At 43.0% G+C, this 72,089-nt stretch overlaps 1 protein-coding gene across 1 annotated transcript; it reads left to right on the top strand.

Moving 5' to 3' along the window:
• The first annotated feature begins 45,446 nt into the window (after positions 1-45,446).
• On the top strand, positions 45,447-64,129 carry LOC137518914 (pancreatic progenitor cell differentiation and proliferation factor-like protein). The gene is made up of 5 exons (XM_068237366.1): positions 45,447-45,630; positions 45,942-46,054; positions 48,335-48,415; positions 54,313-54,412; positions 59,386-64,129. Exons 2-5 carry the CDS (start codon positions 46,000-46,002, stop codon positions 59,396-59,398), a joined length of 249 nt encoding a protein of 82 aa, XP_068093467.1. The 5' UTR covers positions 45,447-45,630; positions 45,942-45,999; the 3' UTR covers positions 59,399-64,129.
• The last annotated feature ends 7,960 nt before the right edge of the window (positions 64,130-72,089 follow it).

Below are 72,089 nucleotides of genomic sequence, written 5' to 3'. Positions count from 1 at the left end.
TGCGCAAACCCGATCCTCCCCATAGAGAGACCGAAGCTGTGCAGGGAGGCTGTGCGATCGCTGGATCCAGGCTGGGTAATGTATAAACGGGGGGATCGGGGGGATCGCAGGCGATTGGGGGGTGCCGGACACCTTCACTAGCTAGCCTAGTGCTAGCTAAAGCTTTTACAGCCATGGGAGCAAATTAATTAATTCTGGGGGACTCCGAGGGGGCAGAGAGCGGTATGCCCGGCACAGTGTCGAGCATACCACTAAGGAGGTTAAGCACCTCGCAAGTGAAATCGTTTGAAGTAGTTTAGAAAAGTAAGATCAAACTTCAGTAAATTTGTGGCAACCTATTTAGAATCAGTGCTGTTTCATTTCGCTGGCAGTCAGCCTGTGTCTTTGCTCTGTCTTTGGCGTTGGCTTCAGTGGTAAGAACAGGCTTTTCGGCCCTCAAAAATAAATACATAAATAAACCCATAAAGATAAACGTACTGAATACCCAAACTCTAAATGATGCATTGAAAGGGATGTGGGCAGACCTAGAATTCCAGTGCTGGATCCACTTCAAGGAAGGAATAGAGTTGGGCCGAACGGTTCGCCTGCGAACGGTTCCATGCGAACTTCCGTGGTTCGCGTTCGCGTCCCGCAGGCGAACCTTTGCGGAAGTTCGGTTCGCCCCATAATGCACATGGAGGGTCAACTTTGACCCTCTACATCACAGTCAGCAGGCCCAGTGTAGCCAATTAGGCTACACTAGCCCCTGGAGCCCCACCCCCCCTTATATAAGGCAGGCAGCGGCGGCCATTACGGTCACTCGTGTGCTGCCTGCGTTAGTGAGAGTAGGGCGAGCTGCTGCAGACTGTCTCTCAGGGAAAGATTAGTTAGGCTTAACTTGTTCCTGTCTGGCTGCATACCTGTTCTGTGAACCCACCACTGCATACCTGTGCTGTGAACCCACCACTGCATACCTGTGCTGTGAACCCACCACTGCATACCTGTGCTGTGAACCCACCACTGCATACCTGTGCTGTGAACCCACCACTGCATACCTGTGCTGTGAACCCACCACTGCATACCTGTTCAGTGAACCTGCCACTGCATACCTGTTCTGTTCAGTGGACCCGCCACTGTATACCTGTTCATTGAACCCACCACTGCATACCTGTGCTGTGAACCCATCACTGCATACCTGTTCTGTGAACCCACCACTGCATACCTGTTCAGTGAACCCGCCACTGCATACCTGTTCTGTTCAGTGGACCCGCCACTGTATACCTGTTCAGTGAACCCGCCACTGCATACCTGTTCTGTTCAGTGGACCCGCCACTGTATACCTGTTCAGTGAACCCGCCACTGCATACCTGTTGTGTTCAGTGAACCTGCCACTGCATACCTGTTCTGTGAACCCGCCACTGCATACCTGTTCTGTTTAGTGAACCCGCCACTGTATACCTGTTCTGTTTAGTGAACCCGCCACTGCATACCTGTTCTGTTCAGTGGACCCGCCACTGTATACCTGTTCAGTGAACCCGCCACTGCATACCTGTTGTGTTCAGTGAACCTGCCACTGCATACCTGTTCTGTGAACCCGCCACTGTATACCTGTTCAGTGAACCCGCCACTGCATACCTGTTGTGTTCAGTGAACCTGCCACTGCATACCTGTTCTGTGAACCCGCCACTGTATACCTGTTCTGTTTAGTGAACCCGCCACTGTATACCTGTTCTGTTTAGTGAACCCGCCACTGCATACCTGTTCTGTTCAGTGGACCCGCCACTGTATACCTGTTCAGTGAACCCGCCACTGCATACCTGTTGTGTTCAGTGAACCTGCCACTGCATACCTGTTCTGTGAACCCGCCACTGTATACCTGTTCTGTTTAGTGAACCCGCCACTGTATACCTGTTCTGTTTAGTGAACCCGCCACTGCATACCTGTTCTGTTCAGTGGACCCGCCACTGTATACCTGTTCAGTGAACCCGCCACTGCATACCTGTTGTGTTCAGTGAACCTGTCACTGCATACCTGTTCTGTGAACCCGCCACTGTATACCTGTTCTGTTTAGTGAACCCGCCACTGTATACCTGTTCTGTTTAGTGAACCCGCCACTGCATACCTGTTCTGTTCAGTGGACCCGGCACTGTATACCTGTTCAGTGAACCCGCCACTGCATACCTGTTGTGTTCAGTGAACCTGCCACTGCATACCTGTTCTGTGAACCCGCCACTGCATACCTGTTCTGTTTAGTGAACCCGCCACTGTATACCTGTTCTGTTTAGTGAACCCGCCACTGTATACCTGTTCTGTTTAGTGAACCCGCCACTGCATACCTGTTCTGTTCAGTGGACCCGCCACTGTATACCTGTTCAGTGAACCCGCCACTGCATACCTGTTGTGTTCAGTGAACCTGCCACTGCATACCTGTTCTGTGAACCCGCCACTGTATACCTGTTCTGTTTAGTGAACCCGCCACTGTATTACCTGTTCTGTTTAGTGAACCCGCCACTGCATACATGTTCTGTTCAGTGGACCCGCCACTGTATACCTGTTCAGTGAACCCGCCACTGTATACCTGTTCTGTTTAGTGAACCCGCCACTGCATACCTGTTCTGTGAACCCGCCACTGTATACCTGTTCTGTTTAGTGAACCCGCCACTGTATACCTGTTCTGTTTAGTGAACCCGCCACTGTATTACCTGTTCTGTTTAGTGAACCCGCCACTGCATACCTGTTCTGTTCAGTGGACCCGCCACTGTATACCTGTTCAGTGAACCCGCCACTGCATACCTGTTGTGTTCAGTGAACCTGCCACTGCATACCTGTTCTGTGAACCCGCCACTGTATACCTGTTCTGTTTAGTGAACCCGCCACTATATACCTGTTCTGTTTAGTGAACCCGCCACTGCATACCTGTTCTGTTCAGTGGACCCGCCACTGTATACCTGTTCAGTGAACCCGCCACTGCATACCTGTTGTGTTCAGTGAACCTGCCACTGCATACCTGTTCTGTGAACCCGCCACTGTATACCTGTTCAGTGAACCCGCCACTGCATACCTGTTGTGTTCAGTGAACCTGCCACTGCATACCTGTTCTGTGAACCCGCCACTGTATACCTGTTCTGTTTAGTGAACCCGCCACTGTATACCTGTTCTGTTTAGTGAACCCGCCACTGCATACCTGTTCTGTTCAGTGGACCCGCCACTGTATACCTGTTCAGTGAACCCGCCACTGCATACCTGTTGTGTTCAGTGAACCTGCCACTGCATACCTGTTCTGTGAACCCGCCACTGTATACCTGTTCTGTTTAGTGAACCCACCACTGTATACCTGTTCTGTTTAGTGAACCCGCCACTGTATACCTGTTCTGTTTAGTGAACCCGCCACTGCATACCTGTTCTGTTCAGTGGACCCGCCACTGTATACCTGTTCAGTGAACCCGCCACTGCATACCTGTTGTGTTCAGTGAACCTGCCACTGCATACCTGTTCTGTGAACCCGCCACTGTATACCTGTTCTGTTTAGTGAACCCGCAACTGTATACCTGTTCTGTTTAGTGAACCCGCCACTGCATACCTGTTCTGTTCAGTGGACCCGCCACTGTATACCTGTTCAGTGAACCCGCCACTGCATACCTGTTGTGTTCAGTGAACCTGCCACTGCATACCTGTTCTGTGAACCCGCCACTGTATACCTGTTCTGTTTAGTGAACCCGCCACTGTATACCTGTTCTGTTTAGTGAACCCGCCACTGCATACCTGTTCTGTTCAGTGGACCCGCCACTGTATACCTGTTCAGTGAACCCGCCACTGCATACCTGTTGTGTTCAGTGAACCTGCCACTGCATACCTGTTCTGTGAACCCGCCACTGTATACCTGTTCTGTTTAGTGAACCCGCCACTGCATACCTGTTCTGTTTAGTGAACCCGCCACTGCATACCTGTTCTGTTCAGTGGACCCGCCACTGTATACCTGTTCAGTGAACCCGCCACTGCATACCTGTTGTGTTCAGTGAACCTGCCACTGCATACCTGTTCTGTGAACCCGCCACTGTATACCTGTTCTGTTTAGTGAACCCGCCACTGTATACCTGTTCTGTTTAGTGAACCCGCCACTGTATACCTGTTCTGTTTAGTGAACCCGCCACTGCATACCTGTTCTGTTCAGTGGACCCGCCACTGCATACCTGTTCTGTGAACCCGCCACTGTATACCTGTTCTGTTCAGTGAACCCACCGCATCAGTGCGCATACCTGTGCAGTTAAGTGAACCCACCTACCTACGTGAGTGCACGCAGTGTGATATACCACTCCGTGCATACCCGATATGGACAAAACAGGTAGAGGAAGAGGTAGTGCCAGAGGCAGAGGAAGGCCACCCGGCAGGTCTGCGCGAGGTCGTGTAAATGTAATTTCGTGTGGACCTGGCCCACAGTACAGTGCTCGGAAGAAGGCACGTCCCATCACCTCCCAAGATTGTCAGGACGTGGTTGAGTATTTAGCGACACAGAACACCTCATCTTGCTCAGCCACCAGTGCTACTACTAGCACCACTTCCGCTGCATTTGACACTCCTCAAGAATTATTTAGTGTTGAAATCACTGATGCACAGCCATTGTTGTTACAGCCAGATGAATTTTCACCAGCTCATATGTCTGAGTTACGCGGCAACACTATGGATGTAACGTGTCAGGAGGATGAAGGACCTACTGATGGTGCAAGTTTGGATTTGTCTGAGGCAAGCGAAGCTGGGCAGGATGACTACGATGATGACGGTAATAGGGATCCTCTGTATGTTCCCAATAGAGGGGATGAAGAGGGGGACAGTTCAGAGGGGGAGTCAGAGAGTAGTAGGAGGAGAGAAGTTGCTGAAAGAAGCTGGGGCAGCTCTTCGTCAGAAACAGCTGGTGGCAGAGTCCGGCACCATGTATCGCCACCTATGTACAGCCAGCCAACTTGCCCTTCAGCATCAGCTGCTGAGGTCCCCATAGTGCCCACATCCCAGGGTGGCTCAGCGGTGTGGAAATTTTTTAATGTGTGTGCCTCAGATCGGACCAAAGCCATCTGTTCGCTCTGCTAACAAAAATTGAGCCGTGGAAAGGCCAACACTCACGTAGGGACAAGTGCCTTACGAAGGCACCTGGAGAAAAGGCACAAACAGCAATGGGATGGCCACCTGAGCAAAAGCAGCAGCAGCACACAAAAGCAAAGCCACCCTCCTTCTCCTCTTCCTCCTCCATCAGGTGCATTATCTGCTTCTGCCGCTTTCTCCCTTCCACCTTCACAGGCACCCTCCTCCACTCCGCCTCTGCCCTTGAGCGGTTCCTGCTCCTCTGCCCACAGCAGCAGTCAGGTGTCCGTGAAGGAAATGTTTGAGCGGAAGAAGCCAATTTCGGCCAGTCACCCCCTTGCCCGGCGTCTGACAGCTGGCGTGGCGGAACTGTTAGCTCGGCAGCTGTTACCATACCGGCTGGTGGACTCTGAGGCCTTCCGTAAATTTGTGGCCATCGGAACACCGCAGTGGAAGATGCCAGGCCGCACTTATTTTTCGAGAAAGGCCATACCCCAACTGCACCGTGAAGTTGAGAGGCAAGTGGTGTCATCTCTTGCGAAGAGCGTTGGGTCAAGGGTACACCTGACCACGGATGCCTGGTCTGCCAAGCACGGGCAGGGCCGCTACATTACCTACACAGCCCATTGGGTGAACCTGGTGGTGAACGATGGCAAGCAGGGCGCAGCGGACCAAATTGTGACACCTCCACGGCTTGCAGGCAGGCCTCCTGCCACCTCCTCTCCTCCTGCTACATGCTCTTCGCTGTCCTCCTCCTCCTTGGCTGAGTGGCAGTTCTCCTCTCCAGCTACACAGCCCCAGCTCCGCAGGGCCTATGCTGCATGCCAGGTACGACGCTGTCACGCCATCTTAGACATGTCTTGTCTCAAAGCGGAGAGTCACACTGGAGCAGCTCTCCTGGCTGCTCTTAAGAAACAGGTGGATGAGTGGCTGACCCCGCACCACCTGGAGATAGGCAACGTGGTGTGCGACAACGGCAGCAATCTGCTTGCCGCTTTGCATATAGGGAAGCTGACACACATACCCTGCATGGCACATGTCATGAATCTAGTGGTTCAAAGATTTGTGGCAAAGTACCCTGGCTTAGCGAATGTCCTGAAGCAGGCCAGGAAGTTCTGTGGGCATTTGAGGCGGTCTTACACAGTCATGGCACGCTTTGCGGAAATTCAGCACAAAAACAACATGCCGGTGAGACGCCTCATTTGCAATAGCCCGACTCGCTGGAACTCGACCCTGCTCATGTTCTCCCGCCTGCTAGAACAGAAGAAAGCCGTGACCCACTACCTCTACAACTACAGTAGAATGAAACAGTCTGGGAAGATGGGGATGTTCTGGCCCGACAACTGGACACTGATGGAAAATGCATGCAGGCTCATGCGGCCATTTGAGGAGGTGACCAACCTGGTGAGCCGCAGTGAGGGCACCATCAGCGACTTAATTCCCTACGCTTACTTCTTGGAGCGTGATGTGCGTAGAGTGGCGGATGAAGCTGTGAATGAGCGTGACCAGGAACCGTTACGGCAGGAACAGGCATGGGACCAATTTTCATCAGACCCAGCTGTTTCCTCAACACCTGCGGCAGCACAGAGGGGGGAGGAGGAGGAAGAAGAGAAGTCGTGTGCAGAAGACGAGTCAGACTCAGAGGATGATGAGCAAGGTGTTTCTTTGGGGGAGGAGGAGGAGGAGGGGACAGCGGCAGGAGAACAACCTCAGCAGGCATCGCAAGGGGCTTGTGCTGCTCAACCTTCCCGTGGTATTGTTCGCGGCTGGGGGGAGGAGGTTGACTTACCTGACGTCACTGAGGAAGAGCAAGAGGAGATGGAGGGTACTGGATCCGACTTTGTGCAGATGTCATCTTTTATGCTGTCCTGCCTGTTGAGGGACCCCCGTATAAAAAACCTCAAGGGGAATAAGCTGTACTGGGTGGCCACACTACTAGACCCTCGGTACAGGCACAAAGTGGCGGACCTGTTACCAACTCACCGGAAGGTGGAAAGGATGCAGCACATGCAGAACCAGCTGTCAACTATGCTTTACAATGCCTTTAAGGGTGACGGCACAACGCCAGCAAGGTACCACTGCCACTAATCCTCCTCCCGTGTCCACGCAGTCAAAGACAGGACGCTCCAGCGATCTCATGGTGATGTCGGACATGCGGACGTTCTTTAGTCCAACGCCTCACCGTAGCCCTTCCGGATCCACCCTCCACCAACGCCTGGAACGGCAGGTAGCCGACTACCTGGCCTTAAGTGTGGATGTAGACACTGCTGTGAACAGCGATGAGGAACCCTTGAACTACTGGGTGCGCAGGCTTGACCTGTGGCCAGAGCTGTCCCAATTTGCCATCCAACTTCTCTCCTGCCCTGCCGCAAGCGTCCTGTCAGAAAGGACCTTCAGCGCAGCTGGAGGCATTGTCACAGAGAAGAGAAGTCGCCTAAGTCACAAAAGTGTTAAGTACCTCACCTTTATCAAAATGAATGAGGCATGGATCCCGGAGGGCTGCTGCCCGCCCCAAGACTAAGTCAGTCCCCGCACACGCAGCATCTCTGCCTGCACGCCGTGTGACTGGCTGCCTGGCCTGCCCCAAGAAGACTAAGTCGCTCCCAGTCCCTCCACACAGCATGTCTGCCTGCAGGCCGCTTGACTACCTTCTCCGCCACCACCAACAGGGTCCGGGACTCCAGGCGGATTGCTGAATTTTTTAGGCCGCTGCTAGCAGCGGCCGCTGTAATAATTTTTCTGGTGCGTGTACATGACTGCCTAATTTTTCTGGCTGCACTGCGGGCAGCTGCAACAACAAAAGAAAAGGCATGTACATGCGCCCATTCCCCTTCGTGATCATTACCTTGCCGTGGTGAAGGGGCTTGCGTATCACAATGAAGCAATGACCGGCGCCTAGATGAGTGTCTCGGGGGGCACACCCACGATAATAAGGTCGTTGCCTCATTGTGGTCAGACCAAATTTGATCAGCTGGACAGTCACTGTTCTGTCATTCAGCTACATCAGCCAGGCGACCATATGGGCTGTAAAGCCACCAAAACCTGCACTCTCGTCAAGGTGCGCACCAGTCCAGCACGGCCGTCACTACACAAACAGCTGTTTGCGCTGCATTACACGGTGAGTTTGGTGTGTCAGTGTGAAGCAGTACCTTAATTACACTACCCGATTGATGTATACACATGCAAGATGTTTGAAAGCACTTTAGGCCTGTCATTTAGCATTCAATGTGATTTCTGCCCTTAAAACGCTGCTTTGCGTCAAATCCAGATTTTTCCCGGGGACTTTTGGCATGTATCCCACTCCGCCATGCCCCCCTCCAGGTGTTAGACCCCTTGAAACATCTTTTCCATCACTTTTGTGGCCAGCATAATTATTTTTTTTTTCAAAGTTCGCATCCCCGTTGAAGTCTATTGCGGTTCGCGAACTTTAACGCGAACCGAACCTTCCGCGGAAGTTCGCGAACCAGGTTCACGAACCTAAAATCGGAGGTTCGGCCCAACTCTAGGAAGGAAACATTAAAAAATAAGTGAAATGGAAAGCAGGGGCAAAGGTTCAAATTAGCAGCTAATTCTACATGCAATATAATTTAATTCCTGTGCAATGAGAAACAAATTATTTGAAATGCTTTGGGAAGAGAATGTCCCGCATTTTGCTCCTCATTGGTAATACTAGTAATTCTCTGGATGTGAAAAAAATCATCACACCACGTATGATTCTGATTGAATGACACCCAGGTCTGTCTCACTGCTTCTGATCGTACTATTTTAACATCTTGTGAGCCTAACTATCCAAGCACAAGTCTTCTGCTTCCTGTACTCTCTCTTTCTTGAAGTCAGTAATCAGCAAAATATTCCCACTGTGTGTTTCCCTGCCAGACATATCAATTAATATTGACAACACACCCATCTACCTACCTACCTGATTCAATTACTATTATCTTCAGCCTTAGTTAGTAACATCCATTGCTACACTAATTTCCAGAATAGTAAATGTAAGCTATTCTGAGCTATTGATTTTCTCATTTCTATATTCTATCCACCTCCCCATTCCAATATACAGGATTTATCATGTGCTTCTTTTCTTCTCTGCAACAACCTTACCAAGTGAAAAGACACATGAAACCAAGAGCCAATATAGTGTAGTATATTTTAGTTCCCAAATTGGACCAAGAGAAATAAACAAGGGTTTTACTCACAAGTGTAGGTCACTACAAAAGGTGACTCCTGGGAGGCAGGTGAGGAGAATAAACCCAAACCCACTGAGGTTAAGAAGTCGTTCTCTGGGACGCAAAGGTTAAAACCAGTGATGAGCGAAAATACCAATATTCTTTTCACATTCATTTTCACAAATGTTTAATATGATTTTCGACTGAAAATAAGTTTCATGTTTTTTGCGCTTTTCGCAAATTTTCATGGTACATTTTTCACAGTAAAAATTTGTAAGATAAAAATATAGTTTTTTTTTTTTGCAAGATAAAAAATATAGTTTTGCAAATGTTCATTAAAAAAAATATGTTTGTTGCGTTTTCGTGAACAACGCAAAAATGCACAAATACAAGCTATTTTTGGGAAAACTTTCTCAAAATTGAAAAATAGCATTTTCAATACAAAAATTACTTTGGTGAAAATTCACAAGCAACACTGGTAACAACTCTTCCCAAGATGGTAAACAGGATCAAGATGGGATAACAGATGTGCCAATGGGTATAACAAATTTTAAAAACAGTTTAAAATGGGTGAGGTGGACTCACCTCACCAGGTGAGAGCCAATAGCAATGGTATTTATATTGTATTTTTAGCCACCCAATGAAGGTAAAGATAAAGTACAATTGAAATAGCATTGCTATTTGCTCATGCCATTGTTATTGGCTCCTGTATTACACCTTACTAAATGTGTCCAGTGCTTGCAAAAACCTCATACAAACCTTCATACAAGCATAGGACTTGACCTAAAACACTTCAGCCAGTGACTAATCCACAAACTACCTCCTAATACACAACCTGCTGACTCCCATTTTTAATTCAGACCGTAAACTCATATTATAGAGAAAGGTTTTCTCTCTTATTGTATCTCGGTAAAAGGGATGGTTGATGAGATGAGAATTATGTGTTGATGCAAATGTTATGCTAAATGTATACAAATTAATTCAGCTTGAAAGCATACCAATGAAATGCTGCTGCTACTGGACAACATTTCCACAAAATTAGTATACAAGTGTGCATCAACACAGAATAATTTACATCTCATTAGCCATCCCTCCTTTGCAATAGTATCACTGTATACTTAGTTGCCTCATTTGTATTTTACAGTGTGTGTTGTATTATTTGTTTTTATAAAGCCATGTAATGCGTGTGGATCGTCTATGTGATGTAGTACTATTAAAATGTTCTATACCAGTGGTCCTCAAACTAAGGCCCGCGGGCCGAATGCGGCCCCCTGAGGCTTTTTTACCGGCCCCCCACACACAGAATGTATTACTTATAGATGTGGTCAGCTACATCTTTAAATATTGGTGGTCCACATATAGAATAGTAGTTCTGGCACCACCCATCCACATGGAAGCCAGAAAGCAATCATTCGCTGGTTCCCAATCAAATTCCACATCAGGTGACACTGCTGTCCAACTGGACTTTAGGTTGTCACCTGGGTATGCTTCACTGTATGGCCTGCAAAGACGACATTGTATGTATATTCCGGCCCCCCAGCAGTCTGAAGAGTGTTGACCCGGCCCTCGACCCAAACGTTTGGGGACCCCTGTTCTATATACTATGAAATAAGTTGGCATCAAACAATAATATACACTCAATGGGCTCGATTCACAAAGCGGTGCTAACCCAGTTAGCATGCCTAAAAGACTTTAGGCATGATAACCATTGCACCATGCTGGTGAAAAGCCAGTTTAGGCGTGATAAGTTTAGGTGTGATAAGTTTAGGTGTGATAAGTTTAGGCATGCTAAGTTTAGATAAGTTTAGATCGCTTGCAAAGTCCCGCACGCAAAGCAGCGCCATTAAACTTTATACAAAGTGCACCAGTCTTTGCTAGCGTAAAACTTTTGATCAGCTGTGCACTGCGGTGCTAACGCAGTTGGCGCTTAAACTTATCATGCCTAAACTTATCACACCTAAACTTATCATGCCTAAACTTATCACACCTAAACTTATCACACCTAAACTTATCATGCCTAAACTGAGTTTAGGCATGATAAAGGGCTTTTCACCAGGGTGCTAACTGTTAGCACCGCTTTGTGAATCAAGCCCAATGTTTCAGCACTACTTGCATCTGTTGTTAGTCTATACAATGGATCCAGACAGGGAAAATACCTCTTAATTAAATTATGCATTTATTAAATTTACAGATATAAAACAAGGTACATAGCTGAAACAAATGTAATGAGTTCCAGTGTTTGTTTTACTGAAGAAGTAAAGGAATTAAAGCAAGACAATTAATCATATATTACATTTTTTTTTACAAATAATGAATCCTTCATTAGAGCAGACCGCGAAGAAATCTAAGCACACATTTTCTCTATAAATTCCCCCTTCGGGAATATTTTTTAATCCATCCTCAGCAGTTCTAAATAAAGCTAGACAATTGGCATGCACCATATCATTTGTGGCAGATTAGGTAGACGATTGTTATCTTCTTGTTATCAATTATTTCTCTGGTCTAAGAACTTAAAGCTAGCCATACATCTACCAATACTGATTCAATCAACAAAGCGATCAACTTTATTAAGGTATCGACTTATGTATGGTTGATCAAAAGTCGATCGACTAGTGACCCACATACTACAAATTATATCCTATGCAATTCACCTCCACATTCAATCTGACCAATGTTGTGTCTCCATGCTTTGAATGCAAAAATCGATTCAGAGTCAATCAAATGACGTGAACAGTAGCTGATTCCTGAGCGATTGACCGATATCTTGCTTCCTGCTCGATCGACTAAGCTGGTCGATTCGACATGAAATCAGCCACTTTTCATCAATTGGAAATTCTGGAACACACTCGATTCCCTCTCGAGTCTATAAAATGATTGAATTGAATAGTCGATTGTACAGCCAAATTGCTAGATGTATGGCCACCATAAGTCTCATACACACGCCTGACTTAAGTCTGCTGAGGTGACCAATAACGGCTGCCTCAGCCAACAATCAGGCATGTGTATGGCATCCGACAACCCCCAAAGGCCAACGCACGAGCAGTTCAATGGACAGATCTACTCATCCTCAGCGACGCAGATTTCCTTGCCGATCCCATTATTCGTGTCGATCCCCTGCCCCGTGACATCACGCATGTGCCGCTTGTCTTCCCTCCCCCGCATAGTAATACAGAGCATTGTTAGCTACTCAGCTGACAAGCATGTGTGCAGACCAGCCCACTGATGTCACCCAAGAGGTTCAGTTCCTGATCCCCAACGAGCAACATGCGTTGGAAGTGTGTACGAGCCTGACACCAGCACCGGACTAGATATGTAAATGTCAATCATACACTGCTCCCAGCTTTGATCATCTAAAGACCCGTACACATGCTAGATTAACCCCTTGAGGACCACAGTGTTAACCCCCCCCCCCCCCCTAATGACCAGGCCATTTTATGTGAAATGGGCCACTGCAGCTTTAGGGCCAAGCTGCAGGGCCGCACAACACAGGACACTAGTGATTCCCCCCCCCCTTTTCTCCCCACCAACAGAGCTCTCTGTTGGTGGGGTCTGATCGCTCCCCCAGATGTTTGTTTGTTTGTTTATTTTTGTGTTTAAAAAAAATGCAGTTTTTTTTAATCATTATTGTAAACCCCCCTCCCTCCCCCCGCCAGCAAATCCCCGTGATCAGCTGTCATAGTCTTCAGCCTATGACAGCCGATCACTTCTGTGCCTCAGGAGGGGACAGCTGTGTCACACAGAGGCCCCAGTACAGCTCTGCTGCAGATCGCAGCGCTGTACAATGGAATTGCTGTACAGCACTGCATAATACATCAGCACTTTATAAATAATAATAAATCCTTACAGGCTCACGTGGCAAAGGCACCAAATGCTGAATGACAACATTATGTGAGGAATTATTTTTGTCTTAAGAAAAACAGCTAATCATGATAGTTTGAAACATTTTCAAGGCAAAAGCAATGACTTCAAAGTTGGACATCAGATGTGCGTCATGGGTTCAATTCCCAGCCACGGTATGTAAGCTGGCTTTTGAAATACTACAAATCCTTAAACATGCTACTTTTTCTCTTGGATTGATCATAATGGTACATGCTATGCTGGCTTCAGCATGTAGTGTGGTTGGTGGTATAGTGGTTAAGTCAGATACCTACCACACACTGAGACCTGGGTTCAATTCCCAGCCACGGTATGTAAGCTGGCTTTTGAAATACTACAAATCCTTAAGCACGCTACTTTTTCTCTTGGATTGATCGTAATGGTACATGCTAGTTCTGCAGGCTGGAGTCTAGGCAGAAATTAAAAACGTAAACAATGGGACACTACTATACAAATTGTCCACAAACAAATGGCACCCGGTAGATAGCAAATTTCACACTAAGGGCTCTTGATAAGCAGCCAATTTCACACTATAGCCGCTATTTATAATTGTGCCTATGGTACCATCCCAACATTATCATAATAGCAGCAGATTGGCAGCGGGGGTCAGGTAAGGTTAGGAATGGGGGGTGTTTTTAAGGTATTGGAAAGAGAGGGTTCTGTGTGAGAATAATGTTAGGTTAAGTTGTAGAAAAATATCTGTATTATTTTCTGATTTTTTTACTACTATAATTTACACTTTTTAAATGTGGAATATTGGTAAATTGTACTAATATTCTACTAGCTGAAATTGGGTGCCCAAATTTCCTTGCGCTCCTTTTTCATGTACCCAATAATAATGTTTATTCAGTTCCCATACAGAGAAATCTTGACCTATTGAACTTTTCTGGTCCCTGCCCTCATGATGTTTTTTCATTAACACAGAAGTTTTATGAGAAGAATTACTTATCGGGAGAGTTAATTAGTTTGTACTTTGTACTGTAGAAAAACTGTCATTTGTAGCCCTGGGTTTTTAAACCTTACAGTGACAAAAAAGGAACACAGCCTAGCAGAAATGGGAAGTAGGAATGGAACTGTACATATACCTTTCACTACCCTTTAAATTAGCTTCCTGAATTCATCTGTTTCTAGTAATGTGATCAAAATTTTAAGAAAGAATGTTTAGCTGAAGAAATCTAATTTACTCAATTATTATAATTATTTAGTATTTATATAGAGGCGACATCTTCCGCAGTGCTGTACAGAGTATATTGTCGTGTCACTTAATTGTCCTTCAGAGGAGCTCACAATCTAATCCCTACCATAGTCCTATGTCTATGAAAGTATCGTGTAGTGCAGAGTTCCCCAACCCTGTCCTCAAGTACCACCAGCAGTACATGTTTTGCAGGAAACCAGAAACATTCACAGGTAAAGTAATTAGTGTCAGCAGAGCTGATTAACTACCTCTATGTATTTTCACAAAACATGCAATGTTGGTCGGCCTTGAGGACAGGGTTGGGGAACATTGGTGTAGTGTATGTATCCAGGGCCGGTTCTAGACTTTTTGCCACCTGAGGAAAACTTGTGAGGATGCTGCACCCCCTCCCCCCATTGATGGTAACAGTGCCCCCAGTACAGGTAGCCTGGAGGGGGTGGCAGCAGCAAAGTGGGAGCAGCGGGAACAGCGGTGGGGAGGGGGGTAGGCCCCCCCTCCCTCACCTATGGCTCCCCAGACCCCGCTTCCCCTCAAGCTATTTTGCCTGCATTTAAGTAGTCAGCACAGCGAGTGGGCCAGGGAAGCGATGGCTCACCTTCCTTCCATTCCAGCATTGTGCTGCACCGCTCTTGTCACTTCCTGCAATGCCGCCCACTGGTCAGTGGGTGGCATTGCAGGAAGTGCCGCGAACGGTGGAACACACACTGGAACGGAAGAAGGAAGGTGAGTCATCGCTTCTCCGGCCCACTTGCTGCGCTGATTACTTAAATGCAGGCAAAATAGCTGGAGGGGAAGCGGGGTCGGGGAGCCCCAGGTAGGGGAAGAAGGGGTCTGACCCCGCTCCCCACCGCTGTGCCTGCTGCTCCCCCTTCCTGGCTGCTACCCCCTTCAGCTTGACAGCCCCCCCCCACCCATGACCAGGCGGGCAACGCTCCCCACTTACGCCGCCTAAGGAACCTGCCTCACCCCACCTCATGGGCGCCCAGGGCTGTATGTATTGTTGTTTAGGGCCAATTTTAGGGGGACCCAATTCACTTATTTGCTTGTTTTTGGGATTTGAGCCGGGAACTCACCGCTGCAAGGTGAGAGTGATAACCACTACACTACTGTGCTGCCCAAAAGGGTAACATTTGAGAACTCTGATTACTAAGCTGTTATTTGGTATTTTTAGACCTCTTCCCAGAGACAAGGTTTGAAGCTGAAAGTCTAAAATAGCTTGATTGACTGATGCATTGTTTAAATACCATCTTAACTTGATGTTCTGCTTTGCAGCATAGATACTGTAAAAACACATTTCTAATTTTGTTCTTATTCTAAGAATGTTCTTGTATGACGACAATATGGTACAAATACAAGCAAAAATGTGTGAAGCATGCTAAGTGCTGATGTGTCTGAGATAAAATAAGACAAGTACATTCACCGTGATAAAGTATTACCAACATAGTCCCATAAATCTTCCATATGGTATTAGTCAGCAGGAGCACCATCCATGTCCTACTGTTCACAAGGGGAGCAAAATGCTGATTCTTATTACACTGAAGAGCCTCGACCAAAAACCTAAAGCCCACTTAAAGCAGAACTAACATTTTCCAATTTATGCTGGTAACCGGCACTAGAGATGGCCCAAGCGGTTTGAACGTGAACTTGTTAGTGCGAACAAAGCGAGTTCGCGTTCGCGTCGAAACGCCAGTTTGACCCGCCCCCTATACTACATCATTGGGCTATACTTTGATCCTCTACATCACAGTCAGCAAACACATGGCAGCCAATCAGGCTGCACTCCCTCCTGGAGCCTTCCCCCATTATATAAGGCAGCAGCGTTGGCCATTTTCTCACTCTGCCTGCTGCTGTTTTAGTGAGAGAAGGGAGAGAGGTTGCTGCAGAGATAGGGAAAGCTTAGTTAGGCTCTTGTTAGCTTGCTCCTTGCTGATATTTGTTGCTGAAAAGCACCACCAAAACAGCTCTTTTGAGAGCTAATGTTCTTGTGATGTTTTTTTTTTTTTTTTTTTTTGTGGCCCACTGACACTGCATATACAGCCCTGTCTGTCGCAGCTGGCCCTTGCTAATTGCTATACTTTGCCAGGCCCAGCACATTCAGTGCCCACCTTTTCACTGCACTTGTATGACTGCTGCACATTGTATTATAATACCAGTCACTGCATACCTTTCACTGCATCTGTGTGATAGCACGCTGTCAACGACTATCTGTACACCTACAGTCAAAGGTCAGGCTCTGGGGAGCTGGGGATTTCTTGCCGAGGTACTGGACACTCATGCATAATGCCTGCAGGCTCATGCATCCGTTTGAGAAGCTGACAAATCTGGTGAGTCGCAGTGAAGGCACCATCAGCGACTTGATCCCATATGCTTTCTTCCTGGAGCGTGCCGAGCGTAGAGTGCACGTGAACAGGAAGAGGAGGAAGAGTTGTGGGAACCATCACAACCAGAACAAGATTTGTCATCAACACCTGCGGCAGCACATAGGAGGGGGGAAGAGGACTCAGATGAGGAAGGTGGTTTTTTTGAGGAGGAGGCGGAAGAACAACCACAGCAGGCATCACAGGGGGCTTGTGCTGCTCACCTTTCCTGTGGTATTGTTCTTGGCTGGGGGGAGGAGGAGAACCTACCTGACATCACTGAGGAAGAGCAAGAGGAGATGGATAGTAGGTTGGCATCCAACTTTGTGCAGATTGGGACTTTCATGCTGTCAAGCCTGTTCAGGGACCCCCGTATAAAAAAGCTCAAGAGGAATGACCTGTACTGGATGGCAACGCTACTAGACCCTCGGTAAAAGCACAAAGTGGCTGAGATGTTTCCAAATCTCCAGAAGGCAGAAAGGATGCAGCACTTGCACAACAAGCTGGACACTATGCTTTACAGTGCGTTTAAAGTGAACCTAAAGTCACCCACAAAAAATGAGATGAACTCACCTGGGGCTTCCCTCAGCCCCCTGCAGACGATCGGTGCCCTCGCAGCTCCGCTCTGATGTCCCCGGACCCGCCGGCGAGCACTTCCGGTTTCGCCGTCACCGGCCGACAGGCATGGGAACGCGAGTGATTGTTCGCGTTCCCAGCCTGTATATCGCCCCCTATGCTGCTATTGCGGCCAGGAGGTCGCAATAGCAGCATAGGGGGCGATATACAGGCTGGGAACGCGAACAATCACTCGCGTTCCCATGCCTGTCGGCCGGTGACGGCGAAACCAGAAGTGCTCGCCGGCGGGTCCTGGGACATTGGAGCGGAGCTGCGAGGGCACCGATCGTCTGCAGGGGGCTGAGGGAAGCCCCAGGTGAGTTAATCTCATTTTTTGTGGGTGACTTTAGGTTCACTTTAAAGGTGATGTCAAAGCACAACGGAATAAATGTACCACTGCCAGTAATCTTCCTCCTCCTCCCATGTCCACGCAGGCAAGGACAGGATGCTCTAGCGATCTCAAGGTGATGTCGGACATGCGGACATTCTTTAGTCCAACGCCTCACCTTAGCCCTTCCGGATCCACCCTCCACCAATGCCTCGGCCGGCAGGTAGCCGACTACCTGCCCTTAAGTGCGAATGTAGACACTCTGAGCAGCGATGAACCACTGGAATACTGGGTGCGCAGGCTGTGGCCAGAGCTGTCACAATTTGCCATCCAACTTCTGGCTTGCCCTGCCTCAAGTGTCCTGTCAGAAAGGACCTTCAGCTCAGCTAGAGGCATTGTCAGTGAGAAGAGACGTCACCTAGGTCAAAAAAGTGTTCAGTAGTACCTCACCTTTATAAAAATTAATGAGGCAAGGATCTCGAATGGCTACTGCCTGCCCGAAGACTCAGTCAGTCCTCACACAGCATCTCTGCCTGCCTGTCGGCCGCTGCTGCCTGCCCCAAGACTAAGTCAGTCGCCACACACAGCATATCTGCCTGCAGGCCGCTTGACTGTCTTCTCCGCCACCACCAACAGGGTCCAGGACTCCAGGTGGATTCCTGAATTTTTAAGGCCACTGCTAACAGCGGCCGATATAATAATTTTTCTGAGGCGTGTACATGCATGCCTAATTTTTCTCGCTGCACTGCGGCTGCAACAACAAAACAAAAGGCATGTACATGTGTCAATTTTCCTTCGTGATCGTTACCTTGCCGTGGTGAAGGGGCTTGCATATCACAATGAAGCAATGACCTATATGAGTGTGTTGGGGGCATACCCAAGATAAGAAGGTTGTTGCTTCATTGTGGACAGACCAAATTCAATCAGCTGGACAATCACTGTTGTTCTGTCATTGAGCTACCTCAGCCCGACCATATGGGATTGAAAACCGCCATCACCTGCACTCTTGCCATGGTGCGCACCAGTCCAGTATGGCCATCACTACACAAACAGCTGTTTGCGGTGCGTTACACAGTGAGTTTTGTCTGTCAGTGTGAAGCAGTACACTAATTACACTCTCTGATTGATGTATACACACGCAAGATGTTTTAAAGCACTTTAGGCCTCCAATTTAGCAATGCAATGTGATTTCTGCCCTTAAAACCCTGCTGTGTGTGTATCCCACTCCGCCATGCCCCCCTCCTGGTGTTAGACTCCTTGAAACATCTTCTCCATCACTTTTGTGGCTAGAATTAGTGTTTGTAGTTTTGAAAGTTCGCCTGCCTATTGAAATCTATTGCTGTTCGTATGGTTTGCGCGAATGCTAACTTTTGTGGAAGTTTGCGTTTGATGTTTGTGAACCTAAAATCGGAGGTTCGAGCCGTCTCTAACCGGCATCCCTTCATTTATTGTAAAAACAAACGATTCAGACTAAACAAACTTTTTTTTGCCATGCATTATTATTTGCAGAAAGGTTGATCAGTGTCTGTGTCAGGCAAGGATCAGAGCCCACTTTGGGAAGTTCCTCACTGGAGATCAGTGACTACTTGGTTACACAGAGAGAGCAAGAGGAAAGGAACAACAACCTCTTAACTCGGGACTGCATTTGTGGACTGCCATTGGTCCTCCTGAAGCGTGAAACTCTTAGAATAAAATACCTTTTCAGCCCTCATCAACCAAAACTGTTCACATAACCTAAGACGGGGGAGTATAAAAAAATTATACATACCTGGGGCTTCCTCCAACCCCCTCCTGGCTGATCGCTCCCTTGCTGTCCTCCTATGCCATCTGGATCCTTCACAATTTGGCCCCGAAAGTTCTCGGTCAGCAGCATACTGTGCATGCATGGCCTGGCCACATGCATACCACATGCATACCCTCACTGTACTCCCGACAATGGGAACGTGATGGGGGAGCCGGTGTGGCTGGACTGCGCCTCGACTGAAGGACATTTGGGGTCGAATTGCGGAGGATAAAAGTGGCACAGGAGGACGGGGAGGGAGCGATCAGCTGGGAGGGGACTGGAGGACGCCCCAGGTATGCATAATTTTTTTTTTACCCCCTGTCTCAGGTACACTTTAAGTTGTCCCAAACTAAAGGTGCATATCTACACCAGAGAAGAATTAGAATGAAATGGGGCCCTAAACAAGATATATTTGTTTCCCACTGCTGGCCACCAGGCTTCTTCGGTAAGGTAAGATGAGGAATAGGGACCAGAAGCCAGGCCCCTCAACTTCACCCAGGCCCTAGGCAACTGCCTTAGTTGCCTTTTGGATAATACAGCTCTGATCTATGTAGCTTGTCATGCAAATACCTGTAGTGTAACTTGTTTTATCCATGCAACACTCATGTAGGTGCTGCATTAAGCACAGATATAATGTATAACTTGAGTTAAACTATTTGCATAACATGCTATGTAGATTGCATAAAGGCTCGTAAGCTTTAAGGGCACTCTGTGCACATACATTTTACTGATCCTTTGTTTATATACCCCATAAAGTCTGTCTGCATAAAACTTAACACCCTTTAACTATATAATGCATAAAACAACAGACAAGCAATCAGATCACACATGAGTAGGTAGAAACATTGCACCAGTTATCTACTAAATCACTTAATATTTTATGCTGTTTATGGATTTAATGGGTGTTAAGTTTTGCATGGTTAGACTTTGGTCATGTAAACCTTACTTACACATTTTTCTATTTACGTAACATAGCAAAAGTGAATCCACTCATAAAACCATAACACTCCTATGTGAATCAGCTCCAAGGACTGACTGACCGTCTAATTGATAAATTGCTTTATTGGCTGTATGACTGATTGAAGTTAAAGCGGACCCAAACCAAACATTTTTTTAATTCAAAATATTTAGTTGCATCACTGTGACACATATAAAGATAAATAAACACTCTTCAAGCCTATGAGCATTTCAGTGCATGCTTTTCACCCTTCTCTTTTCATAACTAGGGTTATACAGGTGGCAGCCATTACTTCTGAGCTTAGTAGGAGGTTTTAGATCATAGGCGTGTTTGTCATCAGCTACCCTCGCTCACAGGGGCATCGTATATGTGAAATTTCACACAAGCTGAGATCACCTCCCCTGTGACATCATCAGTAGCAGCCTGTGTTTTGTTTTTTATCTCCTCCACCAGTCTGCCGGATTCTGTCCCGCCAATATGAAAGAAAGGGAGGGGTCCCTACAATAAATGTAAAATATTTTATATTAGTCATCATGCAGCTGAAAAAAGGCTGCTATTTATTATAATAAGTTAGAAAATAGATTTTATTTCTGAAATCTTGTATTTTTAATTTGGGTCCACTTTAAAGGAAACCCGAGATGAGAGGGATATTGGAGGCTGCTATATTTATTTTCTTGCAAATAATGCAAGTCACCTGGCAGCCCTTCTAGTATAAGTAGTGTCTAAGTCGAAACCCTGGAACAAGTATTTGGCTTATCCAGTAAAACCTGAGTCAGCTGAGTCAGAGTACCTGATCTGCTGCATGCTTGTTCAGGGTCTATGTCTAAAAAGTATTAGAGACACAGGATCAGGAGGACTGCCAGGCAACTGCTATTGTTTAAAAGAAAATAAATATGGCAGCCTCCATATCCCTCTCACCTTGGGTCCCCTGGAAGCAAATATCAGTATTCTGCTGATCTTCCAAATGCCAAGAAAGTTTGCAACTATTTTTATGAACAGTTTTATGATATCATTAAGGTCCCACTACTGCTTTGCTTCAAGGAAGGAATGTAACTGTCATTGGGAATGGTCCAATAACAACCACTTTAGATGTATTCTCAATACCATCTGCTGTTGTGGCCGGGATCAACTTTAGCTCCTTTTATTGCTATGACATTGTACAGGTGTTATGATTAATAAATGCATGTTCACAGCCAGCAGCCAATGAATCACTGTCCCCCACATTAGCACATGTGACTTTCATATGTAAAACTATATATCAAAATGTGAGCTTTCTGCATTCACAGCAATATATAGGACGTTCAGTAAATAGGTCATGACCATTTGCAATGATAAATTACGCAGCGATGACATGCTTTATATGTTTATCATGGCACGTCTTCAGCTCACCAACACAAGATATAAGTCGAGGGATAACCTGGTACTATTCGGTTTTTTTCAGATGTTATATCATTTTGATCATTAACCATAAATCATGAAGATGAATAAATGATGCAAGCAGAAGCATCATAACACTGGAATACTATTAAAATCATCATTATATAAAATGTGGGGCACAGTAAAGGTCTTTAAAATGTTAGTGTCATTTAGGTCTGGTTATGTCTTAAAGGACCACTATCGCGAAAAAAGTAGGAAGTTAAAATGTGACAGAACCGACAAGTTTTGGACCAGTCCATCTCCTCATGGGGGATTCTCAGGGTTTTCTTTGTTTTCATAAGCATGTCCTGAACAGCAGATTAACTGCCAAAATAGTAAGATACCACCCAGTCTCCCTACTCACTTGCACACGCTTTTGTCAATTAGACTTTGCAATTGCTGTTCAGGAAATGCTGTTGAAAACAAAGAAAACTCTGGCCCAAAACCTTTCAGTTCTGTCAGATTTTAACTGCCTACTTTTTCGCAATAGTGGTTCTATAAAGAGACACTGAAGCGGAAAAAAATTATGATATAATTAATTGGTTGTGTAGTACAGCTAAGAAATAAAGCATTAGGAACAGAGACATAAGTCTAATATTTGTTTCCTGTACAGGAAGAGTTAAGAAACTCCAGTTGTTATCTATACATAGCCATTGAGCTCTACAACTTTCAAAGTTGCAGAGAGCTCTGACTTCTGATGATTTTTATTTCAACTGTATTGTTTTTTTCTTTTGCAGAGAACAGTTCAGGACAGGTCAAAAGTTCACTGCCTGTTTTGTAAAAACATTTAGAATGCTGAGTAGGGTGTACATTGCAAATATTAGAGAATGATGCAATGTCATAAAACAAAAGCTGTAAAACTGAAAATAAAAATATGAGAATATTTTTTTTGCAACCAATGTTCTAGTAATTATCCGTACTACACAATCAATTAATTATATCATAATCTTTTTTTTCACTTCAGTGTCTCTTTAAGATTTGGTCAAAAATGCAATATATTTACATTAGTAATCATGGTAATCTTTCAAAATACTTGCATGTCACTGTCATTGTTTACATTATGAAATGACACTTTAGAAGCCCGTGTGTTTTCATGCTGCTAATATGGTCTCCGATGGGACAATAAGAAGAGCACACACAACATTTACAAAGGTGGGAAGGAGGCAAGAAAACAACATAGAAGCATTAGGAAAAGCCCATTTTTCGGACTGGGATCAGCACAGACAGCAGCTTATATTTAGTATAAGCACTTAGGTTGGTGCTCAAATTTGGGTCAATGTTAAGTTTGACCATAATATGGCAGGCAATTCAAATGTGGGCCTTGTAGACCTAAAAAAAAAAAGCAATATTCAATACTAGATAGATACTATGGTGTGAGAAACGGGAGCACCACTTCTTACACCCAGGCCACCGCTTCTTAATCTAGCTCCTATCAGGCCAGAGGTTTTGGGCCATCTCCACCAGGATCTCGAGGTATAGGAGGGGAGGAGGTGCAAGGTGGAACACAAGGAGGCTGTGTTGCACTTTGACAGGTTCTTTCTTTAACCTCCCTGGCGGTACAATTCTGTCTGGAATAAGGAGTCAAAAGGGGTACAATTTTGATTTCTCTTTGTACACCATCGATGATTATGAGACCTTATTTGCAAAAATAAGAGTAATATATCCTCATGTCAAATTATAAATACTGCGCCACAGTTCATATAGTGATTACCACTTTTTACAATCAACAGTCAATGGGATCGCTGCAGAAAAGTCCAGTCACTGGGTAATAAAGTTCAATTGTACTGCTGCGCTCTCCAATCCTGCAAATAGAAAACAGACTCCACATGGTATACATGTTTAAAAAGCTAAGTTCCTAAAGCAACAACACGTGTTTTTTTCTCTTATATTCTGTCACTTTGTTTTCATTTTACAAGTCTTTTATTTTGGTACAGAATATGTGAAAATGTAATTGCTTTTGATTCAGTTTGTGACTAAAAATAATACACAGGACATAGGCCTCAACCCTAAAACTCTCTAAACTCCATTCTACAACTTATCAGGGTTAAAATGTTACTACATACTGCATGTCTCTTGTAGTTTTGCTAAGACTTTCCCAAGTTTGATCATAATTTTGAAAATTACTTTTTTATGTTGGATGGAGTCTGTCCCTACCCACTTTTTATGTGACATGTGTCCAAGCTTTAAGACACACCAAAATGTATTCTACAACTCGTCACGATTAAAATGATACCACATGTGCCACATTTAGTAACAAACTGGTGGTGCACTCTCCACAACTACACTGGACATATATATCCGTCCAGATAAGCTTAACTACCTTGGCGTTCTAATTCCTGTGGCCACGGGCGGGTTTTTTTATCAATATTTGTTTTTCCTATCATGTAGCTAGCCTAGTGCTAGCTTTATTGCTTCTTCCTTCTAAGCACCAAGCAAATAATGCAACATCATTTTGGAAGCTGGTATTTTAATTTAGGATACCTACCATACAATGCAAATGTACTAACCACTCAGCCAGTGTGTGTCACTGTAATCTACTTAATTCCTTATATCATTTTATGGGGAGTTGACATTTAAGGTGCTCTTGAAGTATGTCCAAATTACAGAAACTGATCATATATGATGGAAATGTACATAGCCAGAGGAAAACTTCAGTGAAAGATAACTGAAGAAATGACTTTTTGTTCACAAAATCTGGCAAATGATCATGTGTAAAGCCCCATATACATGCTATATTAAAGCCGGCTAAGGCAACTGATAACAATTGTCTCAGTCAATAATCTGGATGTGTACAGCAGCCCCCGACAGGTTGCCCAGCCAGCGATCTGCCAGGAGGATCAACCTGGCCGAGTGACCACCAATACCCTTGTACTTGGCGCTTGCCCCGCCTACCGCATGATGTCACATCTGCACCGCTCCGTCGGCCCTCTGCCTCCCCACATTACATTAGAATGTGTTGTCAGCTGTACAGCCTTGGCCCAGTGATGTTGCCTGAGGTGTCGGATCCCAATCCCTGTCAGGCGACATCAAGCAGTGCTGTTGTGAAAAGCATCAAGCGGTAGAACCTAGCGTCTGGAGCAAATCCTACTCTTTTGACCTTCCAGGGCTGATGCTTCCATAAAGTCAAGAGGAGTAACTGCCCCTGGGCTCCTGAGTGCTGCCAGCCCCCCCCCCCCCCCGCATTGCCAGCCCCCCAAACTCCACTGCTTCACTCTGATGTGCTCCCAGGGGCCGCTGCACTATAGCAGCATTGGTATCTCACCTGTACCGGCGGTGCACGGTTGCTTCATGATCCCCGGCTTCATATCTCGCTCCCTGCCCCTTGTGACTGGCACATGCCATTAGGCCACATCACAAGCAGCAGACAGCAGAAAGAAGACAGGAACAGCGCACCGCTGCCAGGACAGGTGAGATACCAATGCTGTTATAGTGCAGGGGCCTCGGGGAGCACGTCAGGGTTAAGGGGGGAGGGATCGGGAACCTAGGGGCTGAGTTTGCTGGGAGGGCGTTGAACTGGCCCTGTGACCGTTCAAGCCAACCTATTGCTGCTTTTGTGTGGCAGATGACTTCACTGAAAAACAGAGGAGGGTTTTATTAAGGGGTTAGTTAATGACAAAATATAAATGTCGAAATATTCTTCTTCATAAAGAAGATGATCCCGGAAACAAAAAAAGCTGTAAACTGACAGCACTGTGCAGCATTGCTCTGCCAGTATAGTGCCACTGCCTACTGCTCATATGTTCTGCACAACAAGTACATCCCAATACATAAGCCAGTTAACATGAAAGATTTAATACACATATCCCACTGTTGCTGAATATGACATTCCAAACAAATCAAGAGATGGCAACAAAAGATTTTGTTAATTAAGTAATTGGCCATAGTCAGGCTGTACAGGGATGTCCAGATGCTCAGTCTTGGATGCAGTTATAGCATCAGTGGTGAATGAAATTAATTTGGTTGCGCATTCAGTGTAGATTCATAGAATAACAAATTTAGGATGTTCAGTGTTCCATACTGTAGATCAGGAGCAAATTTCTCCGAACACAATATCTGCATGAATAGGCGATGCGACAATAAAAATAGAACAGCTAATAAGATAACTAACTAAATAAAGCATGTTCTTTATACTGTGAGCAATATAAAAAGATGCTGTGTGCCCTTGTTGGATTTATCGCACATTACAGTTAATGCACTCTCAGCCGCACTTCGAGAGTATGTGAAAACTTTTTCATCCAAACCTTTAGATAGGTTATTTTGTACACTCGGTAACCTGCATTGTCACATGTTGCCATAGCAACACCACATCTTGAGCGAGCCTAAATTTCTTGCGGTAGATGTGTTTCTTCATAAGCTGCCAACCTCTTGGAATGTTAGTTGAATGGTTCAAGGACTTTCACATTTTGATTGTTATGTAATGCCTTGCAGGTATAAATAAACCATGGGAAATCTGTATTTTTAGAGGAAGAAAGGCAAAAAGAGTTCAAAACTGTCACATAAACAAATACAGTTATATAAATTGACATTCAATCAGATGCATAATTAACAAGCATAAAGTCCGCGGTGTTCAGGGGTGAAAGTACAGGCATAGCTAGCGAGATCACACGACTGCAAAAAGGACAGATGAGAGATGTTGGTTTTACCGATTGCAGGACCATAAAAGTGAAGTTTTATAACCAACCATGTGGGCAAGTAAAAAGAAAACAATAACTCCAAATGATTTTTTTTTTACTATTTTTTAATTTTACTCTTTTTTTCTTAATGAACAACAAGTAGACGTGTATCATTTACTGAATGTCCTATAATCCTAAAGATGGGAGTGAAAAATGCCCACAAAATGGTAGGCAAAGGCAGTGGCGTAGCAATAGGGGCTGCAGAGGTTGTGACCGCATCGGGGCCCTTGGGCCAGAGGGGCCCCAAGAGGGCCCTCCTCAACCACAGTATTAGCTCTCTATTGGTCCTGACCTGGCAATATTCACTTCTATAGATGCTTTAAATAGTAGCAATCATTAACAAACTGTTCCCCATCCCCTCCTTGCACCTCTGACACTGTGGCTGTCCTTGGCAGGTTTTGGTGCGCCATATCAATTTTTATGTATAGAGTACTTGGGGGGGCCCAATGTAAAACTTTAACCGGGGCCCACAGCTCCTTAGCTACGCCACTGGGCAAAGGGCATGCTATGCCTCTATTTTTGTAGACCATTGAGTTTTCTTACCTGCTTTTAGTGCATGCCATTGTAGTGTCTCCCACTATAGTACCTCTCATTTATAGTCTCCGCTATATACTCACAGTTACAGCGGCCTACCCATATAATGCCCTCTGACAGTTCCCCTACAAAGGCTACCTATTATTGAACTGTCCCCTATACAGTATATAGTGCTGCCTTTAAAGTACTTCCAGTTTAAAGGCAGCACTATTTATAGAGTGCCCCTCAAAGTGCACAATGTATAGTGACCACATTTGTTGGGTCCACCCCTTACAATGCACATTATATATTGTTTCCCTCGTAGTTCTACTTATATAGTGCTTCCCTTTTATTTAACATTTCCCCAATATAGTGCCTTCTCTTCTCCCTTGTTGCAGAGTCTTATATGTGGAGCAGGCTGTGGATAATCATATTTACCTTTTTCATTTCTTCTGTTCCAATCGCCATCCTTCTGAGAACTCCATGTCAGCCTTATCCCTGTCCCCACACTTAGATGAGTGACATTGCAATTTCATATGGTCAGCACTCTGGGAATTAGTGGAGTGGTGATCAGCAGACTAGCATGGAGTGAAACTGCAAAAAAACGACAAAGGGAATTGTGGGCACACCGTAGGCTGTAGTGTGAATTACGGCAATAGAAGCACTCAGACAGTAATCTGGGCACCGTCAAAAGACAGCGCCCAAATTATGTAAAACAGAGTACTTCAGCCGCCAGCAACAGCTGGCAACCAAATTATGTCTTTCCCCTGAGTCCATGGTGGCCTAAGCCATTTTTCAGTTCCACCCTGCACCCAAATTTCCAGGCACCGTTTTTTGCATGTACGCAGCATGGAGGAATCAGGGTCATACATCAAAGACAGCATCCCTAATTCATCCACTTGTGGTTCTTTGAGGAATGAGCATGAGTGTATTGGTTCATCTCAGTTGATGTGAATATACAGTAGCCAGTGGCATTGGAAGTGGATTGATGAGGTTGAAACTGCAACTGAGCACATATACCAGAGGTTCCACCTAAGACCTTGGATCAACCACCACTCTTTCGCTATTGACTTTTTGCTATAGGCTTTTGTAAAAATTACAACATTTAGTAAAATGCACATATCCCATGCAGTAGGATGTGTGTACTCACAACTAGGCATACTAGTTACTTTATCTTTATTCCTATAGTGGAGAAATCCACTCCAGTAAGCTCCAGGCAAATCCGACTGTCGGAGCAGTTACTCAGAACTAAACCTAAATGCAGGAAAATTGGGTGCATATGAGAAGTGGACAAATCGCACCTCTATTCACCCAAATGTTAAATATCAGCTATTGGGTGCAAAACTGAACAATTTCGGTGACAGGCGCCGTGCCAGTCGAACCAAAGTTTTTCCTTTTCAGAATAAGTGGTTTGAAAAATATTTGTTTTGACAAATATCCTTTTTTGTAAATTATCGTTTTAACTTTTCAACATTTTGAAATGTCCATAATTTTTACATGCGCAGTACCCTCAAGTGGGGGACAGACGCACAGAAATTTCAACAAAAGAGCCTGCTGGAGTGCCGGGGACCTTAGAAGCTATGCTGGTTGCTAGTAAGATTAGTGTAGCTAGGTAAATTCACTTCAGCAGCGGTGTTAGGGACCTCCACAAGGTAGGAACATACCACTGTTCCTACCACATCTTTGAAGGGAGGAAAATTAAGTAAAAAAACTGCAGGTATAATTGTTGTTCCCAAGAGTGAATGAGCTGGTGAACATCGCCATTAATCACTATCACAAGCGGCGGGATGCCCGCTGTATAGGTGACTATTGTAACGGCTCTTGCTGATTATGTTTTTTTTTTGGGGGGGGGGGGGGGGGTTTACACTTCTATTGCATACCTTTTTCATTGTTTCTTTTAATTAGAAATGGGCTATTCACTATAATGCACTTTTAAATTGCTAGGTGGAGAGGTTGAAAGTCTTCTCCATTCAGAAACAATCCATTTCCCATTTGAAATAACGTTGCAATAATGCTCGCAGTTTCTAGTTCTGGACGAAAAGGTTTTCTTATCTCTCCGCAAAGGTAGTATTTTACTTTGCTTTGAAATGCTGCAGGGGTGCACTGTAGACATAGAATGGGATAATAAAAAGAGTGTCATAACAATTAATGCCGTCTTCTGTGATGCACTACTTTTTTATGTATGTTTTCCTGCCCACAGATGCACTTTTACCTCTTCACATCTAAAGGTTGTATTTACCTTATGGACCACAGCAGCTGTGACATTTTAGCTATGTCCCTATTGATTCAGCAATAACTTTACCATTACTTATGACATCTAGGCTATTATTATTTTTATTATTTTTTTATCTATAGCGCCAACATCTTCCGTAGCGCTGTGCATAGTACAAACAAATAATGGGGAACAAATATACATGAGAAGTAAAAGACACTGTACAGTCATGACATTGAATAGAATAAATACAAATACATACATAGTTGATGTCAAGTTGGTACTTGTGCATATGTTAAAATCACAGCGGTATGAGAAACACTAGGAGGAGGTCCCTGCCCTTGCAAGCTTACAATCTAGAGGGGTCAATCTAGGTGATATACATTGTTTTTTCAGGACAAATAACACTTTCCTTCAGTGGCATTTTATCTGGCTTTCTAAACATTTTATAGGGAGAAAAAAGTAAGGGAAAGAAACACAAATTCCTGTTTTTTTAATTGAAACCTAAAGTGAGAGGGATTTAGAGGCTGCCATATTTATTTCTTTTTAAACCATAACAGTTGCATGGCTGTCCTGCTGATCTCTTTGGCTGCATTGGTAAAATGATGGTTAAAGGTTAGACATTGGTAGAGGGAGGGTTCTGAGTGAGAGTAGGGTTAGGTTAGGTCATAGTAAAATAGAAGATCACCGATATTTTAGTATCGGAATTAAGTAGAAGCATACTGGTAATTTTACCGATATTATACTAGCGGCAATATCCAGCACCCTTTTTTGTAAGCGCCTTTATTACATGTACGTGTCTCCCCAATCATTCAGGTTAAGTGGTCAAGTCCAACAAGCAGCAAAGGTGGACGGATTATCAATTTCCTATCTTTGAAAAGAAAAAAGTACCTTTATGTGGAGAAAAATAAATATTTTATGGTACTCAAAGTATTCAAACAAAACAAAGTACACACTGTATCTAAAGTCTCACAAATCGGGAATAGTTAGGAAATAGCTACTATACCAAAGTTATAAGTGTCACTTGTTGGTTATGGAAGGAAGGAAGATATTTTTCTCTTTATCAAAGCTACAGTGTGACACCAGATATCGAACAAGGTAATTTACCTTCATGGTTCATCTCTGAAAATTTTAATTTTAGAATTTAGTGATCCTTTAAATACATCTTTTCAGGACAAGGTAGACTTGCTGTAAGGAAAAATCATGCCGATATATATTAATAAGAGTTTAGTAGAGAGTTTAGCAGAATTTGTTAACTTTAAAGAGAGTCTGAAGCCATATTAAAAGCGGCTTTTTAGCTTATATTCAGCAGGGGCATGTTTGCCCCTGCTGAAACGCCGCTATCCTGTGGCATAACGAGGGGTCTTTACCCCCCAAACACCCCCCCCCCCCTGCAAAATCCACGACTTTCTTGCTGCCCCTGTGTGCTTCCGTGTGAGGCAGGGCTATGGGCTGCAGCCCTGCCTCACACGCCTCTGTCAGCGGCGGTTCTCCGCCTCTCCAACGCCCCTCTCAGCAAATGCAGACTGAGAGGGGTGGGGGAGAGGCAGAGATCCGCCGCTGATAGACGCGTGTGAGGTAGGGCTGCAGCTCATAGCCCTACCTCACACGGAAGCGCTCCCCGGAGGTAGCAGGGGGATGGTGGGAGTAAAGACCCCTCGTTATGCCGCGGGATAGCAGCATAACATGCCCCTGCTGAATATAAGGTAAAAAGCCAATTTTAATATGGCTTCAGACTCTCTTTAATATAGGTCAATGATGGAATGACTTTTCATTGAACGTGCTTGATGATTCTGATATTGATGTTATAAACTAAAGTAGATAATATTCTTTCACAACTTTTGGGAATAAACTTTTACTGAAGATACATAAATAATCATAAACAGGCAGTTGTATCTCAAGAAACTATTAGTAATAATGTGATTTAATTAAAACAGATATGCTATTGAGCAGGGGTCTCAAACTCAATTTACCTGGGGGGCAGCAGGAGGCAAAGTCAGGATGAGGCTGGGCCGCATAAGGAATTTCACAATCGCGGCGCATTGTCGCCTCTGCCCGCCCCTCTCACTTTTCCTTCACAGAGAGGGGCGGGGAGAGGCGGCGATCCGTGCGGCGATTGACGTCAGGAGGGGCAGAGCTGAAGCTGAAAGCCCTTGTTTAGCGGCGGGGATGCGGCAGATTACTTGGGAGCACTGAAGCGAACTATAAGGAAGCTTTTGCTGGCGAGGGCCACAAAATATTGTATCGAGGGCTGCAAATGGCCCGCGGGCCGCGAGTTTGAGACCCCTGCTATAGAGCAATATCTTATACTGTATATATATATATATATATATATATATATATATATATATATATATATATATACTCTATAATAAAACCCCTGTGTCTCTGCGTCCCATGTCCATGTGTGTGTATCCCTGCGTTTGCGCGTTTGTGCATGTGCCGCAGGGACACCCTGTGGACAGGGAGCAGGACAGCCAGGGGCGGCCGGCCCGACTGACATGCGCACACGTGCAGCGAGCGGGCATGCACATGTGTGGCGGACGGGTGGGGCCGTGCACGTGGTGGGAGGGGGCGGTGCACACACGCGCTGGTGGCTAGCGGCAGTGACGGACCTAGCCCCCGGGCTAAGGTCACTAGTATATATATATATATATATATATATAGAATGCTTGTGTGTGTGTGGGGGGGGGGGGGTATGTGTATGTATGTATGCATGTATGTATGTGCCGCGATCACTTGAAAACGCCTTGACTGAGTTCAACGAAACTTGGTATGCAGATCCATTACTACATGGTATGATATGTTCTGTGGGTCTCACACAGACCTCCCCCCCCCCCCCCCACCACCACCACACACCTAGGTGGAACCACAAACAGCCAATTAGATTTCACCCATTCACAATAATGGAAAAAAATGTACAAGGCTGTTATTCTCACAGTGATAAAGCCAGAGTCTCCAAACTTGGCACAGTTGGTCACTTGAGGTGAAAATTTTGTGGAAAGTGGATGGAGCATAAAACACTCAATCAAATTTCGGCAATGTATTTTCAATGGGAAAATGTAAACTACTACAGCCATTCTTACACTTTGGTCTCTGGATGACTGCGATTGATATTTATTAAAGTGGGTGGAGCTTACAACAGCCAATCAAAACTAACCCTTTCAAAGGGAATATTTAAACTGCTGCCATTCTTACATTGTTAATGGCAGAGGCCTCAAACCTGCTACAGTCGGTCATTGGATGACTCGGATTCAAATCCACTAAAGGGAGCCAAAAAAAGCCAATGAAATTTCTTTGCTGAATAAACTGCTTCTGTTCATGCATTTTTGATGCTATGAACCCGAAAGATCAGAACTAGAAAGATCACAAACTTGGTCACTGAGTGACTGTGTGTCAAGGTTACAAAAAGTGAGCGCAGCCAAAATCAAATTTCACTGGGAAAATGAAAACTGCAGCCATTCTTACACTGTTAATGGCAGGGTTCTTAAACTTTGCACAGTTGGTCACTAGGTGGCTGGTATTAATATTCAGAAAAGTGGGTGGAGGCTATAAAAGCCAATCAGAATCCACCTATTGATTTTCAAGGGGCATATTTAAATTGCTGCCATTCTTGCACTGTTAATGCTAGAGGCCTCAAACCTGGTACAGTTGGTCATTAGGTGACTGAGGTTCAAATTCAGAAAACGGAGTGGGGCCACAAACAGGCAATCAGTTTTGTTTCATTTCAATTGGAAAATTACAAATTATTGATGCCAAGGACCCCAAAGCTCATAAACTTGGTCATTGAGTGACTCTGTAGCAAGATTAGAAAAAGTGGGCGGAGCCAACAACAACCAAATACATACCTGGGCAATGACGGGTCATCAACTAGTGTTAATATAAAATGGAAAAACAATGATAGACCATTATAATGTCTGATAACATATGTAAAAGAAAGAAACTTAAAATATTTAATTATAACATAATAGCACGCAATTAAGTATCTAAAACTGCAAAAACAGATATAGTAACGAGGTTCTGACAAAAGCATCAAACAATGAAATGAAATGTACTGCATATAACCTAATGAATAAAGTGTTACATTTTTCCTATATTATTTTATAAATTGTTTGGTTGATGTTTGCCCATTGTAAAATCTTACTTTACTCTGATTTACATTCTTACATTTTTTAATTGTAGGGTGTTATAGTAGTCAAGTCCCATCTTGACAACTATAACACTCTACTTTGCTGCTTACCAAAAACAGCCTGCGCCTCTCCAGTCCCTATTAAACTCTGTTGCATGTCTCATTCGCCTTTCCTCTCACTCCTCTGATTCTGCCACTCTCTGCCAACCCCTTCATTGGCTGCCAGTTACCCAAAGGAACCTGTTCAAACTCCTAACACTATCATAAAAAGCTCTACACAAGCTGTCCTCTCCATACATTTCTTCATTGATCTCCAGATACTGATTGCCATCTGGAGTCGGGAAGGAATTTTTCCCTTTTGGGGCTAATTGGACCATGCCTTGTAAGGATTTTTTCGCCTTTCTCTCGATCAACAGGGATATGTGAGGGAGCAGGCTGGAGTTGTACTTTGTACCGGTTGAACTCGATGGACGTATGTCTTTTTTCAACCAAAATAACTATGTAATGTAACTATGTAACTATCCCTCTCGAAACCTTCAATCCTACCATGAGACACATCCTCTCACTCTCACATCCAGGACTTTTCACAAGTGGTACCTCTCCCTTGGAATTCTCTCCAAAAGCCTGTTCATCATGTTCCAGTTTTTGCACCTGTTTTTATTGTGCATCATTCTTTAGAATTAAAATCCAAGTTGTTTTGCGCGCAATCTCCTGCAAAACAGAGCCCCAGGACTGTACGCCAATTGGCGTTAGGCGGTCCTGGGGCTGCCACCGCGGCCACGCCTATTGGCGTGACGCGGTCGGCAGAAGGTTAAGCAAGCTGTACTATCCCCTGCAAGGTGATTGATATAGATTCACTTCATTATTTTTAAAGGCCCACTATCACAAAAAAAAAAAATATATATATATATATATATATATATATATATATATCTGCACATATCAGATATACATTTGTTCTAGAATAAAATGTGAAATGAATTACTTTTTCCCATGTCACTGTCACTTACAATAGGTAGAATTCATCTATAACAGGGTTTGGACTAGTCCAAGTCCTCATGGGGGATTCTCAATAATTCCTTTATTTTCAAAAGCACTCCCTGGCAGAGATGCAGTCCAAGTGCCAGAATAGTGTGCATTTAACTAAGTAGGCGAACTTGTACCTTTGTGTTGCTCCATTCCAGTGATTTTTAAATGAAGGAAACTTTCAGAATACTCCATCAACTGATGGACTAAACCAAAACCCGTCAGAATTGTCAGATCAATCATAACTACTGCAAGTGACAACATCATAGGAAAAAAGTAATTTATAGAGCATTTCACTCTGGAACAAATTGACATCTCATTATTTTCAAATTCATTATTTATTCAAATTTCAAATTAACATGTATTTTACTTTTTTTTTTTTACTGTGGTGAACCTTTAAAGAGACTCTGTTACAAAAATGTCATCCTTTTTTCTACTATCCTAAACCTATTCTAATGTGCTCTAATGTGCTCTGGCTTAGTGCAGCACTTTCTACTATCACCGTCTCTGTAATAAATCAACGTATTTTTCCCCTGTCGGATTTGTCGTCCTGTGTCTGGAAGGCTGCCAACTCTTCAGTGTTGTTGATCTGTTATGTATGCCCCCCCCCACCCCCCACCCCCCTCCAGGCTTCTCTATGCACACTCCAGTGTGTGTTATTTAGATTAGGCAGCCTCTCTGCTCTCTGATATCAGTGAGAGCTGCCTCTGAGGCTGACCAGGGAGAGAGCTGCGTATAGAGTGACAGGCTGGTTGTTTCTTCTGTACATGCAGACTCGAGCAGACTTTTTATAGCTTGTAAAAACAAGCTTTAACCAGGATAAATCGTCCTCTGTGAGGCTGTGAAATTAACTGCCTGAACTGTCACATGCTGAGCAATCCCAGTAACAGGCAGACTGCTCGAGTCTGCAGGCTCACAAGAAACAAACAGCCTGTCACACTTCAGTGGATAGGAGCTGCAGGGGAAAAGAAGCTCTGTTGACGTACTTCCGGTTTTGGCGGCCATTTTTTTGGTTTATAAACAAAGTTTATAAAACTGTTTTTAATTATGCATGATGCGGCGGGGAGCAGCACAATTATGACAGAGGGTAATAGGCGATGTCCCCGAACACATAGGTATGTTTCTTTATGCTACATTTTTAAATACAGATTCTCTTTAAGTGTTCATGGTTGCAAAACCAAATAAAAGGAAATGGCATCTACAAGATGAAACAGAACATCTGTACTAAAGATACCATCCAGAATAATCAGCTGAAAAGGGCATAATCAAGACATAAAAGAGGGACCACTATTTACTGTCCTTATCAGTCAACATTTTGGATGAACAGTTCACAAATAAGTTACTATTCAGCACTGTTTATAAAGCTAGTCAACCCAGCTAACCTTTCACTCAGTAGTCTTGTAGTCTTGGGATAAGAAAAAGGTCAAAGAACGTGGATACTCACATATGTCTCTTCTTTGTTTCCTAAGCCAGATCCTGCACATGGGATCAAAGCAAACTGTCTATGGACTATGGACATTGCCACTAACCAGAGGTTTATGTACACCGGTATTTAAGATTTATATAAGGAACTCCTATTCTTAACCTGCTGTCCTGAAATTGTGTCCTTCTTCTGCTGTGACTAGTAGGGATGAGTGACCAGTTTTCATAGAATTGATTTGGTAGAGGAATCTGGATCTGATTTGTTCCCAACTTCCCAAGTAAGTATGATGATGTCTGACATCATACATAGACAGCCTTATGATTAAGCTATCCTACTCCATATAGAAAATAGAACAAAGCTGGACTAAAGCATCTCCCACATGCAATTCGTTTAATAGGGTGACTGGATAGTGTACCGATTAAAGACACCATCTTTAACACAGGAGACAGGGTTCAAATCCTTGCTGGAGCCAATCAGTCACCTATTCAGTACGGAGTCTTTGGGCAAACCTCCCTAATGGCTTTTGTCACTTTCGCTTTTGTGCTTGCGTTTTGTGATGCAGGTCACAAAGGCAAGCACACAGAGTTTAAAATAGAAATCATGGGCCCTACTTTAAACAAATGCGTTGTGTTTGCACTGTGATTTTTTGCATCGGAGACAATGTGAATGTTGCTTTTTGCCTGAAATTCTCACTACTCAAACCAAATAACAAAACACAATCACTTAAAATCACATTGCAAAATCGCAAACACAATGTGATTTTGCGATGTGATTTTGGGGTAATTGCGCTTTGCGATTTTGTTTTGGCAGTGTGAAAGAGCCCTAAACCTCCGGTGTGACCTACTGAGCGCACCCTTAGTGGCTGCAGCACTCAAGCACTTTGAGTCTGACAGGAGACAACAATGCTACACAAATATTAACATTAAAGGACCACTATATCAACATTTGTAAAATTCAAAATGCATATTTATAAGTAGTGCATTTCTCCCAGAGTACAATGCACTATAAATTTAATTTCTCTTATGTTGCTGTTGCTTACAGTAAGCAGATCTGACAGGTTTTGGACTAGTCTATCTCTTCATGAAGGATTCTCAGTGTTTCCTTTATTCTTTAGAAAAGCAGTCTAAGGAAAGGATCTCTACAAAGATGTCAGCCGGCCTTCCTACCTGCTTGCATGGCATTTGGCAGTTACACTGAGCAACTGACGTCCAGTGAGTGCTTTTGAAAGTAAAGAAGACCCTGAGAATCACCCACGAGGAGATGGATTAGTCCTAATCCTGTCAGATCTTTAAGAGTTTTACTTTCTACTTTAAGTGACAGTGAGATAGGGAAAAAAAAGTAATCTGTAGATCATTGTATTCCGGAAGAAAGGTATATTTTGTACATATGCATATACCTGCATATCACATTTTTATTTTTTTCACAATAGTGGCCCTTGAATAACATAGTAAGTGCATGTGTGGAATTATCTTTGTTAGGGGATCTCACCCATTGCTGTGCTTGCAGAAGTGTCCCTTAATTTAGGCACAGTTTTAACTCTGTTTCCTCTTTACCTGTCTTTACCACTTCTAATTAATGAAAAAAGGCTATAGTAATTATAGGAACATAAATTTGGCTATAACGCTTTCATCGGTTTACGGTCATTTCTTGCAGCTTCGGATAAAGAAGAAAACGATATTTCCCAGTTGTCATCTGATCTCGGTGCACTGAACATTTTATTGCTGAGAATTTCTGCTTTGTAAAAGTTTGTTACTCGGCTATCAGCACATCTAAGATTTTATTGCTCTTGCATCCTCCTCCCTGGGCCGATGCATAATCACTTGACTTTACGACCCTTTAAATATTAGTGAAATACGTCTGAAAGAAAAGTGCTTCCGTGTTCACATTTCAGATATAAATGAGGAAAAAAAAAAGAGGAGAGAGATATGTGAAAGTCTCATCAGACGGGAAACTTTGTTAAAGTGTTTTCAGCAGAGAAACTGCTTGTTCTATCAGTTTCCATATTCAAGTGTATGGAACAGCAGCATAGAGGAGGACACTATGCGATCATGAAAGCTGCCATTGCTGACCTCATTCTAAATATCCCTAATTGCCAGGCTGCCAAGCTAATCTTTTGGCTTCAGTAGTTCTAATTCTCCCAAATGCAACAGGCATGTAGCTAAGTCAGAGATGGGGCTGTGACTCAGTAACAACCGCTGATCTTTACCTGCAGATCAGGGGTGGGTGAAACTGCCCGCCTCTGCTTTTACAACCTTCACTGAAGTGCGAAACCATAGGCAAAATGATTATATGCATTTATATAGGGCTGACATCTTTTACCACATAGCTGTATATAGTAAAGTGTACTGAATAATTCATGTCACTAACTGACCCTCAAAGGAGCTTACAATTTAATGCGCACTCACCACCTGCCCAAACACCCTAAAATGAACACTTATCAATCCATCTGAAATGTAAACAAGGTTAACTTAAAGAGAACCTGTACTGAGGAAAAATATTTAAAATAAACACACGAGGTAACTTCAAATGAATATTACATAGTTACCTTGCCATCAGTTCCTCTCAGAAGCTCACCATTTTCTTCTGACAATAATCTCTTCCAGTTCTGACAATATTTTGTCAGATCTGAAATATATCAGTTGCTGTCAGTAAAATATCAGTTGCTGTCAGTTATAGCTAAGAGGAAAACTGATGTACCAGTTAATGTCCATGTTTCCCTATGGCTCAAGTAGGCGATGTTACAGTTTAACTGTGTGCTGACCAGAAAGCTGTTATGGGTAATGGCCATTTTTTAAAATGGAGGACGGAGAATTCCCTTGATCACAGTGAACAAACAGGATGCGGGACAGGAGAAAGACACTGAGGAGTAGACTACATGGAAGGTAAGTATGACTTGTGTATGCTTATTTTGACTTTTAATTTTCAGTTCAGGTTTTCTTTAAAGCAGGATTGTCAGCCACAAAATCAAACTCTATTTACCCACTGCTCAGTGTTTATTATGTAGTCTACATCCTGACCCTGCATTGCAAGTATTTAAATATACTCATAAATGTTTCTGATGTAATGAATCTTATCTTAGCCTGGCTCCTTTCTGGTAGATTGCCGGGGAGAGAGGAGCTTGTTATCTCCTCTTCCACATTCTTGCTCCTCACTGACTGGCTGAGGGAACTTCAGCGTGACATGAGGCTGAGAAGGGAAATACATCTCCTTTCCCCTGCAGAAGCTGCTGAAATACGATCTATACTGTGCTTATTTGTTTTTGCAAAGCAAGCTAGCTATGACAGTGCAGTTTCTAGGGAAAAAAAGAGTAAGGGGGGAAATTACATCAGGATTGGCTTTAGTCAGTAAAGATGCAAAATGCAGTGAACAGTTTTCTCTTTATCTACTATATAAAATTCACTGAAATCAAAAGGTAGACTGTACAATACATCTGTTATCGTAAGTAGAACAAATATGTATCTACTTATATATGTATTTTTTTCCTGGGATACTATGACTGTCCCTGCTGCTTTAACTAAAATAAATACCCCACACCCAGATTGTTATAAAAATCAGGACTGTGGAGTCGGTACAAAAATCATCCGACTCCTCAGTTTATGAAACCTCCGACTCCAACTCCAACTCCAGGTACCCAAAATGGCTCTGACGCCTCGACTCAGACTTCTTAGTATAATACTTACCAGGGCTATGGATTTTGTACAAAAATCATCTCCAACTTCGACATTTATGAAACCACCCACTCCAACTCTGACTCCAGGTACCCAAAATTGCTCAGACTCCGACACCTCGACTCCGACTCCAACTCCGACTCCACAGCCCTAATAAAAATTGGCCATGGCCCTTTATTAGGGTTCAAGGGGTATAAATAACCAACTTTATTAATAATAATTGTTCAATAGATAACCATAAACAACAAATTAGAAATGTAAACAGTAGCTTAACTATGCACAGTCTAGTGGCCCCAAAGCATAGATTATCCAACAATCTCAATCAATCTGATTGGCCACCCATAGTGGGAGACACTACCCTCAATAAAGGTGCCAGCGCTAGTCCATGGAACCAAAATTAAATAAAGGTGAGGGGGAGCTTCTTTCCTTGGGTCTCTCAGAGTGCTTTTAGCATGGGAATGAACTCCAGCTATAAAAGATCTGCTGCTCACAGACTGGCCTGCTCCTGGAGAGGTAACACACTGCTTCAGTCAACGCCTCCAATCTCCATGGCTTCCTGCAGCCATGTCACAGTTCCACTAATTACAGTTCATTTGTGCTATTGAGAAACAGTGAGGTGGTGCAGGTGGGGATCCCTCAGGAGGCTCATGCATGCTAATCAGCTGAAGGAGGGAGCACAGACGCAGACCAGGTGCCATAGCAGCTTTGGCACACGCCTCTGCTTATTCTGCATTTGGAGGACAGGCAGAAGAGTAGGCCCACACGGCTACTTAAAGAGGAACTGTTGTGAAAATCTTATCATTTAAAACACATACAAATAAGAAGTATGTTTCTTGCTAAGTAAAATGAGCCATACATTACTTTTCTCCTATGTTGCTGTCACTTACAGTAAGAAGTAGAAATCTGACATTACTGACAGGTTTTGGGCTAGTCCATCTCTCCATATGGGATTCTTAGCATGGCCTTTATTTTTTATAAAGACACTCCCTGAAAAAGATTTATACAAAGATGCTGGCCAGCCACCCTGCTCACCATACACTTTTTTGGCAGTTGGACGCAGAAACTGCCATTCACTAAGCGCATTTTGAAAATAAAGAAATCCATGTGAACCCACATGAGGAGATGGGCTAGTCCAAAACCTGTGGGTTCTGTTCGATTTCTACTACCTACTGTAAGTGACAGCAACATAGGAGAAAAGTAATGTATGGCTCATTTTACTCTGAAGGAAACTTACTTTTTAATTATATATGTTTGCATATATTTTACATTTCAAGATTTTCCCGACAGAGGTTCTTTAAGTCTTATTTCTGTTGGGGGGGCTACCTAATACTGATATCTAGGGGCACTTATGGCTACCTAAGACAAATATCTGTGGATACTCATGGCTACCTGGCTCTGATATATGAAAGCACATGGCTACCAAATTCTGATGCCTGTTGAACACATGGCTGCCTAAAACTGATATCTGTGGGGGGAGTCATGTGCCACTGCACATGCGTTGACTGGCCCCAACTATCCAAAGATATTCCTTATGGGTAGGTTGAGGAGGTAGAGGACGGCGCAGAGGAAGCCCCCAGTATGTATGAATTCTTTTTTTTTTGTGTGTGTGTGTGTGTCATCTCTGGTACACTTTAAATGTGGTTAAATGACATATAAATGTATCCGTGGGCTACATGGTCCATAATATGGAGGGCTCTGGAAGAGAGGGACAGCAAAACCTCCCCCATAGCCCTTGTCCAATCCAAGGACAAGGTGCTCACCTTCAGTACCCAGGAGGAGGGAACTACCTGTGGGTGTAGGCCTGGGGGAGTTCATGGTGGCATCTGGGGGTCCCATTTAACAAAGGAAACCCCAGATGACTGCCCCCCAGGTGAAATGAGTAATAAAGTATACCCCTTTCCAAAAAAAAGTCAAAAGTTAAATAAAAACTATGAAAAAAGTCCATTAATAAACCACCGTCTTAATAAACCATAAATAATTACCTTTAGTTAGTGTTCCCATGCCAATATCCTCTTAAAAAGTCCCATGCCAATATTTTCTCGATATTTTGATTGAAGATCGCCGATGAACAATGATGCACACATCGCTACCTGCCGCCCACACTATGGTAAAGTAAGCCTCGGCAAAGCGATTTCAAAAGTGTCCCTATGACTTCCCATTAGGCCGTTAACAGATCAATGGGAATCATATCTGAGATTCCCAGTGGTCTGTTATGGGACCGATGTGGACCCCAGCGGCACCTTTAACCAGTTCACCCCCAAGGGTTTTTATCCTAACGGACCAGAGCAATTTTCAGTTGTCAGTGCTCCTCCCTTTTATTCCCTAATAACTTTATTACTACTTATCACAAGAAAATGATCTATACCTCGTTTTTTTCGCCACCAATTAGGCTTTCTGTGGATAGTACATTTTGCTAAGAATTTTTTTTATTCTAAATGCGTTTTAATGAGAACAACAGAAAAAAAAGAAAAAAAAGAATTATTTCTCAGTTTTCAACCATTATAGTTTTAAAATGAAACATTCTCCTGTGGATAAAACAAACACGTTTTATTTGCCAAGTTGTCCCGATTATTAAACAGTTTAAATGATGTCCCTATCACAATGTATGGCGACAGTATATTATTTTGAAATATAAGTGTTATTTTTCTGTTGTGTTTCTTTTTTATTCTGGCCATAGTTACAAGCCCCTATGTAATAAATTAAAATTAATTTCCCCCCATAAAATATAAATTAACAAAGTTGAGTCCCTAAGGCAACTATTTATTTATTTTTTTTAGCTGATTTTTTTTTTTACAAGTGTTTTTTTTTTTTTGGGGGGGGGGGGGGAGGGTTGGAAGTGTAATTTTATTAAGATCTGTATGTACTTGAAAATGAATGTATTTTGTAGGTGTAATGTACTTTTTGGCCACAAGATGGCGCTAGTGAACACTCATAGGAAATGTTCACTTTTTTTTTTTTTCCTTCACTTTATTTAATTGTTACATTTCCTGTTATTGTGAATGGACGTAGCCGCTGTTCACGGTCACGTCCATTCACTCCAGGCACTGCGATTGGGTAGAGGACCGTTCGGTCCTCTTCCCCAATCACCCAGCACAGAAGCCCGATGGAAAAAGCGGCGGTAGCGGCGGACACACGGCGGTAGCAGCAGCGGGAACGCGAGACGTATTAAAACGTCATGTTGCTGTTAATAGCGGTAAGCATGACGTTTTAATACGTTAGGATGTCAGTAAATGGTTAAAGATGTTGTGCCGGGGTTTGCTATACTTTAGTATAGCAAGACCCTACCCATGTGACTACTGCCAGCACTCTCCGCCCTTCACCCCGCCTTTCCCCTCCAACATGCATAGCACCTACCCCAAGTGGGCACCCAGAGCACCTTGTCCTGACACCCACCACCCCCTCACATAATCCACACCTCCCTTTTTTAATTTCTATTTTTTAATGCAGATATTAGGTATATATGCCAGGGATCCTTATACAGCAGTATTGCAGCTGTACAGCGACCCCCGGGCAAAAGCATTGCCACTTTGCTCCTGGGTCTCCTGCGGGTCAGTATTTTAAAGCTAAATGTGCTGTAATACTGTAAAAAGTTTGTCAAGCAAAGATGGTCCAATTCGCTGCAAAATCAAGTTCAGAAGGTTCACCTGCTATTCCCTACTGAATTGATTGTTGTACGCTGTGAAGCACTATAGAATTGTCTAGTGCTATATAAATGCTTAAAGAGAACCTGAAATGTGCAATTTTGTAATTAACCACTTCAGGACCGTAGGCTTACACCCCCCTAGTGACCAGGCTATTTTTTACAATTTAGGCCACTGCAGCTTTAAGGCCTCGCTGCAGGGCCATAAAACAAAGCACACAAGTTATTCCCAACCCCCCCCCCTCCCCCTTTCCAGTGGCGTAGCAATAGGGGTTGCAGAGGTAGCGACCACATTAGGGCCCTTGAGCCAGAGGGGCCCCATGGGGCCCTTCCTCAACCAAAGTATTGGCTGTTTATTGGTCCTGTCGTGGTAAGAATCACTTCTATCACTTCTATAGATGCTCTGAATAGTAGTATTCATTAACAAACTGTTTGCCATCCCCTTCTTGCACCTCTAATACTGTGGATGACTTTGGCAGGTTTTTTTGTGCAGTTTCAAGTGTTATGTATAGACTGCTTGGGGGGGCCCAATGTAAAACTCGCACCGGGGCCCCTAGCTCCATAGCTATGCCACTGTCTCCCCCCCCCCCCCCCCTTCTGCTCACCAACAGAGCTTTCTGTTGGTGTGCTCTGATCTCTGCTGGCACATTTGTTTGTTTGTTTTGTTTATTTATTTGTTGTTATTTTTTTTAAAGAAATGTTCCTTTTTTTCATTATTTTTATATCCCTTCTTCCCCCCGTCAGCCGATCGCCTCTGTGCCTCCCGGGTCACCCGGCTGTCCCCAGTAAAGCTCTGCCATAGATTTCAGCATTGTACAGTGTAAATAGATGGCGGTTTCGCCGTCTAACAGTCTCCTAGCGACGATTGCTGCTGGGAGACTGATGACGGAGTGGAGCTCCGTCATTCAAGTGGAGATGCGCACGTATGGGCACATGATCGCCTGCAAAACCCCACCCCAGGACTTCACACCAATTGGGGCTGCCTCCGCATTCACGACAATTGGCGTGGAGCGGTTGGCAAGGAGTTTAAACCATACTACCTGATCCAGGGGTCAAGCCAGATCAGTCAGTACCCATCCCCGCTGCTCCCCGACCCCCTTTAACCCTTTAATGGCTTACTTTTGTTTTCTGGGGTTACAGCTCTGCATACAGAGCTCTGTGCTCTCATCTGAGAAGCACAGAGATCAGAAAGGCGGGCAGTGGGCAGGGAATAGGCAGCAAAGGGCCATTGAGATGAGGGAGATGTGGGCATTTTTCAGGGTGCCTCTCCTCCAAGGGACAACCCTTTCCCTTGAGATTGCTAACAAGCTGTATGTCCGCAATTTTGGGAGGGGTCGCAGTGCAGAGCAGGTGGGGCTGAGAGCAGCGTGGAGGGGACACAGAGGGATGGCAATAAGCAAGGAACATGCCTCTGTGTCTCATATGCCCCCCTGAATACCCCTCCGGTATACTTTAATACTGAAATGAATAATAATACGCTACCTTCAGGTGTCCTACACATGCTAACAACGCCTGCATGAAAAAAAGGGCGCTGTGAAAAAAGGGTCCGGCTGGATAACAAAATGGCGGCGGTGGATAGCGAAATCTGATTACGATAAACATCGTTGTCAAACTTGGTTAACGATAAATAGCTTTGTTAAAACAGACGGGAATTAATAACAAAAAGATATTAATGTTAAAAATCGTTCCGTAACTCACAGTGTAACCCAACCCTACTCTCACACAGAACCCTCCCCCGGTGGTGCCTAACCCTAACCACTCCCCCTGGTGTTGCCTAACCACTCCCCCTGGCGGTGCCTAACCACTCCCTCTGCAGAAACACCCTTTTCCACATAGAAACAATAATATCTTTGATAACATAAAATCTGTACTTACAAACAAAATAATATGACAAAAACTATAACGTTGCAAGCTTCTAAGACGATAACAAACTTTAAAAACTTTAATGTTCTAATGTTGTTAACGATATTTATTTCAACACCCTTTTTTCTGCTTTTTTCGCCGTATTAAGGATAATTGCATTAAAGTCTATGGTGACACCCTTTTTGTCCACCCTCAGCCGGCTCCTTTTTTTCCTGCTACCCTAACAACTGTTTGTAAACTGTCAGAAAGTTTATAAATCCTTGAAAAAACTTGGAAATTGTCACTGAATCATTTGTGTAAAAAACAAAACAGAAAGCTTTCACCACATCAGATGCGTCATATTGTTAATGTTAATCTCAGTTTACCACAGCAAATGTTCTCTAGGAGAATACGTCCCTTTGTGTTCCCTTCCAGGAGATAGCAGCAGATGTCAGAATGTGCTGTCTTGTTGCAGACTGCGTTGCGTAATCCCTCCCACAAGCTGGAAACATTTATGGAGCTCAAATTTCATATCTCTGACGGCTGCAAGTGTTCTTTATATAAACCTTCCCCAAGAAGTCACAGAGCCTGAAGAAATCGCAAAGCCACGAGCCGTCTTCCTGCTCCAGACCCAGATCCACACGCTAGACAGATCCATTTAGAACACAGCAAGCACTCTGCTGTCTGCTCAACAGACTTCTATCCTTTTATGGAATATCAATCATATTAAAAAGGCACCAGAGAGGACAATTCAGAAGGTAAAGTACAGCCTCGTAAATAAATGTATACCTTGTTTAAAAAGTCATCTGCATTTTTTATATTCTCTAAATTGCTTTTGCTTCTTAAATATAAGTGCTCATTAAGTTAATTTGCAAGATATTTTTCACTTTTGAGTTTTAACTGTCTCAAATGGCCAAAAACCATCTGCGCTGCGCAAGTCACACGCGGGCCCCGCAATGTCACCGTTCCTTTTGAGTTTGTGAATTCTGATGCAAAAGTGCAGTCTGTTCTGACTTGTGCTGCTTTGTAATTAAATATAATTGTTTCTGTTCTTTTTTTTGTCTCTCAGGTACAGTTTAGCTGCATTTTGTACTACTCCTGATACTCGTGTTGCCTGAATTGGGACTATGGCATCTGTTCCATCAGCTGGCTGCCTCTTAGCAAAGAATCAGTTTTACAGAGGTAAGCATCTAAAAAGATAGATGACTTTTTAAAAGTTTTTCAAAAGAAGTCTCAAACTTCTTGTTTATTTCCAGACACCTCTGAGCATAATCAGGCTTGTGGCACATTGCAGAGAGCAATGACGTCCAGTAATCTTTCACAACCACAAATTCACCTTCATCACTTTACAGCAGTCAGAGCCAGCGTCGCAAAGTGATGCTGGCTGGTTGCTAAGTAGGCATGAGCAGAAATTCTCTCTTCGGGAGGATTTGTTTGCTCAACAGGAAGCCAAATTCACTTGGGTTGAACCAAAACTTTGCATGGGGCTAAACAGATCCAGAAAGTTGAAAGTGAAACCGAAGTGAAAATAAACTGATGAGATATTTATCCTCCTACTCCTAAAAATGGCATTTTTAGATATCCCATGGTTTTATTTTATATTTAAACATTTACAAAGCAGATTGTTTTGTTGTCTCTGCTCAGTAGCAGCATAATAAGTGTCCCAAAGTTAGAAAAAGGTCAATAGTTCATGTATTTTCTCTCTCTCTCAGCTCTCAGAAGTTGTATTCTGCCAGGAAAACTTTTATGGCTGTAATTAGCTTATTAGTGATGTTTACTATATTCCCGACAGGGAGAAGCTGTCACTTCCATGCCTAAAAATTAACTCTTTCAGGCACCAAAATAAAACAAATAACACAGCCTGGTTATTAATATGCTTTGCACTGTACATACATATGTTTATCTTAACATGTTGCCTCGGGTACACTTTTTATAATCAAACTGTCAGGTATCTATCATTTGCTATTCAAATCTGATTAGTCCTCTGCAAAAATCCAGTTCAGCTGATGTGAAAATTCCACTCATGTTAAGAGTGAAAACAAAAACCACAGAGTTGAATTTATGATCCCATATCTATTAATACGATCTACAGCATTTTTGTGTGCTTTAGATTAGAAAGTAAAGCACAGACCTTTGAAAGGTGCTTGTTTATTGACTAGGAAGTAATGCCAAATAAAGACTGCTGCCTAACATACAGTAAAGTCACAACAGTAACAAAGTTACAAGTCCTATCTTTTAAACTGGCATTCCTACTAGAATAAGCATCCTGGTGAGATGGTTGGTGAACAAACAAATTATTAACCTTCTGTACTCAAAACACTCACAGCAAGCTGGAATTCTAGCAGCAATAAAAACAACTAGATTGCAAAACTGTATTCGGTTAGAGCATTTTGTACTAGACCTGTTCACTAGCGCTGAGGTTTTCTCTGTAGAAAGAGTCCCTACTCTACCTATACCAGTCAGCAAGTAAGCAAACATTGAATGGCCACTGCAATCACTATACTGCACACGTAGATCATTCACGGACTGTTTTCAGTTGGCTGGCTCAATAACCTTTTTTTGTGGGGAGGGTGGGGAATTAATGGTGTTTAAAGTGAACCCGAGGTGAGAGTGATATGGAGGCTTCCATATGTATTTCCTTTTAAATAATACCAGTTGCCTTGCAGCCCTGCTGATCTATCTGGCTGCAGTAGTATCTGAAGCCCACCAGAAACAAGACTGCAGTTATTCATGTCAGTTCTGACAATATTTTCAGAAACACCTGATCTGTTTATACTTGTTCAGGGTCTATGGCTGAAGTATTAGAGGCAGAGGATCAGCAGAAGAGCCAGTCAACTGGTATTGCTTAAAAGGAAATAAATATGGCAGCCTCCATATAACTCTCATCTTTGGTTTACTTTAAAGGAATACTTAAGCCAAAAAAAATAAAATTATATTTTCTCACCCAGGGCATCCCTCAGCCCCCTGAAGCTGGATGGTGCCCTCGCAGCCCCGCTCCGATCGTCCTGTCCCCGCCGGCGGCTACTTCCGGGCTCGGCGACAGCCGCCGACAGGCTGGGAATGCGGCTGATTCTCCGCATTCCCAGCCGCTATATCACCATCTATGCTGCTATATATATACGCTATAGTATATATATATGCTATATATATAGTATTCCTTTAAGACTTACACAAATAACAGGCATAGGATTGATGAATATAGACTGAAATCAAGCTCACCTACTCTGCCTCTCATACTTTTGGGTGTCTAAATGAGAATAAGTTTGCAGAGGGTTATAATGACAGCGGGAATTGTAGGACTTTTAAAAAAGGGCATCTATTCATACAGAACACTGCAGAGAATGTCCTGTAGAAATGTTTTCTCTTTAAAATCTGTATTTTTCATTCTGCACTGGACAGCAATGTCACTTAGTATGTTCACTTGCATCCCTAACACTGTAATTTGTATCTTTTTATTTGCAGCGCGGCTGAACTCAGAATCAAGTGTGTGTTCCAGCACTTCTGATTCGGGGCTCCCAACGGAACCAGAAAAACCTCATCAAGGTATAGCTGCATTTAATTAGCTCATTATGGCTTGTACTCTAGCTTTATAACATGACCACCAGATAACTGGTTTCATGTAAAAAAGATTACAACCTCAGGCTTAAGAACAAGACTTTTAAAGGGATCTCTGCTTTGATGTGCTGCACAGATATTTTTTAAGCTGTCGCTCCACACAAAACTGGTTTTGGATAAATATTGCTGGGTTTATATTAGTCAGAAGCTTCCTCTAAAGTCTCTTATACACATCCAATTGTGATTGGTCAATGATTGGCTAATTTTGCCACCCTTGTGTAGTGTGTGGGCCAACAGATTGTGAATAATATGGACAGATTGTGTAGGTAAGCTCTCATACTTCATGGAAGTTGTAAAATTAGCCAAACAATGGGATGTGTGTACATAACTTTTCTAAATTACTGCTGTAGTTATTAGTGCAAATTACAAGTATTACATCAAAGTAAACCTGAAATGGCCATCAGGGGTGTATTTATACTTACCTGGGGCTTCCTCCAGCCCCGTGAGGTTCATGGGCTCCCTCTCCGTCGTTTTTGGTCGCTTAGTTATCTTCTAATCCTTTCTGTCGGCGCAAAATGGGGGCGGGCGTGGCCGGGGCCATTCAGGAGCGCATGACTGACCGCAACTGGCCAGATTACCGGAGTGGATTAGAAGATAATTGAGCAACCAGAGGGGACGACAAGGGCCAGAGGGGATGGCGAGGGAGCCCACTAACCTCATGGGGCTGGAGGAAGCCCCAGGTGAGTATAAATACACCCCTGATGGCTATCTCAAGTATACTTTTAGGGACTGTTTTTTTCTTAATTCAAAAATCAGTTTTTTAACCATACTTACCTACAACTGTACACATATACATATAGATTCATGATCCCTGCAGTTTGTTGGCTACTGTTAAGAAAATGGGGTCCTGAAATTACACTTTCTGTGAACTACAAGTTGGTAGCAGGCTGTGCTAGAATAGTTACTGTATTAGTAACTGTAGTATCAGTACACGATTCCACCCATCTCTTGTGCATAAAACAGTATATGGATGAGGTGGATAGTACCAGGGGCGTAACTACAAATCATGGGGGCACCTGCAAAGCTAGGATGGAGCCCCCAATGTTCACACCCTTTCCCTTGCCTACCCCTGGTGACCCTAACAGCCTGGGGGCCCATCTTGCAGGGGTCATAAAACAAGTGTGGACATCTTCATCTTCACACCCATAACAAGTGTAGCCACAAAAACACCTGACTGAGGGATGGATCCCTTTATCAGAGAGAGTGAAGTAGTAGTTGGTGTCCCCTTAGAGCTCTGGGCTTCCCTGTGGTAACAAGGTTTGCTCCCCTGTATTTATGCCCCTGGGTAGTACGCAGTGTGGCTAATGAAACAAATGTGGAAACTATGTCCCTACTCGGTCCTTGCCACTGTCTCTCTCACTGTCCTTTGCCACATTTTGTTTACTGGAAGATCTTGTCTGGCTCCTATTGTTGTTCCTACTTTGAAAGTCATATACAGTATTGACTCCTAATGGACACATATTTCAGTTCAATCTACAGAGTGTAGGAAGCCAGCTATAGAGCGCTGGCAAGCACATTTGACTGGTAAAAAAATGTACACTTGTCAACCTAAGGGCCACTAGAATTTCTCTTGATCAATTTTTGGCTTCAGATGCAGCCTGTCTTGGGAAACACTGCCACCTCTCCCTGTTGTCCACTTTTGGATTTAGTTGACCTGTAAGGGCCCTTTCACACTGGGCAAGTTGGGTTGTAATGATATCACAGTGCTACATGGCAGAAAAGTTGCATTGCAGTGTGGCCATACAGTAAAATGAAAGTAGAGAGAGAGAGAGAGAGAGACAAGACAGAACATTTATATTGTACTTTTTCTCCTGGCAGACTCAAATAAACAGAGCTGCAGCCACTAGCGCGCACTCAGTAGGCAGTAGCAGTGTTAGGGAGTCTTGCCCAAGGTCTCCTTACTGCATAGGTGCTGGCTTACAGAGTATGAAGAGCCCGTAACCAGTTCACTATCCAGCTACTACTATTCTAATTATGGCTCACTGCCATGGTAAACGCATGCATTATCCAGTTAACTGCATTGAAAACTGCTGCACTACACTAAAATCAATGTGAAAGCCCCATAGGAATAGTGATAGTGAAGTGATGATATTGTCTGTTGCAATGCATTGCAATGGGTACCCTGTGAAATGGCCCTAATGTCACAGATGCTGTAAGGGGAGAACAAATAAACTCAGCATGGGCAAAGGCCAGCTAATCCGTTGCAGGGACTTTGTAAAAAAAAAAAGCAATCTTTCTTCATACTACTAGATGTATGAAGGGAGCACAACTTCATCTCATTGTTTTTCATTGCACATCCCTTTATTAAGTCTCCAGTGGGTTGGAATGTTTCAGCTCATATGTTCAAATTCTCTTCTGATTAAGCTGAAGAGAGGCAATCTGCCAATCCTCATCAAAGCCGAGGTATGCAGTATCCAAGGCAACATGACATTGATTTAGTTGATCTGTTTTAAGCACCCTGGTCAGTTTATACCATTTAGATAAGTGCAAGGTTCAGAATCTCCTCTTCTCATTAAGGAATACCCAGACAGCTTGTGGTGACCCAAAAACAACTGGAAGGTATAAAGGGCTTAAAGTGTACCTGAGATGGGACAAAATAAAAAAAAATATACGTACCTTGAGCTTCCTCCAGCCCCCTCCAGGATTATTGCTTCCACGCAGTCCTTCTCCGCCTCCTCGTTTGCCCGCAACTGGCCCCGTAAAATCCTCCAGTCAGGGTCAGTCGGCACAGTCCGGCCGAGCGTGCTCCCCTGTTGCGCTCCCGCTCCAACAGGAACGCACGCAGCCAGGCCATGCAAGTGCAGTTGGCCCCGAAACGGAGGACTTTCCGGGGCCGACTGCGGACAACTGAGGAGACGAAGGAGGATGGCACGGGAGCGATAAGCTTGGAGGGGAATGGAGAAAGCTCCAGGTATATATATATATATTTTTATTTAATCCCATCTCAGGTTCTTTTTAAAACGGCAAAAAGCAAATAACTGGTGTAAACTAGTGACAGGTGTTAATTAACAAGGCAAAAAGTAATGTGCATATAGTGCAGCACCTTAAAGCAAATCAGAATTCAAATTCTGTGATCTGCCTAAAATCCAGTGGGTTGTTTTTGAATACCCCCCTCTTCCTATATCAATAACACTTTTCTTTGATATATTAAAAAAGCCTAAATTTAAAAATATGTGTTTTCTCTGCTGAGAGTTGCAAAATGCAAATGTGGGCTTTTATTTGAGGAGCTTGTGATACCCATAACGTTTTGATTACTCATTGATGTATTGCTTTCTTTTATGAGCAGCTGTCTGTGAATTTACAAGATATCCTTTTTGTTTTTCTTTTTTGAGACAATCAACTTGTTTAAAGTACACCTGAAAAGAAAGAACTGTAAACATCTTGTAGTCTGTTAGTCTCCTGCTGATGCTGCTCTGTCTTCAGCATTTTCTGAAAAACTCACTTGGAACAAAAATACTGATGATCAGATAAGGCCATTTTCAGTTCAGCAGATTTCTCCTAAAAAAGGTTCCTATTTGTGTTAAAATGCTATTTTTACTGAACAAATATATGTTCACCCATTGCACTGAAATGGAGAATAAGAAGACAATTTGCTTTTAATGAAACAGAATACCCAAGCAGCTCGGGGTGACCCAAAACCACTAAGAAAGTATAGGGGACTATAAGAGACCGAAAAGCCCTCCTACTAAAAAGCAACACTCAGAGTAATTTGCCTTCTTAAAACAGAAGGTATTGGCCATAATTCTGCTTTAAGTGAGTGACTGTGGTTTCCCATAATGCCTCACTACTGAATATGGAAGTTATCTCTTTATACCCCTAAAGCCAGGCTTACATCCAGAACCGCTTGTGTATAGCAAACCTATAGCGTATACATTTTACAGGGCCACATCAACCGAACATGCAGACAGCCAATTTTGGATTTTTGGTCCTCATCAGTGCATGGCAGGGATTGATATGGCTGTATGGGATGGGGCTTGGACCAATGCAGCAGAATACCCAAGAAGCTCAGGGCGACCCAAACCCTATTTGTGTTAAAATGCTAATTTTACTGAACCAATTTATGTTCACCCATTGCACTGAAATGGAGAATAAGAAGACAATTTGCTTTTAATGAAACAGAATACCCTAGCAGCTCGGGGTGACCCAAAACCACTAGGAAAGTATGGGAGACTAAAAGAGACTGAAAAAGCCCTCCTACTAAAAAGCAACACAGTGTAATTTGCCTTCTTAAAACAGAAGGTATTTGTTTAAAAAGGCAAATTACACTGAATATTGCTTTTTAATGAAAGTGTCCGGGTTTTCTGAAAATTGCCACTTTCACAAACATTCTCATTGTGCCAAAATTCTAAATATGTTTCAGAAAATGTGTGCTTTCTCAAATACATTGTTTGCACCAAACTTAATTTAACACATTTTGCTAGATCATTTGTAATCAAGAATACAGATAAAGACCCCTATTCAATTAACTATTTCTCCTATGTTTTCTCATAGGTGATAATTTAAAGAGACTCTGAAGTGACATTCAAAACAACTTTTTACCTTAAATTCTACATGGGCATGTTTGCCCCTGCTAAAACGCCGCTATCCCGCGGCAGAACGAGGGGTCTTTACCCCCCAAATCCCCTCCGTGGTGTCCAGGGATCGCTTCCTGTTGAGGCAGGGCTAATGGCCACAGCCCTGCCTCTCCACGCATCTATCAGCGCTGATCGCCGCCTCTCCCCGCCCCTCTCCCTCTTCCTTCACTGAGAGGGGCGGGGAAGAGGCGGAGATCTGCCACTGATAGACACGCATGGAGGCAGAGCTACAGCCGATAGACACGCATGGAGGCAGAGCTACAGTATATATACTATATACAGTTGTGTTCAAAATTATTCAACCCCCACTGAAGTTATGGTTAGATGGTAGGAAAGGAATGAAGTTAGGAAGGTAGGTTAGGGTTTGGCATTAGGAAGGGCATTATGCTGGAGAGGTTAGGCATCATGTGGGGGTATTCACACTAAATGAATTTGTTAGGGTTACATCAATAGAGGGGGATAAGCACCAAATCACTTATTGAAAACAACATCTGTAAAAGCATGTTACCAATATTCTTAATGTTCTTTCCCAGCACCATATTTTTCTCAAGACAATTTCATATGTACCCAAAGGGGACAAGTGTCTACTATTTTACAGAGTCAGAACCATGTTCACTCTTGTACCAGTTGAATCAACAGTTCACATATAATATTGATTATTCTGGTGTAATTTGTTGCTTTGGTTGCGTTGTGTCTTGCAGATCATCATTTCATTATTATAACATGAAGGCTGTGTTTTATGTCTATTTGAAAGCTAAATGTGTTTCATTTATTTACTTTATGGCTACATGGAGGGAATAACGATTTACTTCTTTAAATTAGCCATAGTAATGCTATCTTTTACTTGTTTTTGTAATTATTAGTACATTTCCTTCAGGCTTTCAGATAAAAAATTGCAGCCTGTATCAGTCAGCAGTCATCCTTAATTGCAAAGACTGTTTTGGTTGCGTCTTCGCTTTGGAAATAATCATAGCTCTTTGCAAAAGTAGAATGTTTTATAAATCCCACTTTATCGCTGAAGCATATACTCCAAAAGTGCACTGGTGCAAAAGTCAAGCCTACGCTCATTCATTTCAGTGCTGAAGCCATACGGATAATATCTCAGCTGAAGCTAAACTGTAAGCCAAGGTGTAATTGAGCCTGCCCCATCTGCTGGCATCCCTCCCAAGCAACGCAGCCAGATCTAGCTGGAATAAATGCATTCTATTACAAGCTTTGCTTACACTGATCCAGCCTACGTTTCTCTTACAGGATTGCCAGAATTTGTTGAAAAATGCTGGTGGTTGAAGAACTTTTTCCACTGTGAGCAAGTTCCGGTGTCTACAGTAAGGATATCCATCTCTAATGAGAGGTAGGACTGGAGCAGAAACGACTTGTACTTGTTTCTGGCAATGCATGTCTGATAGGAACTTAATGAACATCAGTCAGAGGTGTAGCAATAGGGGTTGCAGAGGTTGGGACCGCATCGGGGCCCTTAGGGCAGAGGGGCCCTGAAAGGCCCTCCCTCAACTACAGTATTAGCTCTCTATTGGTCTTGTGCTCATAATAATCACTTCTATAGATACTTTGAATAGTGGAAATCATTAACAAACTGTTTCCCATCCCCTTCTTGCACTTCTGACACTGTAGTTGCCATTGGCAGGTTTGGTGCGCCGTATCAATTGTTATGTATAGAGTGCTTGGGGTGCCCCATTGTAAAACTTGCATCGGGGGCCCATAGCTCCTTAGCTACGCCACTGACATCAGTGACACCTAAATAATGTATCTGTTTAACCAGAGTCGGATGGTTTTGGTGCACATACGGGGCCGCGCTGTGCCTGATTTGGGCACCACCATAGGCCATAATGTTAATTAAGTCTGTAGCAGTGCAGGAGGAATTACAATAAAATCACTGTAATTTGGGAGTCGGCAACAGCACGCCCCCGAATTACGTTGCCAAATGAAAAAATTATACAATAAGTTGGGAAAAATATTTGATATATTCCCCGAGATTACTTAATAAAAGGAGAGCATTCTTTTGACTTCTCCCTTCACCCAAATTATGTATGCTGTTTAACCCAATTATCACCTGAAGAACATTGCAAAAATCAAGCACCTCATCCCCCCAGAAGATCTGCCAACCTTAGTGCATGCCTTCATCACATCCCGACTGGACTACTGTAATGCTCTCTACACTGGCCTTTCAAAAAAGGTCTTGTACCGCCTACAGCTGATACAGAATACTGCTGCCAGACTACTAACCAACCAACCCCGTCACTGCCACATATCGCCAGTCCTGCACTCCCTTCACTGGCTACCTATAGAATGGAGGGTCCAATTCAAGATCGGCCTACTGACATTTAAATCCCTGAATAATCTGGGCCCTGGATACATGAAAGATATGTTGCAGCTGCGTAGCAATCCCCGCATTCTCAGATCCACAGGTTCTAATAATCTAGTCATACCCAGAGTCCACTTGGAAACTTTTGGTCCCAGAGCCTTCTGTCATGCTGCCCCTACGTTTTGGAACTCCCTACCTCAACAGATCAGTACAGCTCCATCCCTGGCCGTGTTTAAATCCAGACTGAAAACCCACCTGTTCAGTTTGGCATTTGCAGAATTATAACTTTTGTTGTGTGAATACTTCATCCTACTACCAATTACTGAATCTGAGAGAGCCTAAGCGCTTTGAGTCCTATTGGAGAAAAGCGCTATAGAAATGTTATTGTATTGTATTATTGTATTATCTAATCTTCATTACATATTGGTTAATATTTAACCACAGATTCATCCACTCTCAGAACTGATCCACAATTCATTAGTACAATAGTTCTAAAAATATTATTTTTCACTACTGTGCATATGGGGGTTTGCCACAAATCATATTCCATGAATTTATTTCTCCATTATTATTTTTATTTACCATATAATGTAAAAATCTCAAAAGTTTTCAAGCAACACGTTCAATCAAAACAAGTTGTCCTTGATTTACTAAACTTAGATATTCAGTAATTTGTCATGAAGGGCCAGGGGAGAAAGAGGGACTTTAACCTCCTCCTTTGCTAGCTGCGTGTACAAGCCGATTGCCGCCGCTCCGTGCTGATTCGCTGCTACCCGCCGCGTTAGAGGGCCCCCCCCCCCCGAGTCCCCTTGCACAGCCTGGCCAATCACCGCCAGGCTGTGCTAAGGGGTGGATCGGGACTCCCCCAGGCGCCATGACGTGGATGACGTTGATGACGTCATCCCGATCGTCGCCATGGCAACAGGGGAAGGGGGAAGCCAAACAGGAAATCCTGTTCTGAACGGGATTTCCTGTTCGCTCTGATCGCCGAAGGCGATCGGAAGGGGTGGGGGGATGCCGCTGCACAGCGGCTATCATGTAGCTAGCGCTAGGCTAGCTACATGGTTTGTAGCTAGCGCTAAGCTAGCTACATGATTTAAAAAAAATATATATTTAAAAGTGCTGTGCCCCCATCCTGGCGGTTTTAATAGACCGCCAGGGAGGTTAATGGGGATATTGTGTATATTTATATATAGTGCTATTGCCTCTGACCCACTTTTAAAGCTATTCACAAATTATATCCTTATTTAAACTAAGAGTGGCAGTAGAAGAGAAGTCAGACTGGCACTTGCAGCTCCTTGCTTAAAATCACAGCTTTATTGAGACAGGCTGTATAACTAAAGCAGTCAGTGGGGTGAAGTGGGCACGTTTGCGTCAGGCAACCCACCGCTCCCACTTCACCCCACTGACTGCAGGATCGGGTAGGAATCTTTGTTAAAGCTGGAATTCTTAACTTTTGTTATACAGCCTGTCTCAATAAAGCTGTGATTTTAAGCAAGGAGCTGCAAGTGCCGGTCTGACTTCTCTTCTACTGCCAATTGAGATACATGTTTATTCTGTGGATTTGAGCACGCTATTCCTGCATTAAAATTACCCGACCACTGCTGCAGCTACCAGCAGTTTAACTGGAAACTAGCGACTGTAGTGCCAATTTTATCTCTTGTTTTATCTATAAAAAAGAGTGGCGATGAAATGTTCACCCGCACAGAACAAAGCTCCTTATTATATAATCAAGTCCATAAAATGGCAACCAAAGCATTTCTAAATTTCTATAAAGATTGTAGTACCGGTACTCAAAGATCAATAACTGTAATTCTATAGAAAGAACTAATTTTAACGGTGCAATCAGTCTTTATCATCTAAACTTAGATATTACTATTATATTTTCATGCCTTCTTTTTAATACTTTTTTACTTGTTAGGGGCTTGAATGGTTTTCTACTGATACGTTTTAAAACAGAGATCATTCATTAGAAAATGTTTAGCAAATCAACCCCAAGAAAGCAAATCGATCTATTTACATCTAGTAGTCTGGATTTGTAGGTCGCTAGTAATTTGTTCTTAGCTCAGTAGAAATCACTACAATGTCATAAGGGTGCTCATCAATGTCACAGCTTTGACAGTTGCACCGTAACCTAAAATGTATCTTTTTAGGAGAAGCAATTAACCTTGTTACATGTGTGTGCCCTTTATCAGAAAAGGATATGCACAGCACTGCCAAATCCCCCACAGATGGAATTACAGCAGGTGCTGGGACTATCTCAGGCCTGTGAATTTGGATGATGTCCCTTCTTCCACTCACACAGGCCCACAATAGCAGAATAAGGGTTTCTGTATTTTACTCTCTTTATTTTAAATGATTTGTATTACCTTGGCTGAATGCAGGTTTTTTTGTTTCTTTGTTTGTTGTTTTTTGCATATCCATTAGCAAATGCTAAACGTACAAGGCCCTGATGTGGCCAGTGTGTGCCAGAGAGCTTGTTTATGGATACAGTAGACAACTGCTGGCCACTGCTCACTTTCATATAAATGAATACTAAATAATAATAATAATAATAATCTCTTTAATATAAGCAAAGGCACTAATCTCTCCTGTCCATAGAAATCAAAGAAAGTTGATCAAACTGAGAGTTTGTCTTTGTTTTAGACCCTCAGTAGAACATCTTTTCTACCTCTTGCCATCCAGTGTCCAAGGCATGACTAATGGTAACATTGATCATGTATTACAATTAATCAGTAGGTGTTTAGTTTACATGTGGTCACGCAGAAAGGCACAAACTTTAGTGCAGATGTATTTTTTAGATCTCAATCATTTTTAGTGAATTTCTTAACATAAAGAAGATTGTAGCATAAGAATAACAGGCAGTGAAAATACACAATATAGAGTAGAATAGTGGTACCATCACAGTAAACAGTATACATCCTAGAACAGATATACAAACCTGACAATATGCTGACAAACAATATGACAGTATATTGGTGTGAGAGGTTTCCACTATCCTTTTGACCAAGTAAACCATATAGGCTGCACGAGCCTGTCAGCTCGGGTGCCACAAAGTATAAGCTTTCAAATGTGCTGAACATCAAGAGGTGTCAAGAATGCAAAAAAAAAAACCCACCTAACTGAAGTATACCTCCTGGGGTACTCAGACCGAATGTTGAGGACTGCACAGACCTAAGGAGGAACTTTACTAAATAACTTAATGAATTAAATTGCTTATTTTGGACAGTATTACTTTATAAATTACTTATTCAGTGTTTGAACAGTGTAAAATCTTTCTTCTACCTGATTTACACTCTTTCATCTTTCAAAGATGGCGACATCTTTAATGCTGGCAAGGTGCATCAATGTAGGATCAGTTACGTAGCAATAGGGGGTGAAGAGGTTGTGACTGCACTGGGGCCCTTGAGCCAGAGAGGCCCCAAAGGGCCCTCATTTAACCGCAGTATTAGCTCTTTATTGGTCCTGCAATAATCACTTCTATAGTAGTAATCATTAACAAACTGCTCCCCATCCCCTTCTTGTACCGCTGACACTGTGGATGTCCTTGGCAGGTTTTGGTGTGCCGTATCAATTGTTATGTATAGAGTGCTTGGGGTGGGGGGGGCATGTAAAACTTGCACTGAGGCCCAGAGCCCTTTAGCTATGCAACTGTGTAGGATGTTTGTTAAGTGAGCAGAAACACCTTATCTCCGAGAGTCCTCTGGGATAGAATGATGTGACCTCATAGCCTAGGCTAAGCATTACTGGGAGGGCATAGCTAAATACCAATATACAGCAACATATACTTATAGGAAGTGTTTTTGATGTTGAAACCAGGAACATTTATGTAAAATTGGGCATTCTACATAATGTATTACATTATTCTACCATAGATTGTTATGGTGTCCATTTGGTCTCAGATGCTCAGAATGGAAATTTCAGGCACCAGTAATTCTCCTTGTGATTAAAATAACAAGTAATCAGCTTTTCCCTAACGGAAGCTTTGTATTTCCCTTTAATAGGAGTCACAGCTGATATTATCACTAGCTACAGTATTGTGGGCGGAAAACAACTAAAAAAACATTCAAAGATTGCTTCTATAAAAGCACTGAAGAGACGCTACCAGCTACACAGTCTGAAGAGGATCACTTCCACATTCTGCAAAGATAATTAATTATATTCTCTTCCACCTAAACATGTCAACCTGATCTTTTATTTAAATGACTGCATTTAATCAGAGTAAATCATTTATCATCTTTCTGCTTAATCATACTGAACATCTTATCAAATATGCATGTCAAACCGACACAGATTTTCCATAATCAGCCAATTTGCCACAATTGTAATTAGTGTTAGAGGATAACAATGGTTTTATGTATGCAGAGTGCAGTCCTATTACAATTCAGCACACTTTTTTCTAAAAAAAGCAAAAAAAAAAAAAACGTACCTTCCTATCCAGTGTAAGAGTTAACTTCCTGACTATTATACTGTTGAACTTGGTACGCTAAAACGTAAAAAAAACTATGACTAGTGTAGCAGTGAAAGTAGATTTCAGTCAATTCCCTTTTTTTTTCTCATGTTAGCGCCTTAAAACAGTCACTATTATTTTTTTTATATAAAACCACGTACAACATGTAAGTTATCTAATAGAATTTAAAATGGTATTGCAGCCAAAACATTTCTTTTTTTTAAACTTTGGGTAGCTCAGGCAAAAATTAGAATCTCTGCCAATTTTTTTTTTGTTTGTTTGTTTTATTGCTTTTTCTGCCAATGTTAATATTTGCATAGTACTTCTTTCTTTTAGTGGCCCTGAGACTGAAACAGGAAGTAAGGATGTTCTTGCACTGCTGCTCAAAAAGTACCCGTACATTTATTTAATGGTCAATGAAGATTTGAGAGATGTCCTGTTCTTAAAGGCCCTGTATCTAGGACAGGATGTGGTAGAAAACACCCTTATCTACAACTAAGACAATAATAAAAATCATACAGGATTTTTAATCCTCTCCAAAACTAAAAAATATTGTTTTGGTGGACGTTGCACTTTATTATAAGTCCAGTTCCCTCTTAAAATGTTGGACCCACAGCAGTGTCATATTTCCAGAAATTATAGCATGAAACATTTAATGCTGGACTTTGTCCCAATGGAAGTGAAAACCAATAGGCCTCATATACTAAACCATATACAGGAAAAGGACCTCACAGATCATAAATAAATACTACAATACTCAGTTTACTAAAATGTATTTGCTTTTAGATGGCAATGAACTACAAATTTTGTCAGGACCATAGTGGGGGATGCTAAATAGTTAGTGACGTTATTCAATGAAAAACGCATCTCAGATGTGCAACCACGCATTCACGCACCTTTCCGTAACCCTTATTCTTGTCTGATAAAATCCAGGCAATCATTGGAAACTCTTACTAGCTTATGGTACATTACTTTCAATAAATCCAAGCTAGCTTTGAAATATCATATAAAATCTCTGGAGATCTCCAGAATAAAGATGCCTTTATAAAAAAAAAATCAGTTACATTGATTTCTTTTTTCTTAAAGGGACTCTAAGCAGTGCAAAAACTATGAAAAGATGCATATCATTTTAAAGCGCTCTTTCTCCTCTTTCCAATGATATATAAACCGCCACCCTACGCCTTTTAGTTTTCGCTATTTACGCGATTGAAATTGCTGCGGCCGCGATTTCGATCACGAAAATAGAGAAAACTAAAAGGCGTAGGGCGGCGATTTATATATCATTGGAAAGAGGAGAAAGAGAGCTTTAAAATGATATGCATTTTTCCATAGTTTCTACACTGCTCGGAGTCCCTTTAAATGGTCAGAAGCAAAAGATTTGTGTTTCCTATTTCTAAATGTGTTATAGCTGAGTTATTTATCTTATTATATGGCAATACTTTCAGTACTTGCTTGGTGATACAAGTGGCTGATTAAGCCAAAATTCCAGATGTTACTGGCGAACGTAGCACAAAATGTTAGTGAAGTCTGCACTTTTTGTTATCTTGAATAATTAGATTAATTTATTATCCATTGTGACAAGACAGATTCTTTAGGAAAGAAAATATACGGTATATTTTAGCTTTGTTACTTTTCTTTTTTTCAAGCTAATCATTACATGTTAGAGATATACAGGGACGATGATGTGATTGGCATTGAAAGGCCACTATGGCTCCTTTTCAAAAATAAACTCTAAACATACATGCAGTTCTCTATGAACTGTCATTGATGCACTATTATGGGAAAAGCACAACAATGAAGCTGAATATATACTTGAACTGTAGCTTCTCTTATATTTTATGAAAAAAAAGCCATTCCAGGTCAGCTATAAATATTGCAAGCGTTTTGGGAAATTTTATTAAAGATGCCCGTTTCTGCTCTTTAAAGTGTACTTGAAGTGTAATTTCATTTCTTTAACTAAACGTGCCCTGGAGAGTCTATTAAAACTTTCCTAAATGCCAGTGCTTTCATTGCTATAACTATCACCACTTTGTCAGGAGCCCAACATAAAAATTTATAGAGCTACACAAATGTGAGTTGGCTTTACTGCAGAAGCCAAACCCTACCATGCCCCTTTCATATACAGTTCCTGGCCCATCTTCCCAGTCTCTCTCTAGAAAGGTGGGTGGGGACCGACATCACTCTGTATGGGCAGGATGGGATGTGTAAGATTCTGAGGTATAGTCAATATTCTTGTGCTGCAGTTGTTTAAAGTGGGCTCCAGATAAAATGGTAACAGTTGTGGCAAAAAAAAAAAAAAAAAAACTTTTGTGTATTGGAAGTTGCTATGCATTTTGTTCATCATGTTATTTTTGTTGTTGTAATTACAATATCTAACAATCCTGTACCGATGTCTAGGTTCTGTGTATACCATTGTCTGTATTCTTATGTACCCCAAGTTTGTTTCCTACTCTGTAAAGCTCTTCAAATCTTGTTTATTTAAAGAAAGAGAAACACATTTCGGGTTTGCTTTAATTAGTGAGAAGGGCTATTATACTTTGCATCTGAAAGGAGTTTTGAAGTGGCAGTGATCAGGGTTGTGAATAACGGTATTATAATTTGAGCTCACCTTTATGTGTGCAGCATGCCCATTACAGGTGAAAGGTTCATGGCAGGAAACTTAAGATGGTGTAACGGTTCTCTAAAGTTAATTTGAGTTGTGAGAGGCCACCACCATCTGTTATGCCCACAGTGAGATGCAGCACTGCATCCAGTCATTTCACCTGATTCACTTGTCCCGGCATGCTGTTCTGTACTGCACCATGGCTAGCATTGATGCCAAGCACTTTTTATCACCACTACGTTTGCAAACAGACCTCCAGCACTAATAGGATCTAAGGATTTTTTTATAAAGACACTGTCTGCAGCCTGGAATGGAAGGGTATTAACTATAATATAGTGTGTGTGTATGTGTGTGTGTGTGTGTGTGTGTGCGTGCGTGCGTGCGTGCGTGTGCGTGTGTGTGTTCAGTAAATGTCAGGGCACACTGTAAACTTTCACACATGGTGGGCTAAAGTTTTTTTTTATTATTATTGTTACCTCTCCCCTTCTTAATTCAATGCATTATCCTTAAAGAGAATCTGTATTGTTAAAATCGCACAAAAGTAAACACACCAGTGCGTTAGGTGACATCTCCTATTCTCCTCTGTCACAATTTCGCCGCTCCCCGCCGCATTAAAAGTAGTCAAAAACAGTTTTTAAAAGTTTGTTTATAAATAAACAAAATGGCCCCCAAAACCAGAAGTAGGTTGATGTACAGTATGTCCACACATAGAAAATACATCCATACACAAGCAGGCTGTATACAGCTTTCCTTTTGAATCTCAAGAGATCATTTGTGTGTTTACCTTCTTCCCCCTGCAGCTCTCACCCACTGAAGAGTTACAGGCTGATCATTTCTTCCTGCAGACAGCTCTGCCCGTGTCTGTAATTCCTCAGCATGTGTCAGTCAGCTCCTTTCACAGCCTAACAGAGGAGGATTTTTATCCAGCTCTCTCCCTCTCACTGATATCAGAGAGCAGAGACGCTGCTGGCTTATGTAAATAACACACACACAGGAGTGTGCATAGAGGGGCCTGGAGGGGGGCGTGCATAACAGATCAGCACTGAAGAGTTGGCAGCCTTCCAGACACAGGGCAACAAGTCCGACAGGGGAAAGATACATTGATTTATTACAGAGACGGTGATAGTAGAAAGAGCTGCAGTAAGCCAGAGCATATTAGAATAGGTTTAGGAACTTGTAGGATGGTAGAAAAAAGGATGACATTTTTGTTACAGAGTCTCTTTAAGTACTCAACATTTTCTAATAAACTGTGGATGACTTTGATACTCAATTGTTTTAAAAATTCCCGCCAGCGGTCCTCCCAAATGAATTGGTAAGATAAAGAGGGAAAAAAAATGTTTGTCCTTATGACTGTAAGCGAAAAATACATTTGGGGTAACTAAGGAAATACACGTTTCAAAAACTAAATTTGGCTCATTATGTGTGAAAACAACAGTGTCACTTGCATGGCAATACTGGATCTGAATTGTAGACATCCTAATTTCATAGATGAAGGCAATAGCTTGTAATAACTGGTGAAAATGTTGTTGATCTCTAAAACATATAGTTTCTTGCAGAGTGTTTGATAAGTTTTAAAAGTTTTTTGAACATTATTACATCCATATTTTTCATGGATAACGTGTTGAATGTACATATGTTTTACATGTGATTGAATTTTTTATACAAAAACCTAATAAAAAATTTTTAAACCAACAAACTAAGTTTTATATTTATTTACCTGTACATAATTCAACACTTTTGTATGGAAAGAGACATGTTTATGACTACTATACTCGAGTGAGCAAGATTATAGTCCCATACCACACTTTTGCATAGCTTAAATATTTAAATTATTATACAGTCCTTAACAAAAGAATAAATATACTTTCAACATTAAAATAATAAAAGGAATTGCTACTTTTCCCCTCCTTCTCATTAGCAATGAGTGGAATGGTCTGCCTGAAGTAGGATTCACAGTGGTTGAAGGCAGTTTGTCAAGAAAAAAAAAATCTCTGTTGCTTGGTAAAACTACCCCTGGGAGAACTGAACAGCTCATTGAACTTTGGACTCCTTACCAGTTTATAAACATGTACATAAGTCTGATTTATTAAAAACCGTTAAAGATGTACAAAGAACTCCTGAAATGTTCACTACACTGGGCCCATATTCCGTTCTCCTGAGTAAAATCCCAGAAAGTCCCTTTTATTCTCCCCAAGATATACCTTGTCAGCAATAAGCAATTTAAAAAGTACTAAAAGGTGGATTAAAAAATCATATCTATCATATTGTGAGTATTTTCTTGCTTGCTAGGAACTTAAGGCTACTTTCACACCAAGACGTTGCGTTTTAAGGGACGTTAAGGTCACATAACGTGCCCCTAACGCAACGTGTGGTGGTATTGAAGTTGGACGTCAGATTGAGCCGCGTTATGCGGCTCTCAAAGCAGCCGCTCCAGGATAGTGATGGGAAGTCCAGATCTTTTTAAGGATTCGGATCATTCGAATCGGATCATTGAAAAGATCCGGATCTTTTAACCAAATCATTTGAATCATTTTACTAGGGAAGCAGACTGGGGGTTAAATGACTAGCAGGACAGGACTTTCCCTGCACTGTACATTCTGTATGTTCCTGTTTCTTTCAGACAGACATCCACTGTGAACCGAATCTTTCATTGTGATGATCCGGATGATCCAACTCACAAAAAAGATCCGGATCAAATGAACGATTCGTTCATGATCCAGACAACACTACGAGTCCCACCACGAGTCACCACAGTGCAGTGAATATTAATTAGCCATGTGGCTAGTCATTGAGCATGTGCAAGCAGTCTAACACAGCTAAAGCCCAGTATAACGCACAGCATGCTGCACTTTCCCAAAACGTGCAGCGTTACAATGTAACGCAACGTGGGCACTGTGAACAGCACATTGATTTTACAGTGCTGTGAGTTAGGCTGTGTTACTGGCTGCTGTAACGTGGGACGTTAACGTCCCATTGTGAAACCAGCCTAAAAGTTATTCTATTAAAAAAGTGTGAAAACATCTCTTGTGAGAAAACTCAGGAGAAACATTATTTTAATAAGAGCCCTTGACTCTCCTTTAGAATACTACAAGTAAATATTTAATACTGACATGCACCAAAGTCCCTGCAGTGTTCAGTAACACAAAGCTATAGAAATCAACTTACGCATAAGAGTTCTTGGCCCATATGCAATTCACTTTCTCTCCTAGATGACATTTTCACATCTTGCCAATAAAATGCCTTTTAAACCATCAGCAAGCAAGAAAATACCCAGATTAATTTTAACAGTACTAATTAAAACAGAGAAAGAACATGTGTGCTTCAACCAAGTGAACCTGACAAATCTGGCTTTGCAAATTTGGCCTATTGGCTAATCACGAGACATTGCTCATGCAAATAAGCATTTGCTTTCGCATGCCTAAATATGCAGAGTCAAAAACCAAAAACCGCAAAACAATCGCCCTGCGGGAATTAGTTCATGCTATATAGCACTATCCAGGGGCGCCACGAGGAGGCTTCCCATTGCCCCCATACAACCGGGGGGCCGCGGGGGTCCCAGGCACTCTCACCGCCTGGAACCCACACAGCGGCACCCCGGAGGTGGAGGCTGGGGGGTGCAGGCGATCTCCCCAGCGTGGCCAACGCCGGGAAGAGCCGCCCGCACACACCTCCCAAGATTAAAAACAGGCACTTACCTTTTCAACGTCCATTGCGTTCTGCTATATGCGCATAACCTGGGCGCGACACATAAGGGGCGGACAGGCGCAAATAGCCTGCTCCAGGGCTCTCACCTCCTAAAACAAGCCACTCACTACCTGCCCTCAGAAAAAAGAAATGCAATGCTAATTACAACAGAGAAAGAACATGTGTGCATCAACCAAGTGAACCTGACAAATCTGGCTTTGCAAATTTGGCCTATTGGCTAATCACGAGACATTGCTCATGCAAATAAGCATTTGCTTTCGCATGCCTAAATATGCAGGGTCAAAAACCAAAAACCGCAAAACAATCGCCCTGCGGGAATTAGTTCATGCTATATAGCACTATCCAGGGGCGCCACGAGGAGGCTTCCCATTGCCCCCATACAACCGGGGGGCCGCGGGGGTCCCAGGCACTCTCACCGCCTGGAACCCACACAGCGGCACCCCGGAGGTGGAGGCTGGGGGGTGCAGGCGATCTCCCCAGCGTGGCCAACGCCGGGAAGAGCCGCCCGCACACACCTCCCAAGATTAAAAACAGGCACTTACCTTTTCAACGTCCATTGCGTTCTGCTATATGCGCATAACCTGGGCGCGACACATAAGGGGCGGACAGGCGCAAATAGCCTGCTCCAGGGCTCTCACCTCCTAAAACAAGCCACTCACTACCTGCCCTCAGAAAAAAGAAATGCAATGCTAATTACAACAGAGAAAGAACATGTGTGCATCAACCAAGTGAACCTGACAAATCTGGCTTTGCAAATTTGGCCTATTGGCTAATCACGAGACATTGCTCATGCAAATAAGCATTTGCTTTCGCATGCCTAAATATGCAGGGTCAAAAACCAAAAACCGCAAAACAATCGCCCTGCGGGAATTAGTTCATGCTATATAGCACTATCCAGGGGCGCCACGAGGAGGCTTCCCATTGCCCCCATACAACCGGGGGGCCGCGGGGGTCCCAGGCACTCTCACCGCCTGGAACCCACACAGCGGCACCCCGATCTGCCTGAGGCGCTACACCTGCTAATGCCGAAATTCTGTTTTGTCCCCACGTTTATTGCCTGATGAAGCGGGCTGGGCCTGCGAAACGCGTTGCACTTTTTGGGGGTACTATTTAATAAATGTGATTGCTACTATTCAGACAGTCTTTCATGTCTGCTTTATGGAGGTAAGTCCACCACTTCCTCCCAGCAAATTTTAAAGTTTTTATCCGCTTTTATCCTGCTGGCGCCTCTGTTCTCCTACTGCTATACCGTGTCCACCCCTGGTGGAGGGGTGATCTACCCCCTTTCGCATCTACAGAGAGCGACTTCTTATCCCTGAGTAAGGACAGGTCTAATCTCCTCACCTGCCTATACAGTGGTTGCCTTTGTGGTAACCCATGTTTGTGAGTATAATTTTCTCACGATAACCTTTATTTCATTTATGCTTAACATACTACACTATATTGGGCTCTCGGTTTCTCTACACTTTAGAAGATGAAAAATGATCTCCAAGCAGAAAACTTGGGAGAAAAAGTGAATAGAATAAGTACCCCCAGACTCAAGGTTACATCAAATGTTAACATCAAGCAATTAGTATTGCAATTAAGAATACTAGTGTTACATCTCTGCATATACAGTACAAGTTTAGCATGCTAGTGAGAGTGTTATCGGTTTATTATTTGTTATTTTTTATTATTATTTTTCTTCTTACAATTAAGAACAATTAAGAGAAACCTTCCAGAGTTCATGGCATGTATACAGAGTATAGTATAGTACTGTATTAGCAGGGCCAATTTTTAAGTCTCAAGAAACCAGAAAGCACACTTATCCGGCATCAGCCGATCCCCATCAGTGTTGGATGACCTCTCATATACAGTGGAAATCATGTCTCGAACTGTTTGCTAAAATTATACTGGTTGAGGATCATCATATAACAGAAAAGTATTTTAATTTTACTGAAATGAACTTAAAGGGAACCTTAACTGTGGGGGGGAAAAAAACTCACTTACCTGGGGCTTTGCCAAGCCTCCTGCAGCCGTCCTGTGCCCGCGCCGGTCCTTCGGTGCCCTCCGGTCTCCGTCCGCGGCTAAGTTTCGTTTTCGGCCGACTGCCAATCGTCCTCCGGCAAAGCGTGTCCTTCTTCCGCATTCCCTGACATAAAGCGCCATAAAGCACATCCATGGAACGCATACCCAGCCGTAAAGCGCATCCGGATGACGCGCTTTACTGCGCTTTACGGCACTTTACGTCAGAGTATGCGGAAGAAGGACCCGTTTTGCCGGAGGACGACTGGCAGTCAGCCGAAAACGAAACTTAGCCGCGGAGGGAGAGCAGAGGGAGACCGGAGGGCACCGAAGGACCGGCGCGGGCACAGGACGGCTGCAGGAGGCTTGGCAAAGCCCCAGGTAAGTGAGTTTCTTTTTCCCCCCACAGTTAAGGTTCCCTTTAAAGTGTATCCGAGATAAACTTTTACTCATTGCATAATTGTGTTGCTTTCCTATTGTTTATAGGGCATTCCTCAAGCCAAATACTTTTTTGTTTTTGTTTTAATACTCTAATTCTCTATAAACTAAACAAGCCTCACCCACAGCTCCTCCAGAGAGCCTTGGCACTGTAGCAAAGGCTTATGGGAGCTCAGTCTGGGCAGGAGGAGGAGGAGGTTACTAGCCAGAGATTTCAGAGGCAGAGGGGAGGAGGGAGGAGGAGAGGGGAGTGAAGTTTTCACAGGCTGAGGGCTGGAGATGCTATCAGCTTGCCTCAGTGCAGTGTGACAAACAGAACATGGCTGCCCTCATTGTATCACAGCAATAAATAAACATGAAACAGTTAAAGCTGTTTGCGGCTAGATTTTCTGTGTAAACTATCTAAACTTCATATAAGATATATAGACAAGTTACAAGTTATAGTTAGTTTTTCCTTTTGGATCCGCTTTAACAATGTTTTTTTAGGATGTGTACAAAGTCAGGCATAAAAAAAAGGTGGGTGGATGAGGAATAAAGCAAAGTAAGCACTGCCACCATATCATGACAGTAATAATCCAACAGAAAGGAATCCAGCACACCTTGGAGCAAATTAAATACCCATTTTATTGATCCAAAACATCAGTAATCTTGCAACATCTATGCTCAGTCCCTCAGCATTATATAATTTCAAGCCACTTTGGTATTCAATAACAATGAAAATCAGTGCAACTGGGAATTCAACTTCATTTGTGGATACGAACGTGGTTTATGTTGACACCATATAATGCACATAGATCTCACAAGGTTTCCATCAGTAAAATTGCCTTTAAATTTGCCCCAAGGTGTACTTGGTTCCTTTCTGCTAAACGTCAGTATTATCATCCCACACATATTGGCCTCAAAGCATAAAATCCCCCCCCCCCCCCCCCCCCACCAATAGATATAAAAATAGATGCCAAGATTGTTCTACCTTTTTGTTGTTGAATAATGTTCTGCACTGTTATGAGGGTCTTAGCATGCCTCCTATGTTGCATTTGGGTGCTCTACGAGCTCTTCAGAGACCAGAATGCATAATTTTTATCCAATTGGCTTCAATGAGATTCAAATTTAGCTTCTGAATGGACCCAAACATGGGAACCGTTTTTTTTCACTGAAATTGCTGTCAAACTAATCTTAGGCAAGTTTTACCAACAGTATGCTTTACTAGTATAAACATAGCAGCATAAAATACCTAATGAGGTGGAGTGGAGTATCTTTGGGTCTTGGACACAGTGCTCTTTGTTCTCTATTTAGCTTCAGTTCTGATATGTCTGTCCCAGGTAAAAGAGCCTGCAGCAAGTACATTACATAGCCCTTCTAATCAGGTTTGTCTGTTACCTGGATCATTTATATCTCCCCTGTATCTGTGCTCTCTCTGAGCTCTCCCTTCCACTGGCTGTGTCCTCCTTCAGGCCCTCACTTATACTCTGGTCACATGCTGTGTTCTCCTGCAGTTTGATAAGCTTCTTGTTGTTGGTATAGGGTACTTTTAGGTCCTCTGTACAAGGCCCATCAGAGTTACTGATTTTATTACCATAACACAGTGTAGTCAGGCTGGTGCAGTCACCTTAGTCTAAAGTTCTTTCTCTCCTTAATGAAGAGATCAGGAAACTGCAACTCTGCATTTACAGCTGAATGATTAAGTCTCATACAAACCTTCAATTTTGATTGGCCAATCACTGACCAATTTACCACCTGTAGTATGAGAGTTTACATATACAAGCTACTCATAGTATTCAAAATCTGTTGACCCTCATATTACATGGAGGGAGTAAAATTAGCATAACATTGGCCAATCAAAATTGAAGGTGTGTACCAGGCTTTAAAACACATACGTTCATCCAGTTTTTATTGGGCAGTGACTAGCCAATTTTACCATCTCCATGTAGTATGTAGGCCAACAGATTTTGAATAATTGAAAAAGACTGGGTAGGTAAGCTTTCATACTACATGGAAGTGTTACAGTTGGCCAATCATTGGCCAATCAAAATTGGATGTGTGTACCAGGCTTTAGGGCTCACAGGGATGTGTAGAGTATTGTACTGGGGCTGGAGGTCAGACAGGTCAGAAAGGAATGTAGCTCACATTCAGCCGGAAACTGTCCAAGAAGATGCTAATTATTCTGTAGAAAACAGAAATGTGCCTTCTTAAAACAGAAGGTATTTGCGATTATTCTGATTGGAGTGAGCATATGATGTCTACCATGATGCATCACTGCTGGATATGCAAATCGTCCATGATTTGCATATTCAGCAGTGATGCATTGTGGGAGACATCATATGCTCATGCCAATCTAAATAATCACAAATACCTACTGTTTTTAGAAGGCAAATTTCTGCTTTGCATAGCATTTTAGTAAGAGGGCTTTTTGGTCCATTGTGGCCCCTTACACACTCCTAGGAGTTCTGGTTCACCATGAGCTTGCTGCGTACGTTGTAACTAATAATTGTGGATTGCATGTAAATTTAATGCAAATGTACAGCTTGGAACTTGGCCAATCAAATGCAATTCCTGCTGATTCAGACTGACCCAGTTCCAGGATGAATAACATTTGCAATAAATGTGTATGCCATCATGTCATTGACCTTCTCTCTTTGCATTCAATTGGTTGGTAGTCTGCAGTAGGTTCCACCCAGCAATCACACCATGTTGTAACTCCTCCTTGAAAGTCAGTCAATCATAAAGTACAGTTGTATCTGCTGGCCCTCTCATACCTTTGTGTGTACATATACTGTATATATATATATATATATATATATATACATATATATATATATATATATATATATATATATATATATATAAATAAATAAATGCTGGTTCACTTAACTAGGAGATTTGGGACGAGACTTGAACCCAGGTCCCCTATATCCTAGACAGAGCCCTTAACCATTACACTTTCCAGCCACTATATCATAATGTCCCTGTCGCTGATATGCACAGCATGCGGGCTTCGGGCAGCAGTCATGGATGGGCATGTAACTAGTCAGTTCCCTAGTGCATGTTATGTAACAAGCTTCCTGACTAGCATCAAGGGTCACAACATACCAGACAGTGAGTCTTCTAAGGGTAAAAATACAACAATACAGCTTTATTGTCAGTCACAACAATGTCCAGAAACAGCAGCAAAAATAAACCACTCTTGGTATTCAGTGATCTCACTGTAGGCACAGCACAAAATATACAGCCTTCTGCAGCCACACTGGCTCATGAGAGACACTCTGCCACGGGCCTAATGGCAGTCTTGGGCCACTCACCTATCCAGGCTTCTCCTGGATACTCGGTACTGGAGTCCAACTCCCCTCCAGCACTTCACACAGCTTCTCTTTGCTTCAGTAGGCCTGAAGGCCCCCTTGCTGCCAGACTCCCAGGAGCCTCCTTGCTCCAACACAGCCCACTGCATACTGGGTGATGCAGCCATTTATCCAAATTCACACAGGTGAATCCATTAACCTCCTCTCTGCCTCCTC

The sequence above is a fragment of the Hyperolius riggenbachi genome, chromosome 5 (assembly GCF_040937935.1).
Source record: "Hyperolius riggenbachi isolate aHypRig1 chromosome 5, aHypRig1.pri, whole genome shotgun sequence".
Lineage (NCBI taxonomy): Eukaryota > Metazoa > Chordata > Amphibia > Anura > Hyperoliidae > Hyperolius > Hyperolius riggenbachi.
The sequence above is the reverse complement of the archived record's forward strand: the minus strand, read 5'-3'. Positions and strand labels throughout refer to the sequence as shown.

Bases quoted from the DNA above. Each gene is read 5' to 3' on its own strand.
- LOC137518914 (XM_068237366.1), top strand. From the start codon at position 46,000: ATGGCATCTGTTCCATCAGCTGGCTGCCTCTTAGCAAAGAATCAGTTT. The intron at 46,055-48,334 runs GTAAGCATCTAA...TTTTATTTGCAG, and splicing joins AAAGAATCAGTTTTACAGAG to CGCGGCTGAACTCAGAATCA. The intron at 48,416-54,312 runs GTATAGCTGCAT...TTTCTCTTACAG, and splicing joins ACCAGAAAAACCTCATCAAG to GATTGCCAGAATTTGTTGAA.